We start from the raw sequence: 72,089 nt of genomic DNA on the forward strand, positions 1-72,089 counted from the left end.
GTCTTTTATATCTATTATATTGTTGGCTGATTATTTTCCCTTAATTAGTAAGAGATCATTATATATTTACGATATTATTGGTCTGCCAAATATGTTGCAAATAGCTTTCCCAGTTTATTGTTTTATTCCTTTATTTTCCCTTTTTAACCAAATAGTAATAAAATTTTAGATATTTAAAGCTATCCATAGTTAACTTTATTTTTTTCTATTCATTTTGTTTTTAGAAAATTGTGATACCTAAACAACTACCCCAGATTTCTGTAGAGCAGCTTAAGAGAGAAGAATTTATTGAATGAAATAGAAGTAAGCAAATTTGGGTCAATACACAAGATTCAACCCAAATGAGGTCCAGAAGCAGAGAATCCGTCCCAAATTATAAGTTTGGATTTAATAATGAACAGGACTCTGAGGCTGTTTAACACTCTGCTCTTTCCAATATGCCATACATAGCCTTTCAAATGAACAGGACTCAGATGTGGAAAGGCAGGAACCGTTTACAAGGACTGGAACAAATTGTGACGGCTTAATTGGAGCAAGAATATATGCCAGAAGGAATAGATTCATGGCCCTGAGCTGCCAACCTAGGACAATTTTAATATCCCTTGTCCAGAGAATGGACCAGCTTTGATTTCCTAATCCTTCTTGTGCCCATAGTAATATTACAGTAATGCAGCCAGTGAAAATCCATGTAGCCATTCCAGAATGTACCAACCATGGGAAAGAAAGTACCTCATATGTTTTGAACACCTGTTACGTGACAGGTATCGTACATGTCTTATCTTTGATTTTCACAGTAACATTTTGTGATAGGAATTGTTATTCTTGTTTCACAGATGAAGAAACTGAGGTTCAGTGAAATTAACTCTTTTACTCAATGTTAAACAGCAAACAACTTATAGGGACAGAATTGGAACCCAGGACTCTCTAATGAATATCAGCTTTTATTTATGTTAACATAAAACTTCTTGTGGCCAAGTTTCCATAAAAAGTTGAACCCTTTTTAGTCAAAACATACCTTCCTCGGTCTGGTGATGGGTATTATCTCTTTACTCTAAAATTCATGGCTTTCTTTCACTTGAAAAATCTGAGCATATTTGCAGCCAAAGCATCTATCTGTCAGATTGCTGTGGGAAGTCCCAGGGCTGGCTAAAATGAGCTACAGCCTTTTGAGCTGAGCTAAAAATAAGAGTCAAACTCCTTGAGGGACTTGATCTCCCACTCTTATTTCATTAATGGAAAACACTGTATTGCCCTTTCCCTGACCTCTTTTGCAAAAAAAGAAAATGCTTCTCTATACCAAGACTCCCAAGTGTAAAAGAGAACTAACGAAATCATATGGTCCAAACCCCTGCATCAAGGCAATATGGTACATCCTTTTCAGAAAAGATGATTCCATCATTTGCTATGGAATTCAATTCACTTTCAGACACTTGGACATAATCCAAGAGACAAGAAGGAAACATTAAGAGGTCTTAAGCAGTAGATGGCATGGTTTTGTTTTAGATAAACCAATGTGAGATAATGTCGATGATGAAATTGAGTGTCCAAGTTTGGAAAAGTAAGGAGACATTTGTAGAAGCTCAAAAGATGGTAAGAATCTAAACTGCAGCCTGCTGGTTGTAGTAGAAATAAAGAACAGGGACATACTCAGAGAATCACACATAATTTAATTGATAGGAATAAAGGTGAACAAACTGATAGTATCATAACAAAATAATGAAAGCCAACATTTATCATATGCCTACCATGTTCCAGACCAAAACTCACGACTCTGTTAGCATGGTAATATTTTATGCTCTCAACCAAACCTAGGTAGGTTATATTATCTTGTTTATACTATGTAATAAAAAAGCAAAGTGTTTAGGGGTTAATTTTATTTCCCAAGACAGCTAAGAAAGACCTAAGAAAAACTAGTATTTGACTCCACATCCATTTGGTTGAAGTGTAGGAAACTGGCTATGGATAAGGAGCATAACTGAGAACAGAAGAGGAAAAACTGGTTTTGAAGGAAAGTATCGAGTTCAGTTAACTAATTTTGGGATTGTCAGAGGAGGTGTCATCAGGTATCCAGAAATGTCTGAGAAGAATTGAGAAGCCAACATAAATGGTGATGGGGAAGCATGAGAGAGGATGATATGAATACATGAGAGATGCAGAGATGAGTGGAGGATTGAGATGGAATCCTGGAGAAAAACTGGGTTCAAAGGGTGGAATATGGAGACAATACTAAAAAAAAAAAAAAGAAGGAAGAAACATCTAGAGCATAATAACAATAGCCAATATGTATTGAGCACACACTAAATATAAGCACTACTCTAAATGCATTACATGAGTAATATAACTCTCACAATTCAAGTGATAGGTACTATTATCATCAAGCTTTTCCAAAGGAGGGAGTTAGAACATAAAGTTGTTACGTAACTTAGCCAAGGTCCCTACAGTTAGGGAGTAAGAAGCCAGGATTTGTACCCAGAGAGTTCAGGACCAGACCACATGTTTTATTTTTTTTTCCTAAAAACTTTTTAATTGAAGTATAACCTGTATACAAAAAGCTCACACAGCACAAACACACAACACAGTTTTTCACAGAATGACACGTTTATGTAACCACTATCCATTGCGTCAAGAAACAGAATGCTGCCAGCAGTCCAGAAGCTCCTTCCTAACCCACCCTGAATCGCTACTCCTTCCTCCCCTCCAGGTAGAACAATGATATGACATCTAACTCCATAGATTAGTTTTGACTATCTTTGAACTTTGTATAAATTGAATTTTGCAGATTGTATCTTCTTTATCTAGCTTTACATTCCATGTTCTTTTCTAAGTTTATCCATGTTGTTGCTTTAGCTATTATGCCTACATTCCATCACTGTGCAGTTCAATTTTGTGAACATACCAAAATGTATACATCTATCCTACTAATGATGGAAATTTGCATTTTTCCCATTTTTGGTCTAATACAAATAGTTCAGCTATTAACATACTTCTGTCTTTTGTTTCATATGTGCACACATTTCTATTGGGTATGTAACTAGGGGTAAAATGGCTAGGTCATAAGATAGGTTCAACTTTACCAGATAATATTAAATAGGTTGTTTTAATCTCATAAAGTTACACATGTATACTTATAAATAATATATCTAATAAAGTATTTATACCCATAATATATAGAAAACTCTCACAACTCAAAAATAAACAATGCAATTTTAAAAGAGTAAAATATGCAAATAGACATTTCACTAAAGATTATATACAAATGGACAATAAGCACATGAAAAGATGTTAAAGATCATTAGTCAATAGAAAATGAAAATTAAAACCACAGTAAAATAACCCTACATATCCACTAGAGTGGCTATAATCAAAAGGCTGACAATATCAAGTGCTGGCAAGAAAGTGGAGAAATTGAAGCCCTCACACATTATTAGTGGGAATGCAAAATGGTACAGTGCCTTTAGATGACAATTCCACAGTTTCTTAAAAATGCTAACTTTAAAATGCATTTAATTGTATACTTTAAAAGGATGACTTTATATTGTATGAATCATAGCTCAATAATCCTATTTAAAAATTACCAGATAACCCAGAAATTCTATTCATAGGTATTTACCCAATGGAAGTAAAAGCCTATATCCTCTCAAAGATTTGTACACAAACGTTTATAGCAGCATTATCCATAATAGCTCCAAACTAAAAACAATATAAATGTCCATCAACTGGTGACTGAATAAACAAAATGTAACATAACATACAATGAAAACTTATTCAGCAATAAAAAGGAATCACTCATGTAACATGGATGCACCTCAAAAAACACCATGCTAAGTAAACGAAACCAGGTATACAAAACTATATATATGTGATTCCATTTATATGAAATGCCCATGAAAGACAAATCCATGGAGATGGAAAGTGGACAAATATGTGGTTAGGGTCTCACTAGGGATTACCCACCTATAAAAGCACCAGGGAACTTTTTGGATAATGGAACTATTCTAAAACCTGATGTGGTCATTTTTGTATTAGTCTATAATTTTACAAAATATCATTGAATTAGACACTCACAATGGGTACATTTTATTAGTTATAAGTTATACCTCAATAAAACAAAGTAAAATAAAAAGTTATCTTCTTCACAAAGACATCTGGACCCTCAAACCCTACTGTTCCCCACAAACATGTCAAAATCAGTAGTTATCCATCAGCATTTCTATGGTTTATTAGCCCCTTCCCTCAATTAGGATATAAGTATAGTAAAGTCATGAATTTCTCTTAACTGTCTGTTTCATTTTAATGTCTTTTTAGGAACATGCATCTTCCTATAGTCTATAAGTGCTTTGAGGATAGTACAGGTATCCCAAGCATCTAACACAATGCCTGAAAACGTATACTTGCTCACTGAATGTTTATTGAAGAATGAGTGTACTTAATTCATAAATATATTAGCACATAAGAAAAGCAGAAATTTGATATTAAATATCCATATGACCTATCATAAATTAATAATGTGTTTTCATTAACTTTTATGATTTGATTTTAGAGAAGTTCCCTGAGGTATGAGACAAGATAGATAGATAGATAGATAGATAGATAGATAGATAGATAGATAGATAGATAGATAGAGATAGATAGATGATAGATGATAGATAGATAGATAGATAGATAGATAGATAGATAGATAGATAGATATGCTTTTTACAGGTCTAAGAAAAACTTTACAAAGCTATGCATAAAGTTCAGAACTGCGGCTCCCGTTACATATTCTGCCATACTGGAGTAAATTAAATCATGTCATTCAGGCGGAAAAGAAGTACATTCCTTAAAAATGAATATATTTGGAGGAGCTTTGGACAACCATTAAGTACATTTGTTGGACACTTTGTCAATGCAGCATACCAAATATCATGCCTAATGTTACTTCTTTCATTTGACAAGAGGAACATGTGACTCCTCTTGCTGGTCTCTCATGTGCCTGATAGAAATTAAGATATTTAATCTCTCCTGTCCCATATCTCCCACTCCACCATCAAAACCTATACTGAGATACGACCACACATATACCCACAAATTCACATGTGCACAATCATGAATTCACATTTTTCACATATTTATACACACTTTTATGCTACCCACAACAACACACCCATCAATATTCAGATAAGTACAAGGACACTCATTGCACAACTCACATCATATGAAATGCGAATGGTGTCTTCTATGTTACTGCAGTACACAACCTTTGGAATCTAACTTGGCAAGCTTGCTTACTCACCCATTCAGAAATTCACAGATCTAGGAGTCTTCTTTCTCTCTAATGCTGCCTTTCCCCAAGTATAACAAAACGATTTTTTTTTAAAAAAAAAAAGAGTAAAGTGAGAGGAATTTTTAAGAAGTGAGATAGTGACCTGAACACATGAAATCAGAAAGAGATATCAACAAGATAAATTGCTCACACCTTGCTGACTAAGACCATATTCAGATGGAGATAAATGGATATTGTCAACCTTACCAGGCAGGCAGCAATTATGACTATTTTTTCCTCAGAAAATATAAAAATTAGATGAAGACAAAGCTAAGAACATGGGCATGCAAATCAAAGCCATAATTTCACAGTTTTCTAGTTGCCCCTATAGTCCTGACAATGCAAATATTTTTATTTTCATTTATGATTAAATATGAAAAGCTGTAGCAAACATTTTGAGTTATAGACTATATTAGAATTCATTTATAAGTCATAAAGGTCATTAATCTTAACCTTGATCTGTAGCTTGACTTCTAAAAGTAGTTCTGTTAGGGTGAAGTTAAGGATCCCAGAATCAGAAGGTGGATTTAATAGCCGTGTGATGTTAGACAAGTTCCTTAGTGTCTTTCACCTTAGTTTTTTAAATCTATACCTGAGAATATACTACTATGTATTCATTATTTACAACACAAGAAAATATATATTACATATGAATGCATCTGTTGGTTGAGGATTATGGTGGTAATAATGAAGGTTCTAACAAGTAAATGTTTAAATGTTAGCTCCAGCCTGGGCAACATAGAGAGACCCTGTCTCTATTTAAAAAAAAAAAAAATTACCTGGATATGGTGGCACATGCCTGTAGTCCCATCTAACTTGTGGGGCTGGGCTGAGGTGGGAGGACTGCTTGAGTGTAGGGGTTGAGGCTGCAGTGAGTTGTGATCACACCACTGCACTCCAGCCTGGGTGGCAGAGTGACATCTTGTCTCCAAAAAATAAATAAATAAATGTTAGCTCTCTCCCTAGCCAGGCCATATTTAAAGCATTACTAAATCTCACTTTACAAAGATCCTCTGTACCTGTTACCCCATGCACACCTCACTTCTAGCCATAAACATTATCATTGCATCAGGACTGTATTCCATGACACCAATGTTCTGTTGGCCACCCTGCTGTGAAATTTCTGCCCCCTAAATCATTCATGCAATTCCCATTCATGCAAAACCTTAACATAATCCAACCTTTCTTTCACACAGAGATACAAAAGATTACAAGAGGGAGCATTTGTGAAAACTGTTTTACACTCCCTACCTAGTTTAAACAATTACTTTAAAAAATAATTTCAAGTTTATCTCAGTAACTCTGTTTGTGATTTACACAAGTGATTTCATGGCATATTCATAATAGCCGTGTGACACAGGTAGTGATATCCCTATTTTATGGAAAATGGAATTGAGCCTGCAAGAGATTAACCTGCCCAAGTTTGTGCACCTGGTAAGGGCTAGCACTTGACTTTGAATCATAAATGTTTTAAATCTCAAGCTTATAATCTTCTCTGCAGTCTGTTGCTGGCTGACAGGTGTCAAAAGGCAGCGACTGGCACAATACCTCCAAAATATTTCATGAAATAATGAATATGAACAAGTGAATAAGTTAAAGTGCACTGAACATCATCTCAGGAAGCAGATAATATTGTGGTGCTGTAGAGGTTTTCAAACCATACAACACACAATTTTTAGGGGAGGTCAGAAGTTAAATAATTTGTTGAGATTTATTAATCTAAGAACGGTTCTGCTCATGAAGCACATACGAAGGACTTACCATTTACCGGGTACCACATAGGTAACAGGGCTATAATAAGGCCCTTGAGGATCTCATCGTCTAGTTTTTCAAAGCATTTGCTATAATTTGCAAAGAGAAAAGTTTGCATAAAGCTTACAAAGTAAGGGCAAAACCTGATTCCCAAAAGAGGTATTACAGAATGATACATAATGCAGAATTAGACAAAGTTCCATTCTGGAGCTATTTTTGCATATATTCCTTTTGTGCAATCTTTTGGAGAGGGAAGAGGGCCATGTTTTGAAGCTCACAAGGGCATCTGCAGGCCACTGTTCATCAATGTCCTTAGCTTCCACATGACTACCAAAAGGCAACAGAGCAAGAGGAGATACCAGGAAAGGTTTTCTAGTTTCTAACTTAACATCTCCACAACAGGATTGTTCATTTTTCCCAGTGATGTCATTACTTGACACAATTTCTAAAATAGATCTAAGATTCTCTTTCCTGGTACTGACCTAGGAGAGGAATGGAGTTCCAAAAATATGTCAACCAAGAACATCTTCCTGAAGGTTTGAATTGGGAGGCGCTATGGGGATTTGGGAGTAGGGAGGCTGTAGACATTTTGGGGGTCAATTATACTTTTGGATGTCATTTGTAAAATAAACACACAGAATCAGGAAAGCCAAAGGTGAAAGGATGTGTTGTGAGGATGTGTTTGTTTTGTTTTGTTTTTGTTGTCAGAGGGCTCATGATAGAGAGTTAGAAGAGATGAAGAGGAACCCTTTCAATGATCTTCACTGATGTTTGCAAATGAGAAACTGAAACCCAGGGGGTGATGAGATTTTCCCAGCCAGCATTAGAAATCCAGAACAAGAAGCCTGGTCTCCCGTCTTCTCCTCCAGCAAGCTGTCTTGTCAATGCAGTGCTTTGGGAACTTGCTCGTCTCTCACACCATCCCTCAGACCATTCTTTCTCAAACCTTCTACAGCTGTGGGATGTGTGTGGTGGGAAGAGGGGGTCCGGGGAAGGGCTCCTTGCTAAAGCTAAGACGGTCATGGGAAAGTAAACAAACTGTAGTATTTTCCTTGATTGTGTTTGCTTGCATGTAGATATGGTATGGACTTCTTGCGAAAAAAATTATAAAATTCATGAAAATATAAAGAAAAAATGAGTCACTCCCACAATTCCACTATTCTGAGATAGTTACCACTTTAATATATTTCATTCCAGCCTTTCATTGCACCTTCTACATGGTTTATTTTATATTGAATACATAATTGTTTCCTGTGCCTCTTACTTAACATTATATCATAGACAATTCCCCTTATCATCAAAAATCTTCCTATGCATAAATTTGAGTGGCAACACGATATTTCATTACAAATATGTACCATAATTTATTTAAAAACTTCAATTATGTTGGACTTTGAGTTTTTTCTAATGACTAATTTGTGTAATAAAATGGCAAAGAAAATCTTGATGCCTACGTTTTAGCCTGCATTTTTAAATGCCTCCTCAGATTGATTACTGGAAGTGAGATTCTTAAGTCAAATAGTAGATATGAACATTCTTAAGGATCTTGGTAACTTTTTAGGGAGAGCTTGCAAATTTATACTCCTTTTAGAATTCTCTGTGAATAGGAATTCTAATTATTTTTCTTCATTCTCTTTCATCTTTTCCTAACCCCAATTTCTGCAATACAAGTCCCAAAGCAATTGGATAGCCTACACAAATCAGCTTGGTGCAATTGTGTAAAATAATAATTAAACACTTAAGTAAACATTCTCTTTTTTCCTGACTATGCAATGGGAAAGAACAGTCACATGCTCTAACTCTCAGCTGCACAATGTAACAGCCACTAGCCATTCCAAACTGAGATGTGCTGTAAGTATAAAATACACACACCAATTGCATGTTCTCAGTTATTTATGAGATCTAAAAATCAAAACAATTGAACTCATGGACATAGAGAGTAGAAGGATGCTTACCAGAGCCTAGAAGTGTTGTGGGGGGCTGGAAGTGAGATGAGGATGGTTAATGGGTTAAACAAATAGAAAGAAATGAATAAGACCTACTATTTGATAGCACAACAGGGTGACGTAATCAATAATAACTTGACTGTACATTTTAAAGTAACTTAAAGAGTATAATTGGATTGTTCGTAAATCAAAGAATAAGTGCTGGAGGGGATGGATACCCCATTCTTCATTATGTACTTAGTTCACGTTGCATGCCTGTAACAAAACATTTCATGTACTCCATAAATATATACATCCACTATGTACCCACGAAAATTAAAAATAAATTTTAAAAATTAAGTAAAATACATAGCAGAGTTTGAAGACTCAGTACCAAAAATGAGAATTAAAATACTTCATTAATATTTTTATATTGATTGGCCGGGTGCGGTGGCTCATGCCTGTAATCGCAGCACTTGGGGAGGCCAAAGCCGGTGGATCACGAGGTCAGGAGATTGAGACCATCCTGGCTAACATGGTGAAACCCCGTCTGTACAAAAATACAAAAAAAAAAAAAAAAAAAAAAAAATTAGCTGGGGATGGTGGCACATGCCTGTAATCCCAGCTACTCGGGAGGCTGAGGCAGGAGAGTCGCTTGAAGCCGGGAGGCAGAGGTTGCAGTGAGCTGAGATCGCACCACTACACTCCAGCCTGGGTGACAGAGTGAGACTCCATCTCAAAAACAAAATAAAATAACATTAAAACAAATAAAATAAAATATTTTTATATTGGTTACATGTTGAAATGACTTTTGAATATATTGGATTAAGTAAAATATATTAATTTTGTCTGTTTTTTTACTTTTAAAATGTGGTTTCTAGAAAATTCATATATATATACATGGCTCTTATATAACTATTGGATAAAGGCTGCTCTAGGAAATTCCCAGATTTATCCATGGATGTTTGTGGCTAATAACTTAATTCTGTTTTGCCTTAATGGCTTTCATGAATTCAGGAAACTGGCAATATGGAGCCAGTGTTTCCTACTTTCTTTTCTATTCCTTGTAGAGTTAAATTTTGTCTCTGTGATCTTTCTTAGTTTCCTTCTGTTCCTCATGCCAGCCTATATCCTTTAAGCTAAACTGTTACCATGAGAATTCACCCAGTAAGTCATTTTCTTTCCCTCTATTATTTCAATCAATTAAAAAACATTGATTGTTCACTTATGATATAATCACAGTACTTTCTCAGCCTGGGAATACAAAGATTACTAACACATAATCCTTGCCATTGTGAAGCAAATAGTCTCATGAGGGAGACCAACCTCAAAATAATTAGGGAGTAGTGAAATCATTTCCAAAGTAGAGGTAGATTGAAAATGCTGTGGAAGGACAAGAGAAAGGAGAGGCCAACTCTCCCTAGGACTTGGGTAGGGGTGAGAGGAGGGATGAGAGGAGGTGTCACCCAGATGACCTAGACCTTGAATGGAATCTTAGAAGCTGGAGCTTGCCCAAGGAGAAAGAATGCCTTGGGATAGCCAGCAATGTGTGAAGGAGACCAGCTGAGAATCCACTGCTAAAGAATAATGAGGTTGAGGGCAAGGAGCGAACTGTTGTTAACATTGAGACTGTGTTACAAAATACGCCATGCTCTAATATTTGGTCTGTGTTACCTGTAGAGTATATGAGAAACTGTTCATTAGAGCATTCTTATATTCAGATACGAGATTTAGAAAGATTCCTCTTGCAGCATGAACTAGAGGGTAGAAATACAGGTCATAGGGAGAGAAGTTTAAGCAGGATATTAATCTGCTTGTCTGGAAGGTTTCAAAAATGCCTTATCATTCTTCATGATTCAGTTCAAATATCACTTCTAGGAAACATTTCCTGGCGAATCTTATTAGAGTTGGTAATCCCTTCTTTGTTCTTGACCCACATTCTATTCTCTGTAACTGTTCTTAACAGGAGGCATCACACTGTACACCTATATGCACATTCCCCAGTAGTCTCTTGGTTCTTCAGGAAATTACCATCTGGAAGAATGCTTGCTTAATTGTCTCTTCTTCTGAGAGGACTTCGCTGACCACCCTTTCTTTATTTTATTTTATTTTATTTTATTTTTTGAAGACTTTATTTATTTATTTATTTATTTTATTTTTTTTGAGATGCAGTCTCACTCTGTCACCCAGGCTGGAGTGCAGTGGCGTGATCTCAGTGCACTCCGCCTCCCAGGTTCACGCTATTCTCCTGCCTCAGCTTCCCAAGTAGTTGGAACTACAGGCACCCACCACCACGCCTGGCTAATTTTTAGGCACCCGCCACCACACCCGGCTATTTTTTTTGTATTTTTAGTAGGGACAAGGTTTCACCTTGTTAGCCAGGATGGTCTCGATCTCCTGACCTTGTGATCCGCCCGCCTCGGCCTCCCAAAGTGCTGGGATTACAGGCGTGAGCCACCGTGCCCCGCCTAGACTTTATTTTTTTGAGCAGTTTTAGATTCACAGCAAAATTGAGAGGAAGGTCCCAAGATACCCCATCTGCCCCCTATCTTTTCATTTTTATTCTTTATTATTACACATTTTTGGTTTCCTCCAAAGCACTTATCACAACTCATAATTTTACATAACTTACATTTGTATGTTTACATTTGTATTGTCTGTTATCTCCACTATCCTAAAAGATTCCCATAGGAGAAACATGCCTGTTACATTCATCAATAAACACACAATGTTAACACTTAATAGCCCTTCAATAAACAATGTGTCAGATGAACAAATGAATGAGTAAATGGACAAAATGCATCCTAAACCATGAGTGCTTAATAAATGTTTATTTAATGAACAAATTAATGAACAAATTAATGAATGATCTATTCCAATAAATATATGCTCCTAGACTGCTACTGATATTTTATTCAACTTAGGGTCTGCCACACTGGCTCTCCAACAGCCGGTGCCATAATCCATGCTAAGTAATAATTACAAATTAGGAGTAATATATTGGTAGTGTTGGCAGAAATCCCCAAGTGATTCATTCTGCCAGATATGTTAAAATTAGAGTTTAGTCATTGAATACTGAAGGTGATAAGTACAGCCATTTTTACAGGTTGTTCTGGATCCATGGATGAAGATAGGCATGCACACAAACAGCATTAAACTATGAGGCAGTGAGGTAGCACAGGGTTATGGGGGACACTGTGGAGGGACTTCTAAACTCAGTGTTTGTGATCAGGGAAGGCTGATTCCTGAGCAGATTCTTAAGGGGTGAGTTATTCTGTGAGGTGACTGGTGGTGGTTGTATCGGGCAAGCAGAGGTAAAAGTGTAGACACCTGGAGGAACAGAAAAACAGAATCAACAGCTTCATGGATGAATATCCATTCAAAAGGAAACTCCAGCCTCTTGGCTTCTTCACCTTTTCTGTTTCTCCTTTCTTTAGTGTAAGAATACTTCCAAGCAAAAAGGTGAAAAGCATAAGAAATACCACTTCCAAATGAAAAGTCTTCTCAGTTTCATGTTAGGTGAGTTTTAGACAATTCAAGAAAAGATTAGGAAAATGGCATGCTGGCCTCTTTCCCATGGCTGTATTCCACAGAATGAAAGCAAGCCCAGTATTTCTGAGTAATTAGGTCAGCCTCACTCCCAGAGGATTAATTCAACTCCCAACAGATTATGGCAGCCACCTTTCATTTCCACAGACAGACTCCATCAGCACAGTGATTTCAATTAGAGAAGTGAAGCTCAATTGACTTATCCTAGACACAAGGAGACATAGCAGACAGATAACAAGCTGGATTACATAAGCATTAATCTTATGGTCATGGCATCAGAAAGATTTTTAAATGGATTACCTCTCTCCCATAGGAATAACAGAGAAGATTTTTTTCTCTCCTATTGCAATAAGTCTAATCTTCTCACAGGTGATGGGTTGATACATAAATTGAGAGTGAATTCAAGACCTACTCACTTTCTGAGAGGTATTAAGCTCCTGGCTTTGGAGCTGTACCTGCTAAAGACCACAGTGTTGGTCCTCACCAAATTGCTAGATAAAAAGAAAACCTCAGATAAATTGTCTGGATGTCCATCTAGAAAACACCAGTGAGACAGATAGGTTGAAAACTTGGTTATATAGACAAGGTGGAGACAACCTCATGCTAACAGTTAATAGCCAATGGCCTTGATGAATGAAGTGAAGACAAGAATATTCAGAAGAGACTGTCTGCTTTCAGTCTCTTCTGTGTCTCATCTTCTCATGCCACTTTTCCTTTCTTGTCTCTGTTTGGTGGTTTGATTTACCCTTCCTATCATGTTGTGCTTGGGTTGAATGACTTGCATGATCCACCTTTCCATGAATGATGCAGAAATCCATAAGATCCTTCATCAAGCACATTCCTAAGACCCCACAATCCAAATCTCAGGTACAGGTTAGATCTCAATGTCTGCCTAGGCCTATAATACCACCATTCAAGTTTCAACCTCCTAGTTCCCAGGTGAAGAAGAAATAGGGAAAGAATGTCAAAGATCCTGGAAAAGCTAAACATCCAGTGAATTTTGAAAAGCTCTAATTCCATCAACGTGATATGGGAGTAAGGGAGAGGGGAAGTGCTGATTAGAGACAGGTGGTGTCCCTAGCGAGGGCTCCACCCTCGGGCCTGTGCCAATGGACCTAGGTGAAGACAGTCACTCCTGTTTTCATACCCAAATGTTGCATGTTCCAAGACCACCCTGGCCCGCCACACCCCCCATTCTGTGCCTATAAAAACCTCAAGACCATAGCATGCACAGACACACAAGTAGATGGACGTTGAAAGGAACACACCAGCAGTCAGGCCATGGACATTGAAACGATGCGGATGCCAAGGGAAATTTGGCCTAGGGTGGTTGAGGAGAGCCCAGCCACTGAGTGGCATGACTCGAGGGGAAGACCATCTTCCCACTCCATTCCCCTTTTGGCTCCCCATCCATCTGCTGAAGGCTACTTCCACCATTCAGTAAAACCTCGCAATCATTCTCCAAGCCCATGTGTGATATGATTTTTCTGTTACACTAAGGCAAGAACCCCGGGATACAGAAAGCCCTCTGTCCTTTGAGTTGATTAACATCTAATTGAGCTGATTAACACAAGCTGCCTATGGATGGCTAAACTGAAAGAGTACACTGTAACACATGCCCACTGGGGCTTTGGGAGTTGTAAACACTCAACCCTAGACACTGCCGTGGTGTTGGAGCAACGACCTGCCCATCTGCATGCTCACTTAGGGGTATGAGCAGTGGGGCACTGAAGAAGCGAGCCATACTCTCATCACATGCCTTGCGAGGGGGATAAGGGAACTTTTCCTGTTTCAAGAGGATTCACACAACAGAGTGAAAAAGCAACCTACAGAATAGGAAAAAACATTTGCAAATTCTGTATATGATAAGAAGTTATTGTCCAGAATATATAAAGACCTTCTAAAACTCAACAACAACAAAAACAAATAACCCAATTAAAAAATGAGCAAGGGATTTAAATAAATCTTTCTCCAAAAAAGATATATAGTCAACAAGCACTTGAAAAGATGTTCAACATCACTAATTACTGGGGAAATGCAAATAAAAACAACAATAAGATACCACCTTACATGCATTAGAATGAATACTATTAAAAGAAAGAGAAAGGAAGAAAGGAGGAAGAAGGAGAAGAAAGGGAGGGAGGGAAGGAGACAGAGAAAGAAAGAAGATAACAAATGTCAGCAAGGATGGAGAGAAATTGCAACCCTTGCATACTGTTCATGGACATGTAAAATAGTGCAATCACTTCCCTATGGAGAACAGTATGGAAGTTCCTCTAAATGTTGAAAACAGAATTACCATATAGTACAGCAATTCCACTTCTGGGTATAAACCCTAAATAATTGAAAGCAGGGTCTTAAAGAGATATTTACCTATTTATGTTCACAGCAGCATTGTTTACAATATCCAAAAAAAGGAAGTAAATCAAGTGTTCATTAACATACGAATGAATAAACAAATGTGGTTCTATACATATAATGGAATATTATTTAACCCTAAAAAGGAAGGAAATCCTGACATAAGTTACAATATTATACTAAGTAAAAAAAACTAGCCACGACCGGGAGTGGTGGCTCATGCCTGTAATCCCAGCACTTTGGGAGGCCGAGGCAGGTGGATCACCTGAGGTCGGGAGTTCCAGACCAGCCTGACCAACATGTAGAAACCCCGTCTCTACTAAAAATACGAAACTAGCCAGGCGTGGCGGCAGATGCCTGTAATCCCAGCTACTCCGGAGGCTGAGGCAGGAGAATCGCTTGAACCCGGGAAGCGGAGGTTGTGATGAGCCAAGATTGTGCCGTTGCACTCCAGCCTGGGCAACAAGAGTGAAACTCTGTCTCAAAAAAAAATAAAAAATAAAATAAAATAAAAACTAGCCACAAAACATATATATAATATGATTTCACTTATTTGAGGTACCAAGAGTAGTTAAATTCACAGAGATAGAAAATAGAAGGGTGGTTGCCAGGCACTGGGGCAGGAGGGAAGGGAGAGTTGCTGAATAATGGGTATAGAGTTACGGTTTGCAAGAAGAAAAGACTTTTGGAGACTGGCTGTACAACAATGTGAATATGCTTAACAATACTGAGATGTACCCTTAAAATGTTAACATGGTAAATTCTACATTATATGTATTTTACCATAATTAATTTTTAAAAAGGTTTCAACCCATGTGCTTTTAGTGGGGATCCTATCACCACTAAGTGGACAAAAATTGATCTTGAGGGAAAGAGATAAAAAAAATTGTATCTTCTTTGGTAGGAAGCACAGATAAACATAAAGTTAGATAAATAAAAAGCATATCTGCAGTGTTCAAATTCTGCGGGGGTGCAGTGATTATGGGGTAAAAAGCGTCTAAAAAGGCTCTTTATGGGATCAGTCATGAAAAGCTATTGAGAACTCCTGCTCTAAATTATATCTGGGTTTTAGTTTTCAATTTTCAAACACCTGCAAGAGATCTTTTCTGTCCATCTCAGACACAACTTACACTTGACCAAAGTCAGAATTCTCTTCTACCACCACCATTTGTTGAGCACCAAGCCTGTTTAAAATTGCATGCCAAGGCCAGGCGCCGTGGCTCACGTCTATAAACCCAGCACTTTGGGAGGCCAAGGTGGGCAGATCATTTGAAGTCACAAGTTCAAGACCAGCCTGGCCAACATAGTGAAACCCCGTCTCTACTAAAAATTCAAAAATTAGCCTGGCATGGTGGCATGCACCTGTGGTCCTAGCTACTCAGGAGGCTGATGCAGGAGAATCGCTTGAACCCAGGAGATGGAGGTTGCAGTAAGCTGAGATCGCACCATTACACTCCAGCCTGGGTGACACAGTGAGACTTTGTCTCAAAAAAAAAAAGAAAAAAAAATGGATCCCAAACACTGGATTGTGCTGTGGGAAAACAGACCTTAAATAATAAGAAAGTGGTCGTATCAATTCCCTACTAAATCAAACCTTCAATGGCTCCCTAACACAATATAAAACTATAAAACCCAACCACCATGACCTGGCAGGCAAGTCCATAAATCATCTACCCTCATCTAATTAAATTAATTTCTCCTCAGTTGTAGTTAATCTCCCATCCACCCAGAAGCCACTGGGAACTTTGCACCCACTATTACCTGTGATTACAAATCCCTACCTTCCCATGTCTGACTCTTTAACAGGTGACTACCATCGAAAGCTCTTATAAGTCAACTCAATATTTCTAACTCCTCAGGAAAACAAAGTCATCATTCCTTCCTCTGTTGTCCCAAGCCACTGTATAAATACATTCATTCGATGTGGTGCATCTTTTTTAAATCACTCTGTTAATTATGTGCTTTCCTTTGAAGAATTATTTCATTATCTTGTAACTTCCATTGTTCAGCATAACGTTTTTGAGAGTCATCCATGTTTTTGTGTATATTAGTTGTTCTTTTTTATTTTTGAGTAATATCTCATTGTATGAATGTATCATCGTTTGTTATCCATTTATCCACTTATAAACAATGGGGTTGTTTCCAGTTTTTGGCTATTCATAATAAAGCTGCACAAATCTCGTAATGAAAAAAAATTATGTGCTTTTCTGTCCTATAAATCCAGGACTCCCTTAGGGCATAGAGTATGTGCCTATCACAGGCATAGCATATGACATATAGATTGCTAAATGGATAAATTAATACATGCGTAAAATTAATCAAGTAGGGAGTTATTTTTTAATTAAGAGGACTTTGGGAGACTTTACGGGGTAGGTAGTATTTGGATTTGGGTGTAAAACTGTCTCTACTTCCAAAATACCCTACTAAAATGACTTTAAAACCCCTTCTGGATTATCAAATACTTTAACATTTAGAGTAAGAATCAGAAATTACAGACATCTTCAGCAAAACAGGGAAGAAAATCACCTCTTCTTTATACCCAGAAGAAACTGTCATTAATATTTTAGACATGTTTTCTTTCAGACTTGTGCTAAGCATTTTTCTATACATAACGGAGATAATATAATTTTATAACCTACCTTCCTCATTTAATGTTATAAGTATTTTTATTATCATTAATAAACATTACAAATATAATTGTTAATAATTACATTCTGTTTCTTCACATGAGCATATATAATAATTTACACATTCATTTTCATAGTACTGGATTTTTAGGTGGTTTCCAGTTTCCTGCTCTCATAAATAATGCACATATTTGTTCATAAATATTTATTCTCATTTGTGATTATTTCCTTTGGATGCATTCCTAGAAATAGAAATAGTGGGTCAAATGGTATTAGAATGTGAAGGCTTTTGAGAAATAATGCGCAAGTACTTTATAGAAAGCTTGTAGCAATGTATACTGTCACCAGCAATGTGAAAGGTTAGCTTTACCATATGAGCCAGCAATCACACTCCTAGGTATTTACCCAACTGGTTCAAAAACTTATGTCCACAGAAAAATATACATATAAATGTTATGACAGTCTTATTTATAATATCCAAGAACTAAAAGCAGCAAAGAGGTCTTTCGATAGATGAATGGTTAAACAAACTGCAGTAGATTTATATAATGAAACATTATTCAGGGGTAAAACCAAATTAGTTATTTAACCACAAAAAAAGATGTGGACAAATCTTAAATACAAATTGCTAAGTTACAAACAAAAGGCAATCTAAAAAGGCTACATTCTGCATGGTTGAAATGTATGGATTTCTGGAAAAGGTAAAACTATAGAAACAATAAAAAGCGCAGTTGTTTCCAGGGGAGGCCTGAATAGGTAAAGCATGGAGGATTTTGTAGGGTAGTAAAACTATTTTTTATGATACAGTAATGGTGGATACATGATACCATGTATTTGGCAAAATCCATAGAACCTTATGGCACAAAGAGTAAACCTTTATGCATTGCAAATTTTAAAAATTATTTACAGGTTCAAGACACTCCAATGGAATGCAGCTGTGACAAAAGATTCTGTTTCATACATTACAAATGTAATCATTACAAATGTAACCATTTATCAGTAAAAGTGGATAGGTATCATAGCTGGCCAATCAACAGTGCTTACCTTAACACAGTAGGTAAGAAAAAGGGAGCAGGCCAGGGTGGGTCCTGGATTTTTGGCTTTTCATACATTTCAAATGTATGAAACAAATCAGTTTTAAGTGGTGGGTGGAGGAAAATGCTGACCCAAATAACTTTGGAAACAAGTAGATGCTGTAGAAAGGCAAAATAAATTGTACTTAAGTACCGTGCTCTAGCTGATAAAGTTGTTTCCCACAGGGATGCAGGTTAACAATTCTGTTATTATGAAACATTGTGGATGCTCCTAGACTTACAGTGGGGTTACTCCTGGATAAACCCAGTGTAAGCTGAAAACACCATAAGTTGAAGATACATTTAATACACCTACTGCTAGCCCAAGAGAAGATCAAAATTCAAAATTTGAAGTATAGTTTCTACTGAATTCATTGCTTTTTCACCATGATAAAGTTGAAAAATCATAAGTTGAAGCATTGTAAGTCAGGGACTGTCTGTATACTGAAATTGAACAATTAAGTAAATAGATCTCAAAGGTAAGAGTCAGGTTTCTTGCTATTGGACCAGGAGTTTACATATAAGCAAGGGGAGGAAGCTAGAATGAGCCATAATGATGACAAATAAAGAATTTCATTAAGATTGAAACATAAAAGAAAAAGTTGTAACGATAAGATAATGTATACAGTTTAATACCATATTGATATATTTTAATACACAGAATATCAAATGCTATTTATAAATACATGCATGTGTAATAAATATTTTTAAAAACATAAAATAGAAGAATGTACAACAACTGCATGGCTTCTTGTGTCTAATGAAGGAAGGAAGAGGGTAAAGGAAACAGATAAATACTAAATGGGATTTCAACTATGTTTGTTTTATTTTATTTTATTTTTCATTTTTATTTTTTTTGAGATGGAGCCTCCCTCTGTCACCCAGGCTGGAGTGCAGTGGCGCAATCTCTGTCTCTGATGAAGGAAGGAAGAGGGTAAAGGAAACAGATAAATACTAAATGGAATTTCAACTATGTTTATGTTGTATTTTATTTATTTGTGTATTTATTTATGTATGTACGTATTCATTTATTTATTTATTTTGAAACGGAGGGAGTCTCGCTCTGTCGCCCCGGCTGGAGTGTAGTGGCGCCATCTCAGCTCACTGCAAGCTCTGCCTCCCGAGTTCAGGCCATTCTCCCACCTCAGCCTCACAAGTAGCTGGGACTACAGGCGCCTGCCACCACACCTGGCTAATTTTTTGTATTTTTAGTAGAGACAGGGTTTCGTCGTGTTAGCCAGGATGGTTTCAATCTCCTGACCTCCTGATCCACCCGCCTCGGCCTCCCAAACTGCTGGGATTACAGTTGTGAGCCACCGCGCCCGGCCTATGTTTTATTTTTAACAAAGTTTGAAGTATGTATAAAAGATGTTAAGTTTGGTTAATAATAGGGCAGGGAGTATAGAAATGTTTTTATGTTACACTATAATTTTATGTATTTTTGAAGTTTTTATAATTAAAAAAGTAATTTTAGTAATCAAAGTGATTAAGGTACCTACACGAGGGTAATTCAGCATTTATCAGTAAAGGACAGATAGCATAGCTGTCCGATCAACAGTACTTACTTTACTGAACACAGTAGGTAAGAAAGAAGGATCAGTGCAGGGTGGATCCTGAATTTCTGTCTTAGGCAGCTGTGTAGAAACAGGTACCATTCACTGCGATAGGACTGGATGAGGTAGAATGAGTCTGGGGCGAGAGAGGATCTCCTATAATACTGGGCATAATTAAAGGCTCACTACAAACACTTAGTAAATATTCTCTTTACTGATTTAAAAAGAAATCCTTGGGGAGTAACCACAAAGACATTATGTCCCCAAAACCTCATTCTCCTTCTTTTAGGTATTTAGGGTATAATGGGTCCTTTATACTCGACACAGGCCAAATGAACTAGGCAAGTGAAAATAGGGGAAGCATTTCCACATCATCTAATTACAGATATTGTTAGACAAAAGATTCCAAGTGAATCCTGTTCTGAACTTTAACAACACTCTGGAGGAAAGAGCTCTTACATCTCACATGGCAGAATATGGCTCCCCTTTAAAAAAAAAAAATCAATAGATTCTCTGGAGAAAACAGTAAATGACTTCCTTTTTAGAATTTCATCACTAGCTTTCCCTCTATACAGACAGTCTACAAAATCATAGCCAAAATGATCTTGTTGAAAAGAAAGCAACAATAACATAAACCAACAGCCTGTCTTGTACCTGAAATGCCTAGATATTTTCTGTTTATTGTTAGAAGTCCTTTCAAATCTAGCTCAGCTCCCATAGAGTCCTGGTGACCGCTTGACCACTCTGTGGCCTGACCTTGTTTCTCCTTGACTAGATGCCAAACAGAAATAATCACATTTATCACAATAGCTTGTGGTTATTTGTTTTCACACCTGTTTTTATGAATCATTAGGCTACTTCGGAACAAGAAATATTAAGAGGTTAGTCAGGCAGCCTCTTGCGATGTGTAATCTATAAAGTATAGTAAAACCTAGAGCAAACTGGAAATATGGCACTCTTTGGATTATATGTATTCACACTAATCTTACACAGCTAGAAAATGGAAACTGGCCCTACTGCTTTGCAAGGAGATGGCATACCCGAGTGAAAGGTTAAAACATTCCTCACCAGCCTTACTCTCTGTCTGTTAGACTTTTTTGCTGCAGGCATGTATAAATTATAGCATGCAGTCTTGGCTTCACCATTAATATGGGGTGACCAACTGAGCACTATTTGGCATCAGCAAAATCAGCTACATCCCCAGACCAAATAGTGCATGACTTAGTTCTATTGACTATAATTTGTGTCTTTGTTAGCACATCTAACATTTAAACTCTTCAATATGACCACAATAAGGTAGGCTAATTTAGAAAATTATAATTTTAAAACAATTTCTAATAAGTAAAATATTTTATAGAACATGTAATGAGTCCTATATATTACATATAGAAGCTTTATCTATAGAAAGTTTCTACCACCCTGCTAAATAAACATTTTTTAAAATAAAGAATATTTTTTGAAGGAGATCCAAGTTCTCAATCTGGTCATATCAGTCATCATGTGTGTAATCCCAACCCTTTTCCCTAATGCTGAACACAGTGTCTGACACTTAGAAGGTATCCAATAGGTTTTTGAAGCATGAATTAGTTAATTAAACAATCCATATTCAATATCTGTTTACGCTTCAGTGTTAGAAAATCCACCAGCTCCTGTGCTAACCCATTTTATTGTAGCGTAACTGTAATAGGGAAAAAATTTAATTAAACATCTAATGACCTCTTGAATCTCCCAATCGTTGGATTTTCTTCAGTCATAGTGAGCTAACTTCATGAATAGATATCTCTATAGATAAAGGACAGAACTCAATAATGAGTCCTAACTCACAGAAAAAACAAAGACCCTTCCATTTGAATCGTAAGCACTGAATTGTGAAGACTTAGGTGGCCTTTCTCATTGCCTTGACTTTCACACAACCACATTTTTGGTGTCAAGAGAAAGGAAAAGCAGCAGATGTTTTCCAGACCTTCTATTTGATAGAGGTGAAGACTTTCTTAAAAAATTGTGGAAGGAGAACACTAAATCCAAACTTCTCTTACTCCAAATAGAGTGAGGAAGAGAAAGGACACTAACATTGATGGAAAACCTATTACCTGCCAACTGTTTTACCCACATCATCTCACTGGATCCTAATGCCTACTCTCTGAGCCATATGCTATTTACCGTTTTTTAAGGTGAGGCATCAAGACTCAGAGAAATTAACTAATTTGTTTAAAGCCACACAAAGAGAGAGTTGGGCACCCAGACTTTGTCTACAGGTATACCCAGTACATTGTCCACCCTATGATAATTATCTGGGTTCAATGTAATTCACATCACTGTGTATCCTTCAACCTGACAGTCAACTTGCCCACCCATCCCTACACCCTGAGAAGAAAGAAAAGAGGGACTCTTAACGTTATTTCCATAATGATATTTTAAAGTGAGAAGAATTAAAGAAAAAAAACTATCAACAGATTTCATGGAGATTATCAAACTCTAAATCTGTGCCAGGTTATAAATGGTAGTAGTGGTTTTCAATCTCGTCATGTCTTTGGGATATGCAGTTTCAACAATCTCTTATTTAAAGGGGCTTACTGTAGTGGCGATTATCAGGAAAAGGGAGCACCAAGGGCTTGGAGTGGGCTCAGTTTTTTAAAAAATCTTTGACAGTTTAGATATATCTCCCTAGAGAGCCTACCTCTTTAGAACTTTGAGAATCACTGGAAGGAAGCTAAAAAGTTGGTCTTTTATTTTGTTTGTTTTCTCTAGAAAGAAAGATCAACCAGACAAAGTCATGTCAGAGATGTCAAATGAATGATTTATTTTTAAACTTATTGTGTTTCCTATATCCACAAGGCTCATTGCAAGTCACTGGTCAGAAGCATCAACATCACCTGGTAGCTTGTTAGAAATGCCGAGTCCCAGGTTCCGTACCAGTCCTATTGGTTCAGAATTTGCATTGTAGCAAGATCCGCAGGTGATTCTCACGCATCTCAGCTTTGAGGAGCACTGATTTACACCACTTCTAAATACTCTCCCCTTTTCTCTGCATTAGTCTAAGTACCCCTCAAATGGCTTCCCTTAACAACTCACAAGTCCTTTATCATAGCAGTTATGGCATTGTCTTGAAATTGATTGTCTGAAGGTCTATCTTTTATGCCTGAATGTAAACTCTTCAAGACAAGGTCAGTGCCTTCCATGTTCCCCACTATATTGTTGGAACCTAACAGTTGCCTGAAACAGAGAGAGTTTTCAGCAAATATGTAGGAATCCCACAAGATTGTGATCTTTATAAGATCAAGAACTACAAGTTAGTAATAACTTAATTGTACATTTTAAAATAACTGAAAGAGTGCAATTGGATAAATGCTTGAGGAGATGGACATCCCATTCTCCATGATGTGCTTATTTTTTGTGTTTTTGTTTTTGTTTTTTTGAGATGGAGTCTCACTCTGTCGCCCAGGCTGGAGTGCAGTGGCCTCACTGCAAGCCCCACCTCCCGGATTCATGCCATTCTCCTGCCTCAGCTTCCTGAGTAGCTGGGACTACAGGCGCCCGCCTCCACACCCAGCTAATGTTTTGTATTTTTAGTAGAGGCAGGGTTTCACTGTGTTAGCCAGGATGGTCTTGATCTCCTGACCTCGTGATCTGCCCATCTCGGCCTCCCAAAGTGCTGGGATTACAGGCGTGAGCCACCGCGCCCAGCCCATGATGTGTTTATTTCATATTGCATGCCTGTATCAAAACATCTCATGTACCCCATAAATAAAACCTACCATGTACCCACAAAAAATAAAAATGAAAATAATTTTTTAAAAGAATCACATATGGGTATTTTTGCATCTTTAAAATGTAGAAAGGCCCTGGCATAAAATAAATGCTTAATTTATATTGAATTCCTTAATTTATGCTTGATTCATACCAGAAAATGGAAAGGACTAAAAACATAGTTATTTTGCCAAATGCCATTTTTGTCAAGACTCCTTGATATCTGCCGGTCCTAATTCTTGCATTAATTCCCTTCTGTTTTCAAATCACATTGTTTATTAATTATACAAAGTAAAAACTTGAATAGTTATTTTCAGTTTGTAAAATAACCTTATCTTCACAATATCATCAATTCTTGGATCACTGAGAAATTATCTCCTTGATAGTTAAACTATCAAGTTCAACTAAGTCTTTGAGAGCTAATGAGTCAGATTCAAAGAGGTAATGTGATTTTCCCAATGTCACAGTGCTGATAGGTGGCAAGGTCAAGAAGTGACATCAGATCTTCTGACCCCATGTTCTTTCTCTCTATACCACGCTGAGCACTGTAATCAGAGGGCATCTGAGATTTCAGGAAAGTTACTCAGACATCTACTGGCACTCAGTTTTAGAATTTCATTCAACTAACTATAGTAATTATTTTTCAGACAAATTTGTCATTCTGGTTTTGTAGTGCCTTCTCTGTTGATGCATGCATTTATTTATTCATCAATTTATTCCACAACTTTTTCTCAATTTTTTTTTAATAGTGTCAGCCCACTAGTGGTCACACACTATTTGTCTAGTTGAACTGATTAGCTTTCTTTGATAAATATTGACAATTCAGATCTCTGAGATCTACTGGTAAAATAACCACATTTCCAGATGAAAATTATAAAGTCATCGAGCATTAGAGCTGGCAGATGCCTTTAGAGATTATCTCCTCCAACCTCCATTTCTGCCAGATAAAAAGGCTGAGAGCCAATGAGGGAGAGTGACATGCCTGAGTTCACGTTACAAAATGTTTATGTAGCTCTTCCTGTGAGAACCTGAATTATCTGTTGTATATGTTTGCATTGATCACAAGGCAGGTAGTTGCCAGATCCCCATTTAGCTTGGGCATAGAACCAAATAATTTAAAAATACCCCCAAAGCCCTATATAATAGTTAGATGCCTTCTAAAGCCTGCAGCTGACAATGTACTCGTATTGCTGATCCTAAGAGAAATTTGTGGTGACTGAGAGGGATGGATTACTACCTGTAAATATTCAGAACACGTACTCATCAAGGTCTGAACAAGAACATGTGTGAATAATTAACAAGATAGTGATTTGTAGTATCTTGGTAATAGATAACCTGTTTCCTAAAGAGAGGTTAACCGAAGTTGTTTTTCCTTTTATAAGGCAACCATAAAGTAGATTCCTAAGTTTGTTATCTCTTTTGTGGTATAGTTTTGGAAGTTGAATCCTCAAGAAACAATTTTTCTTCCAAAGTAAACATTGATTTTTACTAGACACTGTATTTAACATGGTACATTCTAAGCTTTGAAAGAAAGAGACACAGGTATAATTATGTAGTTTCTTCACTAATCTCTGTTACTAATCTTGTTCCTTTCTTTCTTTTCCCACAGCAGATCTAAGAAAAAGTAACCCCAGATCTTTCTGTAGTTTGATTGAGTATTAAAACATCAGGGTTATTTAAAGTTTAGCTCTGTGATTTCACTTGACATCTCTATTTTATTCGTCCATCTGTAGGCTGTGATCTGTGTCTTTACCAAAAGGCAGCAAACAAGGAGAAGAATCAAAAGGAAGAAAGGGTCTCACTCAGTATCCTCCCTTGGGTTATTTTCCCTAAAAACAAAAATTCTCTCCACCTCTTCTACCTAACACAGAGAACATCTGAAAAACATAATCGCATTGTTTCATGTGAAACTTATAAAGATATGGTCCAATAGCATCTCTTGCTCTCTTTTTCTCCCTCCCCAAAGAAAACAAAATCACTTTTTCCCCTTAAATGAAAGCTGTCACTTTGAAAAACCTTTTGAAACTGTCTACTTCTAAAATTAAACACATGTCTATGCTACGACCCTGCAATTCCATTCCTCAGCATAGGTAAATGAGCGTATTTGCCTACCAAAATTTGTATTGTTCTAAGTTCTTTAGAGAAACAACCAATATAATATTTTATCTGTAAGTGTATAAATGTATGTACATATGTATGTAATATGCATGTATGTGTGTACATGATTTACTATAAGGCATTGGCTCATACAGTATGGAGGCTGAGAAGCCACAAAATCTGCAGTTGGCAAGTTGGAGACCCAGGAGAGTAAATGCTGTAGCTTCAGTCCAAGTCCAAAGCCCTAAGAATCAGGAAAGCCAGTGGTGTAAATTCCAGTTGCGGTCACAGACCTGGAAGTAAGATGGTGACAAGGAGGTCAGGGGAAGAGGTATGTAGATGGACCTCTCTGAATTGCAAGAAAATGAAGATGTTTATGTCCCATATGAATGCTCACCAAACAGTGACCTAGGCAGAGAAAGATGTTAATAATCAAATGAACAGGATGACTTGTTCTGTGGATACCAGTAAGCTTCTTTCCCCAGCCACTTTGTCATTGCCTAATGGGCTCATGACAAACTGGTCATGGTGGCAGAAGTGGAGGATAAGCACGGTCTCAGCAACATGGACTTCTACTCAGTAAGGTCAATCTCACTATGGCCAAGTGCTGAGCTATGCTGAGTGCTCAATCTTCCAGCAACAGAGACTAACACAGGATCCCTAATACGGCACATTTCCTTGGGGTAGGTTAATTTCATTGGAGTGCTTCCATCATAAAAGGGGCAATATTTTGTTCTTACTGGAATAGACATTTACTATGAATAGAGATTTGCTTTCCTTACACATAATGCTCTGCCAAAACTATCATCCATGGAATGCCTTACCCACCTTCATTATTACACACAGCACTACTTCTGATCAAGGAACTCACTTCATGGGCAAAGATGTTTGGCAATAGGACCACGCTAATAGGATTCACTAGTCTTACCTTGTTCCCCACCATCTTAAAGTAGGCAGTTTGATAGAAATTGAAATGTCTTTTAAAGACTGTTACAACACCAGTAGCAGGCCAAAAAACCTGTTTCTCAAAAGGAGAGTAATCATCTGTGAAGGATGGCAGGGATCTGTTCTGTAATCCCAAGGACTTGTGCTGCAATCCAACTATACGGGTATGCCAAAGACTGCAAACAGCATCCCTATATAGCACTGACATTTTAAGAATCATATCTTCTAGCTCATATGGCCCAGGTGGCAGAGGAGTTTGCACAGCAGCCTAGACCTGTTGCAGAGCCTTCTTCCATTTTGAACCCCACTCAAAGTATAAGAATTTCAAAACATTTTATTTATCATAACTAAAAACTAGAACAATCCAAATGTCTATCTATAGTAGAATGGATAAATGAGTTGCAGCAAATGCATAAAATGGAATACTATGCAACAAGAAAACAGAACATTTACTACAAACAATATTACCATTGGGTTTCACAGGCAAAGCAATGAATGAGTGAAAGAAGATACCTACAAGAGAGGACATACTATTTTTGTATAATTAAATTACATAAAAGTCAAGAACTAAATTGTGGTGATAGTAGTCAGAATATTGCTTACCTGATTTTAGGGAAGTTGGAACAGGTATAGACATAGGAAGTGAAATGAAGGCCCCCTCTTGGGTATTGAAAATATTACAAAATCCCTTCATGATAAAAACCCTCAATGAACTAGGCATTGAGGGAACATACCTCAAAATAATAAGAGCTATTTATGACAAACCCACAGCCAACATCATACTGAATGGGGAAAAGTTGACAGCATTCCCCCTAATAGCTGGAACAAGGCAAGGATGCCCACTCTCACCACTCCTATTCAACATAGTACTGGAAGTTCTAGCCAGAGCAATCAGTCAAGCGAAAGAAACAGAAATCATCCAAATTGGTAAAGAAGTAAAATTGTCTTACTCACTGATGACATGACTATATATCTAGAAAACTCTAGAGATTCCTCCAAAGGATTCCTAGACCTGATAAATGACTTCGGTAGTTTCAGGATACAAAATGAATGCACAAAAATCAGTAACACTTCTATACACCCACAATGCTCAAGCTGAGAACCAAATCAGGAACTCAATCTCATTTACAATAGCCACAAAAAAAGCCATCAAATATCTAGGAATACATTTAATCAAGGAGGTTAAAGACCTCTGCAAGGAGAATTACAAAACACTGATGAAAGAAATCATAGATGAACCAAATGAAAAAACATCCGACTCTCATGGATAGAAAGAATAAATATCATTAAAATAATTCTTTTCCCAAAGTAATCAATAGATTCAATGCAATTCCTATCTAATTACCAATGTCATTTTTCACAGAATTAGGGAAAAAAACCCTAAAATTTATATAGGACTCAACCAAAAAAAAAAGCCTAAATAGCCAAAGCAATCCTGAGAATAAAGAACAAAGTCAGAGGCATTACATTACCTGACTTCAAACTATGCTACAAGGTTTTAGTAACCAAAACAGCATGGAACTAGTATAAAAACAGACAGAAAGAGATCAATGGTACAGAAAAGAGAATCCAGAAATAAAGCCACAAATCTGCAATTATTTGATCTTTAACAAAGTCAACAAAAATAAACAATAGGGAAAAAGATATTTTAATCAATAAATGGTGCTGGAAAAACTGGCAAACTATATGCGGAAGAATAAAACTGGACCCCTATCTCTCACATTATTAAAAAAAGTCCTCAAGATTGATTAATGACATAAATGTAAGTGTAAACTGATAAAATTCCAAGAAGAAAACCTAGGAAAAACATTTATGGACATTTGCCTAGGGAAAGAATTTATGTCCAGGTCCTCAAAAGCAATCACAACAAAAACAAAAATAGATAAATGGGACTTAATTGAACTAAAAACCTTCCACACAGCAAAAGGAATAATCAACAGGTTAAACAGACAGCCTACAGAATGGGAGGAAATACTTGCAAACTATGCATCTGACAGAGGACTAATATCCAGAATCTATTAGAAATAAATAAATCAACAAGCAAATAACCCCATTAAATAAACCAAATAACCCCATTAAAAAGTGAGCAAAGGACATGAACAAACACTTCTAAAAAGAAAACATTCAAGTGGCCAACAAACATATGAAAAAATGTACAACATCACCAATCATCAGAGAAATCTAAATTAAAACCACAATGTGATACCATCTCACACAAGTCAGAATGGGTATTCCTAAAAAGTCAAAAAATAACAGATGTTGGCAAGGATATGGAGAAAATGGAATTCTTATAGACTGTTTGTGGGAATGTAAATTAGTTCAGCCACTGTAGAAAATGGTATGGAGATTTCTCAAAGAACTAAAACTACAACTACAATTTGACCCAGCAATCCCGGTACTGGGTATATACTCAAAGGAAAATAAATTATTTTATCAGACAGATACCTGCACTGTGAGTTTACTGCAGCACTATTCACAATAGCAAAATCATGGAATCAACCTAAGTGTCCATCAATGGTTGATTGGATTTTAAAAACTGTGGTATATATACACCATGGAATACTATGCGGCCATAAAATGAGTGAAATCATGTCCTTCATAGCAATGCAGATGGAGCTGGATGCCATTAACCTAAGTGAAACAGCTCAGAAACAGAAAATCAAATACCTCATGTTTTCACTAAGTAGAAGCCAAACAATAAGTACACATGGACATAATAATGGAAATAAGAGACCCTGAGGACTCCAAAAGGGGAGAGAGTGGGAAGGAGATGAGGGTTGAAAAACTACGTATTGGGTACTATGTTTAGTATTTGGTTACAAGTTAACTAGAAACCCAATCCTCAACATATATATATACCTATACAACAACATGCACGTATAACCCCTGAATCTAAAGTTCAAAAAGAAAGAGAATATTCCATACATAAAATCTATTAATTTGTATGTTTAAGACTTGTGTATGTATCTACACCTCAATAAACATTTTGTTTAAATGATAATTGACTCCTTCCTCCCCACAGCTGGGAATTGCTGGAATTATGAACATTTCTAGTCTTGTGTTCTTTCTCTGAGCAGCCATACCCTATGGGTTATCCACATTTTTTTTTTTTCATAATGGAATTCCTCTTAGGAAAGCATGTATTTCAGCCACAACAAAATATTTCAAAATAAAAATTTAAACACACACACAAAACAAAACATTTTAACAAACAATCATTTTCATTATATATGCAAATTCAGGGCAGATGTGTTCAGATAAATAACTTAAATCCACCCACCACTAGACAAAAAGTAAAACTGAATAAGCATTTCCAAAATATTGTAATGATTTCCCCCTGCCTCCTAGTCAAGACTGGCAACAGAATTGCAGAAACACCATGAGAAAGGTCTCTCTGAATGTGTGTGACTAGAATTCTCAGATGGTGCTAGGTGATGGGAAATTTGATTCAACTTCAAATCCTCAGCTTTGAAGTCGAGCAGCGACCTTTAAGGGAAAAAGTGAAGTCCACTTTCGAATGACCCATTATATTCTTACTTATTTACATGCATTATCTAATTGAACACCTTTAAGATCAGTAACATTGTAAAATTTTACTTAGAGACCTTAAGCAACTTCTCCCCCAACATTATAGAACTGTTTGGTTGGGAACCCTGATTGGAGTCCTCATTGTCTAACCTCCAGCTTCTGTGAAATGGCACTTCCAGTCTGACTGTTGGCTTTCTTAGTGTTGCTTCTAGACTGAAATATCTAGGAATGGACTTATAGATTGCTTAGATTAGTCATGGTAGGTTTTCCTCCGTAAAGGACACGGTATCTTCCTGTTTTATTCTCTCGATGAAAAATTTACTATCTACTCTGTAACAAATCAAATAGAACTAAAACTAATGCTTTATATAATTCACATGACTGTCATATTATTTATCACACAGTTCCAATTTGTTCCTCTTTTACAGAACTTTGGTGATGACAGAATGGGCATGATGCCCAACTTCAATGCCATGTAGTGCTCTTAGGTACCTATTCAAGGTTCACGGTGGTAACTACTATGGTAATTCCCCTCTAATTTCAACCAACAGCTTATTCCTAATTCCTAACTGGCTCTGCTCCTGACCTTGAAACCTAGTAGAACTAGATTCTGGAAATCAGTAATACCCCTTTTCCCTCTCAAGACTCCACTCATCAGCAATCATGGCCATGTTTTTTTTATGCAGAGCCTCCCAAGGTGACCTACAGGTATTAGAATTTGGGGAAAATATGTTGTATCGAAAGCCTATGACAGCAATGTCTGAATGAATTAAAAAATTGCTAAGCTCGCCAGGCTTTTCTTGGTTCTCCATCAGTCTTTCTCAAGTAATTTGTGGAACACTAGTTACCCGAACATACCTGAGGTTGTCTAATCAGGTTCTGTTGTTTCATAAGCTGTTTGCAATTTGGGATGCTTCTTCAGAAAAACAGTCAGAGCAGGGCATCACAGTTCCCAAGGTTACAAAAGGCTAACCATGATGGGCACTCAAGAGGTGTTTGTTTCCTTTATCTCTCCAGATAAAGAATCATGAAACTCTTTAGAAATCTAATTACATTAACTACAGCACTAGTTTATATAGTAGAATAGCTATAGATAACTTGGACACATTTTATAGCAATAAAACTTATTTTCTAATAAATAATGTAAGTAGTAATTGAGGGCTCAGGCTATTAAAGAGGAAAGGGAAGGGATTGGGCTCATAATAGAAACTTCTGCTTTCTCAGAAATAATGAAGACAAGCTTTGACCATTCCTCCACCTCAGATATGGTTTGGCTGTGTCCCCACCCAAATTCCATCTTGAATTGTAGTTCCCATAATCCCCACTTGTCATGGGAGGGACTTGGTGGGAGGTAATCGAATCATGGGGGTGGTTTCCTCCTTGCTGTTATTGTAATAGTGAGTGAGTTCTCACAAGATCTGATGGTTTTAGAAGGGGCGTTCCCCCTCTGCTCGGCATTCTCTCTCCTGCCACCCTATGAAGAAGGGCATGTTTGTTTCCCCTTCTGCCACGATTGTAAGTTTCCTGAGGCTTCTAGCCCTGCAGACCTGCAAGTCAATTAAATTTCTTTCCTTTATAAATTACCCAGCCTTGGGTATTTCTTCATAGCAGCATGGGAACAGACTAATAGAACCTCTCACTCATGCGTCTGCTGAGGAAAGATTTGTCTGATTAATGGATGAGGGGAACAAGTTAGTCAACCTCTGTGACTCATTACCTGGACCATGGATCATGCTTTCTTCTCTGTTCCTGCTGCACTGTGACAAGGTCAGTAGTGTAGAGATTTTCTGCTCTGTGATGGGGGGCAAAGTTTGTTTAGAAGGAAGCACTGAGAGCCCATTTGGTCTTGAGCCTAAGTCATATGTCCCAATGTACATTTGTCAGCAATAAGGCTTATTTTTTAAAAAGACTTTTTGTGTACATGTATATGGCACATATATTTCAGGCATCCAACATGTTCAGATAATTCTAAAGAATACCGCAAAGAAAAATACCCCTGTCACTAGGCTTAAGAGCTAACACTAGCAATACAATTGATATTATTTATATATACATTTTTGTTCCCATTCTTCTCTCACACATTTCCTATCCCAGAGAGAACCACCACTAAACTTTGTGTTTATCATTTTACTGAACGTTTTCATACTAACATGAAAGTATTGTTTAACAACATCTAGGTTTTTTGCATATTTATAAACTTTAAACGTGAAGAGTATCGTATTAACATTCTTATAAAAAGTTTCTTTATTGTACTCAACATTATGTTGTGAGGATTTATTCATATTGATAGATGTATTGCTAGTTCATTTACCTTATTGTAGTACTCCCACAGACTTATATGCTGCATATATATGATGATAAATATTTAAATGGTTTCTCATTTTTCACTATTACAGATAATACTGCAATGAATATTTTGTGACGTATTTCCATGTCCACATATATGACAGCTTCTCTAGGTTGTGTGTCTCAGAAGAGAAATAATGTATCATAGGTAAGTGTATTTTTATTGTTAGTATATATTGCTAAAGCTGATATTTGGATCCCTAATTCTTCATAGTTTTCTCAGTTATTGCCAATCCCATAGAAAGGAAGAGATAATCAATGCTTCCTCTTTCCTCTACCTAAGGTCAGCTTTCTTTCTTCCTTTTCTATCTCATAAATGCTTAATCATTCTCTAAGACTCATCCAACTTCCTCTCTTCTGTGAAAACTCCTAACCCCACAGAGGTAAAGCGACCACTCCCTCCTTTGAGCTTTCACAGATGGCTCTTCTGCATAGGACTTGTAGATTACTGAATCCTACAGAAATTACTTTGCCTATATATCTATGTACAAAATTCACAAATTTCATAATGTTCAGAAGAGAAACCAAGGAGGAGACTCCAAAAGACAACACTATAGTGACATTATATCCTTTAATCAGTTCTTAATCATCCACCAATTAGAAAGGTTACCCAATAGTAGCATCCTTGGCATTGCCTTTGATCCGTATTAGCCTCTCTCATCTAGGACAGTTGGGCTCTTTATAGAAGATGAGGTGAAAAACTTTATTGACTATGTCTACACCTACAAACACACAGGTGATTCATAGTCCCTACCCACATTCCCCTTGCTGTCTACTTGACCATATGAGGCACACGTGTGAAACTATTATAATGAGAAAAATCCATGTGTAGAATGACAAAATTCTGAGGCTTTTATAGCTATTAATAACAGGGGCTCATGGGTGATAGCAACAAAATTTCAATTTGATAAATAAGAAACTATCTTTTGAAGTATTGCTTCACCTCATGTTACAAAGCCAAATGGCAAAATCAGAGTTCATGATAACTCATTTTCTTTAATTCAGCATATATTTATAGAACACTCAACTATACCACAGTTCTATGTATGTGTTAATTAAGACAAACCTGAGGAGTTCAATTTAATTAAAACTATTTTCTTATACATCTCTGTGAGTATTGCCATATTAGGTACATCACAGAGTGTGCCAAAGGCATTATAATTGCTACAGTTTTCAAAAAACTTATGTTTCATTTGGTAACATTAAAATGGAAAAATTGTGACATTTGAGTGTATAACAGGATGTAAACTTGGAAGGTTTTATTAAAGCAGCAAGATGAAGTAGATAAAAAGTTCCAAGGCGGGGTGCTATGTCACCTGCAGAAGTTTCAAAGTAAGTCTGAGAGTCATATGGATCTAAAACCCACAGAGATGTTAAAAGGGTGATGAAAGAATAGAGATTAGAAAGAATGTTTTTCTGGAGAATGTTTGTTTTTAAAAAGCTGTGCTCTGATGCCATCTCTCTCTCCCCTACTCCCCCCTTATTTTACCGTAAGATTAAAGAGAGTTTCTCCGGCTGAAGAGAATGTTTTGTGCATTCTGGAGAGAATTTGGGGAAATGCTGTGGTCTGATGAATAACATATGCCTGGAGAATATTCAGGTATGGCACAAGGTGAAATGGCCTGCCATCACAGGATGGGAATAGGGGTCTGGAAAATCACTGCACCTCCCTCAGTGTGCATTGCAGTCTTCTCATATTGAATTTCACTGGAAAGATCAGTCATTTAAATACAGATCTGCCAAATGGGGCTTCTGTCATAGGGCAAAGACATCCATTGAGCATATATTGAGTAGTCTGCCAGAAATATGAGTTTACTGTGGATCAGGATTACACTGACCAAAAGTCAAGACACTTCCCATATCCATGACATCCTGCTAAAAGAAATTCAGTTGAGGAGGCTCTAAAGATGCCACAGAAATATTCATTAGAGAAAGAGTTAGCTGAACTCATTGGCCAGGCTCAAATAAGAAGCATTTCACAACTGGCCAAATCAGAATTCTCACATCTATCCAAATTCTCTTCCTGCATTCAGCCCAGGACAGGCTGTCAATTCAAGCTTAAGAAGATAGGTGAACATGCAGTAAAGAAGGGAAGGAAGGTGAGTGGAAAGAGGGGACTAATCATACCCCATCCTCCCAAACATAGACTGGCCTACTTAGGTTGCCCAACTTAATAAATGCATTAGGGGAAGATGTTTAATCTTTGAACGAAAACTAAAATATTAATTTCTAGATTACCATGTTGAATTTGACATTTACTGTACATTTCTGACTCATCTGATTTTGATATACAGAGTGATTGGATAATTTTCTATCATCTATTATCTATTATCTAAGAAGGATGTCCAAAAATTGATGCAATCTGCTGACATTTTCAACCAGTGGCCTCAATAACTGAGTAACTAAATAACAAAGTTAAAGTTGAAGATCAAAATGAAGCTGTGTTTTGATGCCATTTTATGATTCATGATTGTTCAACACACCAGTTACAAATTTTACCAGTGACAGGTACTTTAAATGAGCTCATTTAATGTTTAAGATGGTCCTGAAAGTTGGATATTAATATAATCACCTTTAAGAAATGATTCAGAAAAGTTGAGTAATTAACCTAATTAAATGCAATAGTCCATGAGTAACTAGAACTCTTTTTCTCACGAAAAAACTAGAGCATCTGTATAGCTCTAAAAGCCATTTGCCTTCTGCTGGGTCCTGGTGTCAGATAATGATACAGCAGAATGAAATAAATTAAGTATTGCAACATTTTATAGGTGCAACCTGAACGATATGTCTCATATGAATATCAAATCCCAAAGACAAAACATGTCCTCTCCAAAAAAATTCTTGGAAAGACATGTACATCTTAACTAAAATCACCTGAAAAGGCACCAGAAAGAAATTGCATTTGTAATGGCAAAATGTCTTAAAATTTTCTTCTCCATTTTTTTTCTAACTTATTATACAATCAGCTACCTTCAATCTCTCATCTTTGCTCTCAATATATCCAAAACTCTCTTCCCAAATTGAGGGAGTCTACTGAGTTTTCTCTCTAAATTCCTTCACTAGCCTATCAGGTCTGTGATTTCCACCAACGACAAGTTCTTCACCCTGCATAATGACAATAAAGCAAACACTTTGCCCTTACCCACATCATCACAATCAAAATGCTGAGAAGGGTAAAAGGTGACAGTAAAGAGAGAAAGGCCATTAATATTATATGTTAGTACATTCTATCGCTGCCACATATGAGTTCATAGAATGGGAACTTCTATTTGCACTTCAGTAATTGAACGACTTCAAGCAAGAACAGCAATTATATATCAAGACTTAAAGTAGAGGATGAGCTTGGACGTGCATTATATTAGCATATCAATGTTTTGCCTACTCTCCTATTCCAAATGCTAAAAAGTTGAAAGGGTGGTGAAGCCAAATCTAAGATCCTCAGTTGGAAGACATTTTCTCCTACCTTTCAAAGGTACTTCCTGAGGAGAGCAGCCATCCCCAAGTATAAGCTCTATGAGACCTATAATCAGTTTCTCTCTAATTGAGCATTTTCTTTCCTTAGATTTTGGAAGAAGCATGAAAATGATTTACTGATTTAGGAACTGGGTGGAGTAGACCACAAAAAGACAAATCAAAAACATCTGGAATGAACTAGTTGAGAGAGAAAAAGAGAGAGCAAGAAAAAAAGTAAGGCTTTCAAATGAAACAAAGTACAGATGATTTGGCCAAATTTAAGCCAAGCCAAACACTCACATTGAACATTGCACTTGGGTCTGTTTCAAGAGCGGGAGCCGGCAAGAGAGAGCCTCAGCCAACACTACATCAGAGGCACATTGTGGATGGAGGAAATGAGTTTAGTCAAGCCAGCTGTGACTTCAAAGGGGCTGCTCTCCCAGAAAACAGTGAGAAAGGGTTCCCCCTTCAGTGAAGACTGCAAAGTTCAGCCAGCGCCAACCCAAAGGGAATGGACTCCAGGAAGGGCAAATTACATTCAATGTACAAGAAAGAATATTTCCCTTCATGAAGTGGCTGTGACAGCCTGTGAAGAGGAAAGAAAATGACAAAAAAGAAAGGTGAGAAGAAAATATTCTGATGCCCCTTTGGGGACTGTAGTACTGTGTGCATAATTATAAAACGGGGTATTTGTATACACATTTGTACTTGCATAAGGTTGCTTTTAACCTAAGACACCTCCTTGCATGAATCATGTTTCCAAACATGTGAGAGGAGAGAACATAGGATTCTTCCCTGCTGACTGCCATAGTTTCTTTCCCTCTTTGTGCTTCTAGAAAACTACACATTTCTTTCAAATTATTTACTTCACACAAATTTACTGAGGAACAATAGGGTAGACCCTGCATATTCGAAGACAAACAAGATCGTCTGTGTTCCAGTTCAAAAGAAGAAGCCAGACACATAAACAGAAGATTATGGTATTGAGTGATAAGCCTTGGAGCAGGAATCCTAAAGTGTGATCAGATGACCAGCAGCAGCAACATCACCTGGCAACTTGTTAGAAATGCAAATTTGCAGGCCCTAATCCAAATCTACTGAATAAGAAAGTTGAGGTTGATTTAACAAGCCATCCAAGTGATTCAATGCTTGCTAAAACTGGAGAACCACCTTGATAGTGGAGGGAAAAAAGGACTTTGGTGCAGAGAGCTAACACATCTGAACTAACCTTCAGATCCTCTGCCATCTATAAATCACTTCTCAATCTCTTCCCGATTAGATTCTAAATAGGTGGCTCTCTGGCAATTCAAGGGATGATACACGCGTGTGTGTCTTCTCTCTTTAAGTAAGTTATAAGATCTGAATGACAGAGGCACATTCTTGTTTTATGTTTTCTTTCCTTTCTCCTATTTTTAGGGCCAGTACATGGAAAATACAGAAATTGGAACTTACTATAAGTAACTAATTCAGAAATCAGGCTGGCAGAAGTGTTATACATTCACTGGAAGAAATTGGTGAATATATGGAGAACATAAATGTTATGTATCCTGGAACTTAAAATAAAAATTAATAATAAAAAATGTTATCTCTCCCAAGCACTCATTTGATGCTTGAATCCTCTCTATGACATCCTTACCAAGGATTTGTTCTTCTTATGCTTGGGTACTTCAACTGATGAGAATCTCACTAGCTCAGGATGCAGTTTGCTTCCTTTTAGATAGCTCTGTTAGAGCTGCTTTCTTCCAGGGCTGAACACTTCCATAATTTAAATTCCATTTATTAGTTTTAGTCCTGCCCCTTGGGAACTCGTAGCAAAGATACTTACATATTAATGTGACATTTTCCAGGTACTTGAGGTTAGTAATTATGTAGCATATGACATAGATTAAACTCATAGACTCTGGAAACAAACTACTTGCCTTCAAATTCTTATTCTGCCACTTACTTACTATGTGACCTCCAGAGAGTTATTTACTATCTCTGTAACTTTATTTCTTTATCTATATAAAAAGATATAATAATAGCAGTACATCAAAGGGCTTTTATAAGGAGTCCATGAATTAATATATGTAAATGTGCCTGGAACATGGTAAGTGCTCTAAAAGTTTTCACTATTACTAATCATCATCATTATTATACAGATCTTGTCAGATACCGGACCTAGGCCATCTTTCTAAGTCTTTACTCATTCATTAAGTGAGCTCATTCATTCCCATGGCTTCAATCACCATCTATATGGTTATGAAAAATCTATTTTCCTCCTGAGCCAAGAGCTAAATGTAAGTGACCAGTTATGGCTACATGAATTGCTCTGGCCACTATAATTTGGGTGGAAACTATAATTTGGGTGGTGCATACCACTTCTAGTTCTCGCTCCTTAAAATACCATGAGAAATCTTGCACTCCTTTCTCATAGTTCATCAGTTAACTGAATGCAGAGAAACCAATGGAAGACTCCAAGGAAATTCCAAAGAGTGGTTGAGCCACGGGTTGGAAGAAGTCTAGATCCCTGAGTCAACGTTTGGAGAGGAGCTGCCGAGGAGAGCCACCAGAGAGGGACATGTGAGCAAGAAATAAACATTTCTTCTGTTAAAACATTGAGATTTTATAGCCCATCATGACTAATCCAGGGAGACCCTAGTGTAGATCTTTTGCTTAGTCTTCGCTTCTGAGATCTAGAACTATATACTTCATTTGCTAATCACCATTTCTACATGAACCCTCAAATAGGGTAATAAGTAAACTCAGAGCTTCTAAGATTAGGCTGTGTTAAAATCTTAGTCCTTCCAGGCACAGCTATATGACTCTATGTGTGTGGGGGCGGTGGGGGGGTTAAATAAACTATTCATAACCGTATCTACTTAAAAGTAATAAGAAAATGAAATGAGCATATACATATATATAAAACAGTTATTGGCACATAGTAAATGCTCAGTAATTGTCAGGTAATACAGTTATTACGACCATCCCACTCCAAATTTGCTCTTTCCCCAGGTTTTTTGTGTTGATAAATGGTACCACCATCCAATAGTTGTTAAAATTAGAAATTTGCAACTTTATCTTGGATCACTTTTTTTATCCTCCCACATGGATAAAATCAATCAATAACTGATTGATTACACTCCCTCAGTATTTTTCAAATCCATTTGCTTAACTCTCTCCTCTTCTATTCTACACTTTTCATCCTAGTTAAAGCCACCAGCCTATGTAACTTTATTATATTTGCATCCTTACTAGTCTTTTCAAATCCATCCTTGCACCCTCCCAATTCATGCTTTATGTGGAAATGTAGGCATTTTTAAAAAAATTCAAATCAAATCTTGCTGCTCAAAATTTTAAATGCATCAACACCGATTGCTCTTTGGTGCCACCACATTCCTGACTCATTACTTCAGCATCCCCTCAAACCCACCACAGGACTTTATTTCTACAGTTCACCCACACTGGACTTTTGTTGGTGTCTGAAAAGTGCCATAGATTGTCCCATCTTTGATGTTATCATGTGTTGGTTACTTTTGCTTAGAATAAACTTTCTCCCCATCCCAGTTTACCTAATCAATTCCTGACCACTCTTTACATTTCTGCTTAAATGCTATACTCTCCAGAAAGCCCTCTTAGCAATCTCTGCCCACACTTCTTAAAGCTATGCCTACATAGCCCCCACCTTATTTCTTCATTAAACTCTTTGCACTTGCAATTATTTGTATAATTATGTTTTCCCAGCTAACCAGGAGGCTTTGTGAGGGCAGAGACCTCATATGTATGGCTTGCTGCCTGGTATATTGACAGTATATTGGCTTATACGAAGGAGGAGTTTATTAAATACAGTAAATTTTTTTAAGTGTGAATATGAGTCTGTTAAATGACTGTGTGTGTATGTACCCAATGTAAATTTTTATTTGGTTGGGTCTAGAAAAATGTCCTACAGCCAATTCAGGTACCTAATTAAATTCACTTACAAATGTAGGAAACTCAGCACCTGCCCTATTTGAGTTTAAAACTAGTTGATTTGATAGACATATAAAATAAAAACTATACTATAGTATCATCCATGCTGTCATAATAGAATTATCTCAAAACCTCCATTGATGTACTATTTGGGGTGGTCCAGAAAGTAGTATGTTTCTGGAAACAGAATTATGAATGCTCTGATATCCCACACATCAAAAATCCCCCCTTTCCATAATTTATAGCATATTTTGATGCCAGTTTAGATCAAGAAATGAAGGAGAGGTGATTAAAAGCAAATTGGAGGTCAGGCATGGTGGCTCGCACCTGTAATCCCAGCACTTTGGGAGGCCAAGGCGGGCAGATCACGAGGTCAGGAGATCAAGACCATCCTGGCTAACACGGCGAAACCCCATCTCTACTAAAAATACAAAGAAAATTAGCCAGGCATGGTAGCAGGCGCCTATAGTCCCAGCTACTTGGGAGGCTGAGGCAGGAGAAAGGTGTGAACCCGGGAGCCAAGATCACGCCACTGCACTCCAGCCTGGGTGACAGAGCAAGACTCCATCTCAAAAAAAAAAAGCAAATTGGAGTTCAGAATTAAACTAAGGTTTATGTTTATATGTTGGTCCAAAATTTGGCAAAGCGCATAACTGGGGAAGGAAGCGTAGGTGAATGTCCTATGGAAAGTGCAATCTAGAGAATGTATTTTCTACAGAAGGAAACACTGCAGAGCCAACTGAGTGCATGGTAAATGAGCCTCGGTGAGCGTCTAGCTCCACACCTGCTCACTCTGCTCTTTGTGCAAAGTATAGAATTTCTCTCAGTAACATTTATTTTCTCATCTGTGAAATTAAAATGATGAGCCCTAAGTAATTAGACTGCTCTTGATATAATTGCTGTCTCAAAACCCACTGGGAAGTTGAGAACTGTTCCTGGGGTAGCATCCTGATAACTGATAAAAGCTAGGTTTGTGACTCAGTCTGAATTGTATTCCATTAATTCTTAAAGGATTGTCTTCTCCCCTAAAAAAGACAATAAAAATCGGTGGATATTGCCAAGCAAACAAGTTAAGCTAAGGCTAAGTTCTACTTAGTTCCCATAAGCACCTTGAGTTAGAGATGATGTGTGTCAAATTTAAACTAACAGAAGAGGTTCTCTGCTTACAGAAGTTTGTGATCACATTTTCCCAAAAAGCTGAAAAAATAAAGCCAAAATAGTGGCCCAAATTTGACAACACTGGTACTTTCTTCCACCTTCAGTCAAAGAGAAAGAAATTTAAAAAGAAAAAAAACCAAAAAAACAAAAAACCCTGATGCAAGCCTCTGGCTAAAGCAATAGCTTTGCATCAGTACCTGAAGTGTGTGGGTTTTCTCTAACTTCTTTGGAGTCATGACCAATAGTTCTGTCGCCTTTGCTGGTTCTAATAAAACTCTGTGATGGGTTTTGGATTACGCTCATTCCAAAAGAACTCCTCGTCAGTCGTCGAGGGGCCTTTGTTGTCCACAGCCGCTTGCAATGCATTTGGGGGCAAAGGTCTCTGGTTACACCCACCAGTGAAATCAGATTCAGCTACACGAGGAAAACATTATAGGGTGGAATCCAGCATTTGTCCCCATAGGAGGCAGGCAATCGCCTTGCAGTTATTCCCTGTGTCTCCTTTTGATGATTCTATAACCCACTGCCTCTTACATTGGAGAGAGCAAGGATTTCTTAGCAACTCTTACCTGAATAGAAAATAAAATAGCATGCAGCAAAGGAGTCTTGGGAATGTTTTCTCCAAGAGAAGAGGTCGAACGAGTTTAAATGTAAAGGCTTATAAAACCCTCCAAGTATTTTTTTCACTTTAATAGTCCCAGCCAGCGCCTTATTATTATTCACCCCATGTTTGAATAATGGAGGGCTTAGATCACTGTATTCATTAAGGGAAGGAAATGCTGTATATTCTAAAAAGCACTTTGAATAGAGCTCTCTCCCTTTTCGAGACCATACTTCACTGAGTTTTCTTAATTGCTAAATGCTTAGCTCTGGCTTGAAATTCAAGAATTTGAAGAATTGAACACACACCGCCCCAGTGAAATCAGACCATATAACATTCCAGGGTCTCCATTACCCAAGCAAACCATTCCAGTCCTAGACTATTGCCAATAGTGTCAAAATTTTATATCTATATACATGCATTCCAGATTATTGCAAGTAGTGTCAATTATATACATACATACAGAGATGCATGCATACATACATATGAATCAGGAGAGAGAAGGTTCTGGTCCTCAGGCTCTGCCACCCACCAATAGAGTGAATTTGGAAAAGCCCTGAGCCTCAGTTTTCTCATCTGCTAAATGGGGAGAATGAATTTCTCCTACTCACTGGTCAGGCTTATTTTAAAGCCCTGATGAAATACTGTGGGTCCTGGGGATTAATAATACTAGATAGGATAGGTTCAGTAACTTTGGGGAAAGGGAATTTCCTAGGTTGTGTGTACTATCTATCCTGAAATCAAAATCATTCAGGGTACTGGTTCACTGTTAAATCTGTGGCATCTCTGATACCCTCTGTGGAAGCTTGTCAGATTGCCCAATGGAGGGCTGAGAGCCCACTCCTCCCACTTCCTGTGTAGAATCATTCTGAATTTAGTCAAGTGGGACAATTGGCCTGTTGTTTTAAAGAAGCCCACATTTCTTGAAAATCTAATGTTTTAGGTTGATTCCCCACAGTGAGCGGTAACATTCATTCACTCCAATGCTTTATGAAAAACAAATTAGAGTTCAACATTACTTGTTCCACTTGGCTTATATAGTTGTAGATGCAATAATTCTGATCATACAATGTAAATTATTTGAAACAATCCAAATATCTAATCACTGGAGAAGCACATTCATTGAGTGGATCATCATACAGCCATGAAAGAGTTATGAAACTTCTTCTTGCATATGAGGAAGTACTCATGTTATAATCTTAAATAATAAGGCAAAATTCAAAATTGTATAACCTCTATTATATCAACTCGATGTGAGCATGTATTGTTGGTCAAAATGAACTCCAGAGTGTATAAGCAGAAGGCAACTTTCTTTTTTCAGCTGTTCCTTTAAATTTGTGCAACGGAACTCTTGAAGCAGGCCTTTAACTTTTCCAGGTCATCTCAGATTTTATATATGTATACGTATTTTATATACATATACACACAAATTTTATTTTATGTTGTCTTTAGTCGCCTTCAGGCACGAAAAGCCTTATTTTAATAATTAAAATACACCATTCAATAATTTAATAATGATTTAATCCAATAATTAAAGTAGTATATACACCATCCACTAATGCAATTTAAAATTTTACATCTGTACCAACTCAGGGTCCTGCTTCAAGCTTAGTGTATTATTCAGGGTTTTCTAGAGGGACAGAACTAATAGGATAGACGTATATATAAAGGGGAGTTTTTAAAGTAGATTGACTCACAGGATCACAATTTGAGGACCCACAATAGGCTGTCTGCAAGCTGAGGAGCAAGAAGGCCAGTCCAAGTCCCAAAGCAGAAGAACTTGGAGTTCGATGTTTGAGAGCAGGAAGCATCCAGCATGGCAGAAAGATGTAGGTTGGGAGGCTAAGCCAGTCTAGTGTTTTCATGTTCTTCTGCCTGCTTTTATTCGGCTGAGCTGGCAGCTGATTAGATTGTCCCCACCCAGATTGAGGGTGGGCCTATCTTTTCCAGTCCACTGACTCAAATGTTAATCTCCTTTGGCAACACCCTCACAGACACACCCAGGAACAATACTTTGCATCCTTCAATCCAATTAAGTTGACACTCAATATCAACCATCACACTTAGGAGGCTGCAATGAGGGAGAGATACATAGTCAGCTGCTTCTTTCTCCTCTGGCCTTTCTCTTCTACTCTTTCGCTCCATGAAGCTGCCTTTGGGCTCCCCCAGAGTTGAGGCAAATGAAGGGAGAGAGATAAGAGGGACACTGGCAAGCTCAGACATAATCTGGTCTTTGTGGCCTCCGGGAAAGCAGATTCCCAATAAGGATGATCTCTCCTTGAGGAGCTTCCTATGAGTCCACAAGAAGTTTCACATGAGCCTCCATCCACAGCTCTAATTACCCAGCCCTGTCTCTCACCCTCCCTTTCCGCTTCAAGCCTCAGCCCCTGAGCTTCCAATGGCCACCTCTCCACTGAGTCACTTAGCTCCTTCAAGCAGTCCTTGTGGGTGATTGATATAATTTGGATGAGTGTCCCCTCCAAGTCTCATGTTGAAATGTGATCCCCAATAGTACAGGTGGGGCCTGGTGGGAGGTGTTCAGGTCAGGGGAGCAGATCCCTCCTGAATGGCTTGGCACCATCTCCTTCATGATGAGTGAGTTCTCACTCTACCAGTTCACACGGGAGCTTGTTTTTTAAAGAGCCTGGCACCTCCTCCCTTCTCTCTCTTGTTCGCTCTGTCACCATGTGACACCCCTGCTCTCCTTCCCCCATGAATAAAAGCTTCCTGATGTCCTGACAAGAAGCCGATGCTCATGCCATGCTTCTTTTGCAGCCTGTGGGACCATGAGCCAAATAAACCTCTTTTCTTTATAAATTACGCAGCCTCACATACTTCTTTATGGCAATGCAAAGTGGACTAACACAGGTGAAGACACTTCCAAAACAGCCAGACTTACTCTTCATACCTGCAACTCCCCTGCACTTCCAAGAACAGCTCCACTCTGTGCCTCTGAGATGCTGAAAGCTTCAGCCCCATTAGGGTCCTCAGGTGGGCATGTACCAGACCCCTATTCCCTGTGTCTGCATTCTTAGTGCTTCTCTGGAAGCTTCTCTCATGCAACTTGGAATGAAGGACAAACACATGCCTCCCTATCCCAGCATGGGGATGAAGGGTGATAGCACACCACCCCTACCACTCTGTACAATTGAACTCTCATTCTGCCTTCTTTAACTCAATACTTTTGTATCCTCAAGTAAGATGCCTTCCCTCGACTCTCTTTTTTGGTCTTCTTGCGCATTTATCTGGATTCAGATATACCAACAAGAACATTGTGGAAAAATACACAGTTAGTGTTAAAAATAACCTACGAGGTTAGGGTTGCGAGTCATTATTATTTAATTTTCTATAGCTTTTCCTTTCTTCCCCAAATGTTATACAATGAGCACTTGTTAGTTTCATAAAATTTTTTTACTTGTTTAAATAGTAGAGTTTCAATTATTCTTTTCAAATGTGTCCTAAAATTCAGCTTCATGATTCAACTAAATGCCTGAATTGTAATTCAACTTTTTGTTGTTGTTGTTTAGAAAAATAAGTGATCAGTCTTCCCCATCATTTCTTAGTTTTCTTGACAGTGTCTCAGGAGTGAAATGCTATGGCTTCTATATAACACTGCATTCAAATCAGATCTGAAGTCTTTTAAAGAGCTACTAAATGAATCACCAAATGTATCACTTTGAGCATCCTTACGAAAAATAGAACGTGTCTATCTCAAGTGATGTTACCAAACAATGCCCACGTGTTTCTGCCTCTCTTCCTATCCCCCAGGTGAGACAATGTACCATGGGAGATTCACCAAAGACTGCTAGCCAGGTGAATCAAGCGGGAATTGTTAAAAAGGAGAACTTCCCGAACACTGTTCTTTCCCTTTGCAGCCTAAGCAGGAAAGAAAACACATTGCAAAGGAACAATAGGCGCTTGTGTGCTCACACACTCTGTGAAGGTGTTGTCTAAACTGAGGAGAGCAGCCTTGGCTCCCACATCCAGTGAGCCCAAGGCCCTTGAAGTCCAAGTCCAAAAAAATAGGTTTATTCCCATGCAAACTCATTAGGGCTCATGCCATCACTGCTGCATTAGAAGGGAAAACCTTATGTTCACCTCAGGGCTGCCAACTTTCCAGCTGCCATCCTATCAGCAATGGCAAGGAGTGCTCTGAATTTGGACTAGAGAAAACACAGTGAGAGCCAGGCTAGTCAATGAGCCTGATCATGATAATGCTAATAATAGCAAACCTTCACTGAGCACTTATCATGAGCCAGTGCTGCTGAGAGCAGTCTGTGTGTGTTACCCCATTTAATCCTCACTACTATAATGAAGCTGGAGCTGTTGCGATGACCATTTTGCATGTAAGAATTGAGGCTCAGAGAGGTTAATTTGCCTACAATCACTCAGCTTGAAAGTGGTAGGTAACTAACTACTAGCCCACAGAATAAAAACACAGGGGAGCAATGCAGCTGTCAGAGGTGCCAGGGACATCTCTGTCTGAATGGCTGAAGCGCCTTCAAAGGCTGATCTGGAATTCAAGGGAAGAGGAGGTTGCCTCTGAGCTCCATCTCTCTATGCTGCTAAATATGGTGGACATTTGAGCAGCTTGACCTGTGGGCAGGGGTTCTCTTCAGAAGAGTTTTTGGGTTTACTCAAAATGACGTTATTCTCAGATGCTTGATGCATTGTTGGAAATGTGATTATTAATCATGCAAATAAACTATTTGAATATCAAAAAAAAAAAGAGAAAAGATGCTAGAGCTGGGATTGCATTCAAGTCTGCCTAATGCTTCAGCCCAAGACCCCACCTCCCACCTTCTCTACCTCCAAAGCCCAATTTCTCAGCAGGGATTCTGGTCCTCCAGGATGTAGCTCAGAAGCCCCTGCCAAGGTGACTTCTCCCCATTACCCCCACGCCCTTTTTCTCTGGCCTTACCAGTTCCGGCCCCAACCCTGATAATATCTTGTACTTCTATGTTCTTTGCTTTTGCTCATCACCTGTGCCTTACAGACACTTTCCCTTCTTCTCCACCAAACAAACTCCATAATCCATCAATGCTCCATGCAAATGTCACCTCTTCTATGATTTCTCTCTCAGCTTCCTCCTCTCAACTGTTGGCCTCCTTAACTCTGCTTTCTTAGCGCTAAATTCATATTTTAGTGCAGGGGTTGGCAAACTATACCTTGTGGGCCAAATCTAGCCTGCTGCCTGGTTTTGCATGGTCCAAAAACTAAACATTATTTTCAGATTTTTTAATGTTTGGAGAAAAAAATCAAAAGAGGAAGAATGTTTTGTACTATGTGAAAATTATATAAAGTTCAAATTTCAGTGGCCATGAATAAAGTTTCATTCATACATAGTCTTACTCATTTGTCGATGTACTGCCTAAGGTCACTTTTGCACAATGGCAGAGTTGAGTAGTTGCAACAAAGACATACGGCTCAAAGCCTAAAATATTTACCATTTAGCTCTTTATAAAAAAACAATGCTAACCCCTGCATTGGAGTACCATCACATGGTGTTTCAGAGGAGTGGGCACTCATGTTTTGGTGATTTTTATATCTCCTGCACCCAGCAAAGGACCTTATTCTTCATAAATAATTTAATGAGCATATGAATGAAATAAAGTGATATGAGGGAAAGATGGTGCACCAAGAACAAAGAGTCTTGGAGACCAGTGCTGTCTCACATATTGCATCTATCAGAAATACTCAAAGTAGGATAATTTGATACACACTTTTCAAAAAAGAATGGTTCAGTAGCTCAGAGCTGTTAACTGCGAACTTGCTACCATCTGTAGACTGAAAGGAATCATTCAGGATCCCTAAAAAAGAAAATCGTGTATTGTCAGCTACTTTGAGGGTACCTGTGGGCTTCTGCAGAGATACACAGCCAACTGATAGGAACCCTCAGGGAAGGAGCCAAGAAAATAAATACCCCGACCTCATCTTCTTCCTTCTTTCTTATCTTCTGTTGAGTCACCCTATTGGCAAAACCTAATAAGCACTTGAGCCCTGTCAATGGAATGCATAGAAGTTGGCTCCTGGAAAAGAGGGCCAATGGAGCAAATAGGCAATCTGGAGGGGAACAGGAAGATTCCTACACACAAACTTAGTGACTAGTCACATGTATTCTTCAGCCTTCAATTTCTTCACCTATAAAGCAGGCAAGTTAGGTTAGAAGATCTGTATAATAACAATAACTAAAAGAATAATAACAATAATAGAAGTTATTTGTTGAGACCTTGTTATATCCCATCCACTCATTTTGTCAAACAGCCTTCAGCATAAATATCATCCCCATTATTCACATGAGAAAACTGAGGCACAGAGAGATATTGCAGTATACTAATTCACATAGCCAATAAATTGTCCAGTTTGAAACCATACTTTCCTCCCACGTTTTTGCTTACCATTCCTCAAATCTGGTTGCAATGGCTGGGATAATACCTGCTCGATGTTGCTGCTGTCTTGCAAACTAAACTCAGTCCCAACTACTCATGTGTAGCTTACCTGGTCAGCCCTCTTAGATTTACTAAATGTGCACAGCCCTCCCTAATCTCACACCTAGTTTCCTACGGTCATCAATTTCAGTCAGTGTCTACCCGGTAGATGAATTAAGACATCCTGGAAGATCAGAATGCCAAGGAAATATGGTCCTTCACACCAAACCTCTTTCTTGTTACTATCGTGATATAAGACACGGGTAGGAGTCCCTGTAACGGAGACCTCTGATGACAGATGTACCCGTGTTTTCCAGGAAACATGTTGGAGGCTGGGCCCTGAAACATGTTATAGGTCTGAACCCTGACATGTTTATTTATTTATTCTGAGCAATTTGCCCAACCCTAGAAGCCTTGTACATCATAACATGGATGTGCTTTCTTAATTATTCATGCCATTAATAATTGACACCATTAATAACACTGCAATACCATTAATAATTGAGCACATAAAATGGAATTCTCTGGAATTAATTTATTATCATTAATTTTCTCTGCCAGCTTGCTCATTAGAATTGTAGTCAGGGTCTGTGCATCAAATTATTTAACTTCTTCAGGCTTAAAAGGCCAAGGAATCATGGAACTCACTTCAACCACTTCCTTTTCTTGCTATTAACAGATCCCCTTTCACCTTTTCGCTCTCTAGGAAAGAGGGGAAAGCTTTTCATGAACAACTCAACAGCATTCAGCATATGCTCACTGCTGGCTTATCAAATGTGGGTTCAAGAATACAAGCAAGGAGGAAAGCTGCCTATGGAGATACACAGCCTTGCAACAAACGTGCTCTCAGGGCTAACAGTGCTCCCAAGCCACGTCCAGAATTCAGCTCCTTTCTTGCCATAGACCCAATGAGTTGTGATGCTCACCATCCCTATTTAAAGCTTTGCCACCTATCTGCTCTTCCAGGATCCCTTTTCCTTAAGCTGGACAAGGCAGAATATTCCTTCCCCCCTCAATCTCTCCTTGATGCTATCTTTGAAGACAGGCCCATTGACCCTTTTAAGAATTTCAGAGCCAATTACAATGAAGAAACTGAAAGGAGTGAACAAGAATTACCTATGTAGATAATACACACAGGCTCAATATTGTGATGTTAGAGAACCCTAATCCTCATGCAAGGCACTGAAATTTATTGAGACTAATCTCTTTTTCTAGAAATGGGTATAATAACTACGGCAAAAGTAAAAGTGGTAGTCCTGGAGATGCACTGCCCCAGGACCACATTCTAGGGAGGGACCTGATTCCCAGGTAAAGGAAAGTGTTAGCAGACAGCTCCCAGCTGTCAGCTTCTTCAAGATCTGAGCAGGTACACAGAATAATTTATGTTAGGTCACACACTTCCCAGGTAGGAAGTGTGTGACCCAACTCATCTGGTTTACCTGGGACTTCCCTGACACCAAGTCCTGCATCCCAGGATGGGTCTCTGTGCTGGAGCTTGACCCTATAGGTACATCTGGAAAAGCAAAGACATTTGCCCGCAACATCTGACAAGGACAATCTTTGTGAAGTTCTGGGTTTATTGTCTGGAACAACAGACAGCAGTAAGTCTGTTCTTCTCCCCACCCCCACCCCCTGCCCACACCAGCTGAGCTGAGTACAGCTGCCCACAAAACCCACTGGGATACTCTGACAAGAAAATTAATGTGTTATATTCCTCCTATGAACTCCCAAAACACACCATAACTTCCTAATGGTGCTCTCTACATTTTGTCTTTTATTATAGCTATTGCTGAACTTGTCTTCCTCTCTCTCGGGGACTGTGAGCCTCAGACCTCATGCCAGTTACTGACACATTTGTGTTTGAAGAAATGAGCAAATGATTGGCACACTGCAACCTATACTTCTCTCTCATATGCCCATTAAAGTTTAAGAGAATTCCCAACATCGAGACATTAAACGTATGTGAAAACCTGTGACATTCAAACCTAGTTTCTCTGACCTCCACCTGAAATCCTAAAACCTGTTTTGCTTAACTCTTAGGTTTGTTTGTGCATAAATGAATCTGTTAAATAATAGATGCAAAATCACTTTAGAAATTATTTATATAAAAGGTTAAACCTAGAAATACTTCTATATCTGGGTTTAAACATAGTCTAATCCTGTCTTTAAAATAAGCCAACCTTTGTCAATTTGGAATTGCTATTCCAAATTGTAATGAAGCTTTCCGATAAAAAGAAATAAAGAAATTGATATTATCTAGTACCAGATACTTATTGCTAATCTTCTCTTAATGTATTGTATGATTTTAGGAGCTTTGAAAATCTTATCTCTGCATATTGTATTTTCCCTTATGCTTCTGCAGGTATCTATAAATAGATATGATCATGTTCTCTAGAATGCAAATTGTGGCTATCTTTCCATCTGTGTGACCTCATTTAACCTTCCTCCTGGATTTAGTCCTCCTGACTAACCTGAGGGACAAAATTCACAGAATCACCTGGATGCTTTGATGAAGGATACTTAACCCCAGTGACAGAAATAATCTTATCTCCGTTGAAACTTATCAACTATTAATTAGTTCACTCGCTGACCAGGGCTCCATCTGCACCCAATGATATTAAATGCTGTAAGAAAAGTAAACCTCTGGGATACAGAGGCCCTAGAATTTGAAACTGTCTACTTTCCTGCTATTAGAGTTTGAAATTGTTTACTATCCCAAATTAAGTAAAAAACACAGCTTCAACAAAAAATGTTACAGTAAATATCATCATCTGACATACTATATATTGATTCATTTATGTGTTTATTGTATATATGCCTCCAATATAAATAATTTCAATAAGGTTAAGGATTTATGTAAAGAGTACTTATCACGGTAATTTTTTTACCTGCTAAATGAGTAAATGATGAATTTTGAATTTTCAAACTTGAAACATCTCAAATGGAAAAAACCTCCAAAGCCATCTAGTTCAACTGGCACTCTGCATCTCTGTGAGCAGTCATCATCCTGAATGTGAAACTTTCCAGGAAAAGGGCTCATTATCTCCCAGGAAAGCAGTTCAGTCATTTTGCTTCAATTGTGCCATCAAATAAGTTTACTCACAAGGCACTGTTTTCATAACATCATACTGACTTTCGCATTCGTTACAAAGCTATGAGCCTTAGAGCTACCTTTGAGGTTCAAGTCAAATAAAGTTTTTCACAGACAACATTTATTGAATTTCTATTGTGTTCTAGGTGCTTTGCTCACACTAAGGAAGTAATGTTTTGTGTACCCATTTTCTAGATGAGCCAAATGAGCTTTAGAGAGGTTCTTACTAAGGCACCCAGCTAAAAAGTGGCAGAGAATTTAGTTCTGAGTTCAGGACTTCCTAACATTATTATATTCATTGTTCAAAATAATAATAATTGCAGAACATGTAGATAGCTTACAAAAGGCTCACAGATCTCTCTCACTCAAAATTTATCGGCACTTAATGAGTAAGGAAGGCATAATTCATACTGAAGCTAGAGATTGAGAGACAAGTTTAAGACAATAAATAGTAGAGTTGAGTTAAAACAAGTTAACTGGAAATAAATTTCATGTTGTTTACACTAATACCACATCACTACAACAAAAAGTTTCACATTCTGTAAGTTAACTCCTTCCAAAAAAATGGACATTTATTATAATCACTTAATTAATTAATTAATTAAGACATCCTTATTGTATTTCTATCAATCATAAGCCATGATTGGAACTGAAAGGGTAAGGATGAAGAAGGTATCAGCTCTACATGCTATGAGTCCACAATCTTGTTGGAGACAAAAAGACATTCACAAAAAGGTTCAGGAATATTACAGGAGAGGGTAAGAGTTAGGAGTCATGCTAGCTCTGAGACATAGTACAAGAAAGATATTTCAACCAGCTAGTCTCTGTAGTTACTTGTGAACACACTTTCCTTCTCTATTAGATTGTAAATATCTTAAGGGCAAGAATGATGTCTCGGACATTTTGATATCCTCTTAGCATGTGACAGGGAACTTTGCACAAAGTAGGTGACAATGATGGTGATGTTGTATAACACAAACTATGATTTTACACAATGGCATAGCTATTCATCTGTTCAAATAAATCAATATCCTACATGGGTTTATTTTTTTGTTGAGGAAGGTGATCTACACCTGGCAATGAGAGTAAGTATGGTTGTCGAAGGAAAGAGAAGATTTTAACAGTATAGAAATACCAACACCTCATTTGTATCAAAACAAGAACTGGTAGAACCAGGATTCAGTGTTGCTAAAATTGAATGAAAAGGTTTCATGTCCTAGGGATAATTTTTTTTACAATAAGTAAAGCTTTTTAGTGGAAGTGGCTTTTGATATGGGCCTTGCATGATAAATAGGTGATCAGCAGCCACATAGTAGAACACAAGAATAGGACTTGATATTATTTTGTATGGCTTTTCTAGTTTCTGACGCAAGACACTTGAAGGCAGAATCAACAGCTCAATTATGTAAACAGAGAATTCATTCACTCTTGTGCAAGAAAATCTAGTGTGATCGCTTAATAACATATATTTACTCTGCATGAGTCTCTGGCCCACATTAAAAGAAAATTGCACTTAAAGCTACCCCTGCTATAGCTGTCTCCTTGGCTATAGAAATGTATGCAGAAAAAATGACTATAACTGCATATATAACGTTAAAAGTGTCAGAATTTGAAGCAGATAATCTAGTAGTACTTACTAAGGCTTAGTATTTTAAATTTAAAGAATAGAATCATATTCTTACCATCCATGTGTAATTCAGCTGTCTTTGCATTCTTGTTTGTAAAGAGAATATATCTTACACCCACCAATACCAAAAAGTTCTATATGCTTGCTTTGAGGCAAACTGTACTACTAGAACTATACCTGATTAGATCAATTTCAGAACCTGAAATTTTCATTTACTAAAGCCTATGAAACAACAATTCTAAAACAGTCTTTCACCTAAAATCAAATCATCCACTTAGGTGCATACACCAGCTGTAATACAATCTGCTACAAAATACCAAGAGAGCTGAACTCTTCGAACTTTGTGGGTATTCAATGCCAATCTTTATGTATGTTCCTTAGGGTTTTCCTGGTTCATGTACCTTGTGTTGGCTGTTTAGGGGTGATAAGTAGTCACAGCTCTTTTTCCTCTGAGTTCAGTTCAAATTGAGACAAGAATATTAGACTGAACCCGGGAGGCAGAGGTTCAATCTCAACAACTCAACAAGCAAGAAACAACCCCATTAAAAAGTAGGCAAAGGACATAAATAGACATTTCTCAAAAGAAGATATACAAGCAGCCAACAAACATAGGAAAAAAATGATCAACATCACTAATCATTAGTGAAATGAAATTAAAACCAGAATGAGGTATTACTTGCACCAACCAGAATGACTATTATTAAAAAGTCAAACAACAACAACAACAACAGATGTTAGCATGGATGAAGAGAAAAGGAAATGCTTATATACTGTTGGTGGGAATATAAATTAGTACAACCTCTATGTAAAACAGTATGAACATTTTTCAAAGAACTAAAAATAGAACTACCATCTGACCCAGCAATTCCACTACTGGTTATATACCCAAAGGAAAAGAAATTACTTTATCAAAAGACACCTGCATTTGTGTGTTTATTGTAGTACTATTCACAATATCAAAGTCATGGAATCAACCTAAATGCCCATCAAGGGACTACTGGTAACAGATTCCTTCAGTGTTTGTTTGTATGAGAAAGTCTTTGTTTCTCTTTCATTTTTAAAAAATAATTTCACAGGCTACAAAATACCAGGTTGGTGAGGTTTTTTTCTCTGAACACTTTAAATATTTTCTTTCACTCTTTTCTTACTTGCAGGATTTCTGAGGACAAGTCAAATATAATTCTTATCTTTTTTTCCTCTATAGGTAAAGTATTTTCTCCACTGGATTCCTTCAGAATTTTTTCTTTATCTTTAATTTTATGTAGTTTGAGTGTGATATGGCTCGGTATAGTTTTCTGCATTTATCCTGCTTGGTATTCCCTAAAATTCATGAATCTGTGGTTTGGTGTCTCTTGTGCCAGGTTCTAATTAGCCTAGTTGTGCTAACTCATGACTCAGTGGCCAATAAAATGCTTATGAATTCACAGTTTTATTTCAAGCCTTTCACACATTATGCAAATTATGCAAATATATTCAATATACACAATGGAAGGAGGGCACTAGGGAAGGAACCACAGAGAGTAGCTCAGCTAGGGAGACCAACATGCTGACAGGACAGCCCCAATACACTGGGGGTTGGGAGCAATCCATGGGGACATGGGGGTGTTGCTGCTTTTTTCTCAGAGGAGAGCTCTAGCAACACAGCAGAAGGAAAGGAGGCCTCAGTGTTCTCATGTAAGCATCTTGCCATGGTCAGTCTCTTTGCAGTTTTTATGCCCCTCCACAGGAGTGTCCATGGCCATTATCTTTAGCTGTATTTTGGCTTCACTTTCTTGTCAGGTCTCAAAAGGGTCTGGCCACAGCAGGTGACTTCTGATTACCTCAATCCACCATACGTACATTCATCATTCTGAGGGTTCAGCAATGTCACTATAAGCTGAATCACCTGTCATAAGTACTCCATTTTGAGATATTTAGTATCGCAATGCATTATCATATATCAATGTCTGACATTAATTAAGAAATTCTCAGTCATGTTTGTTTCAAATATTTATTCTCTTCCTTTCTCTCTTTGTTTTCCTTCTGGTACTGCCATTTCATGTATTTACACTTCTTGTAGTTATCCCACAGTTCTTGAATATTCTGTTCCCTTTTTTAGTTTAGTTTTATTTTCTTTGTTTTCCAGTTTGGGAGGTTTCTGTTGATATACCCTCAAGCACAGTGATTATTTCTTCAGCCATGTCTAGTCTACTAGTGAGAGCATCAAAGGCATTCTTTATTTCTGTTACACTGTTTTTTATCTCTAGCATTTCTTTCTTAGTTCTTTCTTAGGATTTTCATCTCTCTGCTTACATTGTGCATCTGTTCTTGCAATGCTGTCTACTTCATCCATTAAAGGCCTTATCATATTAAGCATAGTTGTTTTAAATCCCTGGTCTGATAATTCCAACATCCCTACCAGGCCTGGTTCTGATATTTCTTCTGTCCTTTCAAATTGTGTTTTTTGCTTTTTAGTGTATCTTGTAATTTTTTTATTGATAGACATGAGATACTGGTAAAAGGAACTGTTACAATAAGGCCTTTAGTGGTGGTAAAATGTAGAGGGATGGGCAGTGTTTATAGTCTTAGAACCAAGTCTCAGTCTTTTAGTGAACCCACACCTCTGGCTCATCAACTTCATAAATGCCTCTCAGGTTTTTTTTTTCTTTATTTTCTTTCTTTTTTTTACTTCAGGTGTTTCTATGTGGAAAGCTGGAGCTGGCTGAAGTTGGATATTTCCCTTCCTGCTGGTCAGTGTGGCTGAGATAAAACTGTGGCAGGCTCTAGTTAGCTAATTTCTCTGAGGACAGACTTTGTTGAGAACAGAGTGTGCTGATATATTTCAAAATAGTTCCTTTTCCCCTCCCCGTGCCTGAATAAGAGGGGACTTTTCTCTCATATTTACTGTGAGAGCCTGGTTGAGTTCCTGAGATAAAACTCACAAAGGTGTGGGGCCCCCCTATGACTAGGTCCCTCTGGAGTTTTTAAGTCTCACACTTGTCTACTTTGAACCACCAGCAATTTGTCAATTACGGTTCTGGATTCCCAGCTCCAGCACTGGTTCCCATGGGGATTTCTGCTCCTGAGTTTCTGCTCCAGTGAGTTGTGATTCTCTGTATTCATCTGCCTGTCTCTCCAGCTTTAGAGGCAGCAGTTTGCCCTCTGACCTACTTCTCTTATAGATCTAAGAAGAATTGATCCATGTTGATTTTTCAGTTGCTCAGCTTTTCCCTTATTAGGATGGAGTGGTGACTTTCAAGCTCTTTACATGCAGAACCAGAAACCAAAGTTCCATGGTAATTTTTAAAGCAAAAAAAATTACTAAATATTAAAAGGTATGGTTTTTGATTATAAAAGCATCAACCTTTAAGGAAAATGTACCATTGCAAAATTTGTATCCACCTAATAACATAGCTTCAAAATACTTTATAAAGCAAGTACTAACAGAACTAAGAGAAATAGACAAATTCAGTCACTTGGCAGAAGTTAATGCATATGTCTGTAAAGTTCTGATTAAAGTAAGTAGACATAAATTCAGTAAGGATTTGTGATATTTAAATAGTATGAATAATAAACATGAATTACTCCACACAGAAAACTGTTGATATGGTTTGACTCTGTGTCCCCACCCAAATCTCATCTTGTAGCTCCCATAATTCCCACATGTTATTCCTACAGGGACCTGGTGGGAGATGTTTGAATCATGGAGGCAGGTCTTCCCCATGCTGTTCTCATGATAGTGAATAAATATCACAAGATCTGATGGTTTTAAAAATAGGAGTTTCCTTGCACAAGCTCTATCTCTTTGCTTGCCACTATCCATGTAAGATGTGACTTGCTCTTCCTTGCCTTTCACCTCCCACCATGATTATGAGGCCTCTCCAGCCATGTGGAACTGTAAGTCCATTAAACTGTAAGTCCAATAAACCTCTTTCTTTCATAAACTGCCCAGTCTCAGGCATGAAAACGGACTAATACAACTATGAATCTAATAACTGCAGAAAAAAATAATCCACAAGGGAATTTGAGGAATGTATAGAAAACATACTTTTATTATTGTTGATGGTGAATTAGAGGAAGTGCTTTACGCTTTGTCAAGGTAAGCCTTTCCACTGCTTCTTCTACCACCACCACCTCCATCACATTAAACTTATCTTCCTGTATTAAGTAGCTGGACAATTGTAGACCTGCCAATGAGGAGGAAGAAGAGAAAAGAAAACCAAAGCTGTGTACTTGTAGATCTGATTTTCCAAATTCCACATTCAGATCAGGTGCTTCTTTTGTGAGGAGGGTGGCACAAAAAGTCAGAACTGTTTCTGTCCTAATTAATTTCTCTCCTGATAGTGGAAGTTTCCTCCTGGAGACATGTTAATTAGAAATTGTTTCCTTCAGATTTATCCACGTTATCATAAATGACAGGATTCCCCACATTTTAAAGGCTGAAGAGTATTTCATTGTTTGTATCCACTCATCCGTTGATGGACACCTAGGTGGTTTTCATAGTTGGCTATTGTGAATAACGCTGCAACGAACATGGAGGTACAAATATGCCTTCGACATACTAATTTCAGTTCCTTTGGCTATATACCCAGAAGTGAGATTACTGGTCCTATGGTAGTTCCATTTTCGCTTTCTTGAGGAACCTCCATGTTGCTTTCCATAATGGTTATACTAATTTACATTTCCACCAACAATGTATGAGTTATGAGTTTTGTTTTCCCCAAATTCTCTCCAACACTTGTTATCTTTTATCTTTTTGAAAAAAGGCATTCTTAAAGGTGTGAGGTAACGTCTCATTGTTTTAATTTGCATTTTTCTCATGATTTGTGATGCTAAGCATTTTTTCACGTACCTATTGCCCATTTTTATGTTTTCTTTTGAGAAATCTCATTATGCTGAGTGAGGTAAGTCCAGCACAGAAAGAAAGACAAATACCACATGAACTCACTTAACATGTGAATTCTAGTACAGTTGAACTTACAGAAGAAGAAAGATTGTTATCAGAGGGTATGCAGGGGTGGCACCAATAGGGAGTTGTTGATCAAAGGATACAAAGTTTCAGATAGACAGAAGGAATAGGTCTTGAGATTTATGGCACACCAGGGTAACAGTCAATAATAATGTATTATATATTTCAAAATAACTATGAGAGTATATTTCTAATGTTTCATACTAATAAATGATAGGCAAGCGAGGTGATAGGTATGTTAGTTAGCTCAATTTAATCATGCCGCATTATATAGATATATCAAAACATCACACTGTACCCCATAAATGTATACAATGGGATTAAAAAAAGGAAATTGGGTTTCCCCCTAACAGTATCTGAAGGAGATACTGTGATTCAGAGAATGACACAAAAATGTTATTTATAACACTATTTTAGCACTGACTATATTTTTATTTGCACAAAATGTTTGTATGCCTGACACCTCATCTCCAGAAACCAGATCTTATTAACATGTGTATTCCCAACAGTTCACATAGTTCTTGGCACATCAGAGATGTTCTATAAGAATTTGTTGAATAAATTATGAGTCCCTCAAAATTTGGGACAAGATGAGGAAAGGCACTTGGCAGAGACTAAAATCGATCTATGAATAATAAACAGACTTTTACAGAAGTAGTCCTTCCTAAATCATGACACGTAAATGTCTTCCTAAGGAAACTTGGAAATCATCCAAACTCAATCAGGGTAGCTGGGTACATCCTCACATCTAAAATGTAACACAGAACAGTCATGGTTTCATCTGTTGAATTTAAACTGGACAGTCTGAGGGAAGATATGTTAATAGATCCATGTGGTATATATGGAAATAGGGATTGGGTCAGGGTCATTAATGTAGCACAGGACACACAGCAGCTTTCACTGGCCAATCTGAGGCTTTTGATAAACTGAAGACGGGAGACTCAGCATTTAGAGTGCCAGGAAATCCTATTCAACCCCACATTTCAACCCTTAAAGCAGGAATCATTAGCCCTTTGTAACGGAATGAAACACTAAGGTCCAAAGAGAATGAATATTTACTCTAATTATTGCTGTTTGAGAATCAAATCTTAATCTTTCTAATCCCCAAACCCTGGACTCTTTCAACTTTCCTATACAAGTTCCCCAAAATTGCCTTTAAAGGATGTTTTGTATCTACTCCCTTTGCTTGTTAAGCAAGGTACTGATATGGACTTTACTGTCTTTGGAAATTTCCTTCACAGGGGGAAAATGTGATGACACACAAGAAGAGTTTCATTCCTATTATATTTATATTCTCTTTCATTTATAAAATGGACCCTGGCTTAATAATCAATATCTAATGATATTGCTTAGTCATTGACTGTATTCACTTCTTTTTTTAGTAATTCCAATTTTTATTTTAGATTCAGGGGGAACATGCTCTTTTAGTTCCTCCTTTCTTACTCTCATCTATTTGTTGCCCCTCCTTCGTCGTTGACCCTTATCTTTTTACCACTGCAGAGTTTTTAATTTTAGTCAGCCTTACATATCTTTCCACTCATTCTTTAACCCACATTATTATGGCTTCTATTTCTGCTTCTTTCAAAGTTCACGAGTTGACTCCTGCTTTATCTGACACTGTAGTTTAAACTCTGTCCTTTCTGTTTCTCTGGCTGTAATCTCTTCTTATCCTTCTAACTATGCATTCTCAGCCTTCTTTATAGCTTCTCTTTCTGTTTCCTCTGTTTGAACAAGTATTCTCCAGTGATCAGTCCTCTGCATTCTTGCTACTTTTATCTTTGTTCCATTTCCAAGTAGTTTCTAGGAGTCCAAGGATTCACCAAGGAGATGTGATGGTATGAAGGAAAATAATGAGGACAAAGGGGGAATATGGCACATCTTCTTTGAACATTTATTTTTATTAAGATTTGGAGATAAATAGATTGTTTTATAACAAGACTTAAATGGATATATTATAAAATAAGAAGACAAAATTTACATAAAATTTTAAAATGAGACATGAGGCATGAAGAAAAGTCAAAGTCGTTGCATATAATTTTAAGCCATGTCTCCAGAATCCCTGGGCATATTTTTTCATTATTGTCTATTATCACAAGTACATTTATGGAAAAACAAGTGTGCACAGAACTCATGTAAGATCTTGTTTTATGACTGATAAATTATATCAATAAACCTAATGAATTTTGAGTCCTAACTTCAAATCCCCAAATGTTTCCTAAATTTTAATGATTACTATTATTATTCTAATCATTCCTAAGCTGTTAATGCTAATTTGATAAGCACTATTGCACAGAATAGTACAGAATTGTCCTCTGGCAGGAGCAGGGCATTAAAGTAGGGGTGACTATCTATCTCTTTGTCCAAAAACCTGCTCTAGAGAGCTGGGAAAACAAGACACTTGGATCAGGAATGCCTAGTATGTATTTATGAACCAACAGTCGTAAAATAGTACCACAAATTGTGCCATGGGACTGAGAGGTATCACCTAGGAGAGTGCACTGTTGCTCAACACAAGAAGACTTCCAGCCCTCCCTTGCTATAAAGTGGGTCTTCTGAGTTCATACAATGTTAGGAATCCCGCACTAGTATGTCATGCTGTAAGCATTCAAGTCGTGGTAGTTGCTTAAATTCCAAAGGCAATAAAGGCAAATACTAACCCAAAATATTGTGTCTGTTCCTGTGAGAACGAACCACTGGTTTATCTAGAATAGAATAGGCCTGATGTGGCCAACTCATCTTCTCAAGGACTGGTGCTATGTCAAGAGTTCATTGTTTTATTTCTTTTGCTGGAACATCCAACATCCATTGCCATGCCATTTCAGCAGCTCGTCAGCCTTGGTCAGTGGGAGTCCATGCTGTAGGACTTGTGTGTAATCTCCATCTCTGCCACCTTGGCCACATCGCTCATGTGCCTATCACACCAACGCTGGGGTGGCTGATGAAAGAAGCTGGTTGATATCAACTAACTAATCATTTTGTCTCCTTGGCTGCTTAGTGCCTTTCTGATGGTAGGTACTCTCAGGTGGCTGTTCATCTGTTATACAATGATACATTGTGCCTACTTCCAAATGCACATTCATATGCCTGTAGCCCAAACTCCTGCCTCTGGTCTTCCAATGCCTTTCTTTCCACATCACTGACCAGCCTGCCAGGCCATTTACACCTGTCCATGTGTCCATATATATTCTAACCTTGGCCAATTACCTTTTCTCACAAAATGGATAACCAGGGGCAATGCTCAAAGCTCTGGGCAGGAGCTTTCTTCCTTGCTATTGCCTTTCAAGATCACTGATGCAATGCCCACTAAACCAAGAGTCAGCTTGGTGGGGAGTTCTCGAGTTAGTATTAACTGTCAGAGTATCCCTCAGTGACCCCACCTGACTGGTTTTTATGCCCTTACCTCACTTTGTTATAAGATGTAGTCTGCCCAAGGAAGAATGAGACCTTAGGTCAGGTGGTTCCTTGATGCTGAGGCAGATCCTGAAGAAGCTGATGGCTGGAGGATGTCTGCTAATTCCTGTCCCCTGTGGTCGGTAGCAAGTCCTTCCTGAAGGGTAATATCAACAGTGCATCTCTCTGTCTACCACTCCTTTTCTTAACACAATGCCTGGAATATAGTATATTTTGAATGTGTATTTCTTTTCTAAGAAACACAAAAACATGGCCACAGTGACTTCTTCTATTTTCTTAGTATGAAAAGATCTCTAAAGTTAAGTGGTTACTTGTGTTGGTTCAATACATCAATAATATCTACAACTTTCTTGACATTATCCTCATGGTTGCAAAGTGGCAACTATCACATTCCAGGCAGGAATGAGAAAGTGATTACTTATGTTGGTTCAATACATCAATAGTGTCTTTAACTTTCTTGCCATTATCCTCATTGTCACAAGCTGGCAACTATCACATTCCAGACAAGAATGAGAAAGGACATTGCAGTATGTTGCCCTTCTTTATCAGGAAATCCAAACCTTTTTAAGAATTCTGCAGGAAAACTTCCTTTTCTTAGGCCTCTTTGGGCAGAACTAAGATACACTAGAGCTTCCAAGAATGCTGAGAATAGGATTGTCAAGATTAATTTACACCAATAAAAATTTACTGCTTGGATGTAGACATAATGCTCCCTCTCAAAATGAAAAAAAAAATCACATGAGAGGGCTGCTAGCCCGAAAAAAGGAAAGGAAGTTGAACATCAGGTAAAACACTAACAATATCTGCCCACTTAATATATATTTATTGAATAGGGAATGATTTTTTGTTGTTGTCATGCAAATAATTCCTCCAACAGGAACAAGTTTGACTAAATCATTTCTGAGGTCATTTCAAGCTCAGTCTTGAACTAAAGGAAACATTAAAGGCCATCCATAATTAACAAAAAGAAATATCTTAATTATGGCAAACCATCAAGACAGCCAGGAAAAAATAGAGAAAAATTCTTTAGCATCATAGCCAGACTCATTTGGTATCCCCAAAGTAATCTTCAGGCAGCCATTGACTTTCAGAGCAGAGCTGCTGAGGCAAGGGTAAGCCAAAGAGGAATAATAACCACTCTGTCTTTCCAGTGGATCAGGGAAATAATGATCAGCTGTAGGGTCTATGAAAAGCCTCAATCTTACCACCTTTAACGACCCACCCCCGCCTTCCTCCCCACCCCTGACGGATTCCCCTGCTCAAAATCTGACGTAAGTTGGTTCCTTACCATGGCAAGCTGCCCAAGATTTCTGGGAAGTATGTTTAAACAGGAGTCCTGCCAGGGCTGAAATCAGCAGTGCTTCTGTGTAGCCTGCAATGTAAGCTGTAATTAGGGATATTGAGATCCCTGAACTTTTAGGCCAAGTAAGTGTGTATGTATAGGGTGGGTGTATACACACACACACATTATTATGTGTGTGTGTGTATATACTTGTGTATATAAAATTGTATATATACAACAAAATTACATAATTATATAAATATATAACTACATATATAATTTCCTATTCATTTATTAACTTAAAATATGAAAAAAAAACAAAGAAAACAAAAGAATTTGTTAGTTTGATGGAGTGTGGCAATCTTCCCAAGTCTGTTTTCTTTCTCCTCTATTTTCAATCATTTATTAACTCATTTATGCATTCTTTCCATTAAAGAACTATTCTTGGGTCAAGAGAGGCTAGCAAGATAAATACAGACTGCATCCTCACAGAGCTTATGGTGAAAGGCTGACTTTAACCCAATGTTTAACATCATTTTTCGATGACATCTACTCTTTTTCCTCCTTCTGCTTTTCCTATTCTTCACTATTTCAGGGTTGAAGTAAAATATTGCCTGCTGGGATGATATAGTTGAAGAAGTAGGAGCTAGGGAATAAAAAGATTTTGATTGGAATTCCAGCTGAACCACTTGCAAACTATTGGACTTTCAGCAATTTACTAAACCCACATCAGTTCCTTTTTATTTTTCATCTGAGCAGGTGCCCAGTGATTTATTCACATACTGATATACCCCTTTTTCATTCTTCATTTCCTCAGCTGTACTTTCTTAAGCCACCCCAAAACTTGTTGGTAATTTCTCATGAAGTCATCTCTCTTCTTGGCATACAGAGATATTCATTGTATCCTAATGACTCCGTTCTTTATTTGTTAAACTTAGTAAAATTGTATTGCGGAATAACACACATACAGAAAAGTATACAAATCGCATATGTGCAGTTTTATGGATTTTCATAAACTTGAACAAATCTGTATAACCAGCATCCATATCATAAAATTGAACATTATCGGCTTCCCAGAACCCCTTGTACCCTCATCTGATCTCTGCACCTGAAAAGTAACTATTATTCTAATTTCTAACACCAAGATTACTTTTAACTCTTGCTAAAATCTGTATTAACAGGATTATACTGTAGACACTTTTTTGCTTAGGGCTTCTTTCACTAACTTAATGTTTATAAGATAAATTAATGTTGCTGACTACAGTTGCATCTTTCATTCTCATTGCTATATAATGTTTTATCATATAAACATATCACAGTTTGTCTATCTGTCCTTCTGTGGATAAATATTTATATTATTCTACTTCAAGACCATTATAGTGTTGCTGTAAATATTCTCAAAGATGATTTTCTTTTGTTGATATATGTCGACAAGTTTTCATTTAGGTACCCAGGACTGAATAACTGGGTCATAGGATATGAAAATGTCCAACTTTATTCGACACTGCCAAACAGTTTCCCAAAGTGTTTGCAACAACATATGCTCCTGCAGGCAGTGTGTAAGAGTTTCTGTTGCTCAACATGGTCACTAACTTTAGATATGTTCGCCTTTTTCATTTGAACCATTCTGGTTAATGCATAGTGACATTGCATTTTGATTTTAACTTTCACTTCCCTGATGACTAACGGAGCTGAACAACTTTTCTTAAGTTTATCGGTGATTTAAATATACTCTTATGAAGTTTCTATTCAGGCTTTGTGCCCAAGTTTTGCTATTGAGTTGTCTGTCTTGTACTTATTGACTAGTAGCAATTCTTTATATATTTTGGATATAAATCATTTGTTAGCATGTGTATTGCAATTATCTACCCTTACCCTGTGGCTTACCTTTGGTTTTGACTCATTTTGTTCATTATTGAATATTTCGCAATATCCTGATGTTGTGAAAACATCAGTAAAATCATGCCTCTGCATCTTCTTTTCTGTGAAAATTCAAATGTGTTCATTATCTTCTCTAAACCTCAGCTTCCTATATACAAAATGAAAATAAAGACCTCTGCATAACCTACATGATATTGTTTTTGGGAGAAACAAGTAGATACTACATGTGCAATAGTTTGAGAATTTATACAGTATTTAGGTTACAAATTATAACTATGGTTTAATCATCTTTATGGATTACTTTCATTACTATTAGTAGTCATTAAGTTGTCTCCAGAGAAAGAAATAATCGAGTTTTGTGCTGCGTAGAAAAATAGAATAGGTAGAAATCCTGTGAGAGTGATATCCTTGTTCGTAGCTGTGGGATAAAGAACTTTTGGTTATGGCACCTATACAGGAATAGAATCTCGTAAGACTGATGTAATTCTCCTAGATATGAGCCTCAGCACTTACATAATAAATATTTTTAGAACCTAATATTCTTTATTTCTCATTTCTTCTAAGTTCTGTTACTTTCAAATGAATATATCCAATTAGGCAAAAATATCTTCCCCAAGAAAGTAGTGCCATTCTCCAGGAACCTGGAATGGACCTATATCAGAATAAGGTTTTTAATCTATTTTATTCCCACAAGGCAAGTAGCAGTTGACTTTTCTTTAGAACTTAGTGATTTAGGACTGTGGGAGATAAAAGAAATATTTAATTAATAAGAGGTCAGATGCTGACACTTTGGGATAATCTCATCCTGCCTCCTACTTTCATACCTGGGAAAACTGAGGCTATGAGAGAGAATTACATACCTAAAGAGGTACCTGAAGTAAGAGAAGGACAAAAGACTAGAATTATGCTTTAGCTATTCTGGAGGGAGCCTCTGCATCTGGAGGCAGGGTCTGTATCTGTTTTATTCATAGCTATAGTATGTGGTGCATCAACACAATACCTGTCCATCAGCCTGCCTGCTACTTTTTAAACACAAAACTCATTCCCATCTTCAAGGAGAACTAACTTAATAAACACTTAGCTCTTAAAAATACATAACATAACAAAAACAACTAATTGTACAGGAAATGTACACAGCTGGGAAAATTTGTACGAATAATCATTTGTACTTATGAGATCCTACTCATGTTCCTCGGAGAATCCTTCCAAAACCACCCACACCTTAAAATAAGAGTTAACTTGTATTCTCATAGCAATGTTCTTAATTCTATCACAGTAGTGTGTATTGTACTACCTCATGTTATACATAGCTATTCATGTTTTTAAATCCACTAGACTGTGACTAATACAGACCTTGGTAAAATAATGTACATTTTAGTAAATAGTATTTCCACTTCTTATTCTGAGCCTTTAGGAAAAAAAAGTCAGACTTTGGTGTGGCCTGGCTGTGGTCAAGTGAACTAGGTACCTGGTAGGTGATCCATAAAGAGCTGTTACAGGAGTGATTTAATCAACCAACAAATATTTAATGGTTGATTTGTATACTACTCTAGTATCTCAATCTATATTCCCAGTGCTACTCAACCAAGGAAAAATGTGTCCCCTTCCCCCAGGAGAGATTTAGATATTTTTGGTTTCCACAATTGTGGGGGAGCGGATGGGAGTACTGAGTTTATATAGGCATCTAGTGGGCAGAGATCAGGGATGCACAGGATAGCCCATACAGCAAGGACTTATCGGGCCCAAAATGTCAATAGTGCCGAAGCTGAAAAACCCTGCTATGTATCCATTGTGACTAAAGTGTTATCTAATGGCTTGCATAGTCCAGAAGAAAGACTATAATTGGTTTAATCAGGAGATACATCTCCTTTATGGGGAAGAAGTATGCAATTACGCAGCTCTCTTTCTTTAAACCTTGAAGTAAATGAGCCAATCAGCCTTGTTCATCTGTGGAGATTCAACAATGAGTGTTCTGATCCAATCAAGAGGTTACCTTCGAATCATTTAGGTCATTGAACAATTGCTTACTGTATGCCTAACAGTTGCCTATCACTGTACTAAACTAAAAGACAAGGCAAAATAGAAACAATTTCCATGGAATTACTGCTTTCCCCTTTTCAAAACACTTTTACTTTGTGATCTCACAGCTCCACTTTAAGATAAGAACATGTATTATTGGCCCAATCTGACAAGTGAAGAAACTAAGACACAGAGCTATAAATAAATAGAGCCCCTATCTGCCAAAGATTAGAATTCTCTCACTAATATAAATGTGAAACCATTGCTTGTATAAAATTGGCAACAAGCAACACAATGAAACCTATTAAAATGGCATGACCACTTTGTCGTTGCCTATTTGGAGTCAAAAAAGTGGTAAAGGAAAGCAACACTAACTCTTCCTCGGGCACCTCTTTGGTAAAACCACCCATTGCAATCAGGATTAAGAAGCTCAGCTGAACTAACTAGTCCTAGAAGGTTCTCCCTATCTGGGTGGATCTGATGGTCCCATTAAGATCAGCACACCTCAGCATAATTGAACTAGTTTCTGTGAGCTATAAGACTTTATCATTTAAAATAAGTACAAGCAGACATAAAAATAATAAATGCACATTTTAGTAAATAACAGGCCTTATTTTTCTGAATTTATTGATGAAGAAACTAAGGCTCTTAGCAGTTAGATGACTTGCCCAAGGCCACAGGTTTGCATGGTGGTGATTACATGACATGGCCTTTTGAAACTGACGCTTTTGTTCCTGAACTCCCTCCTCTTTTTAAATCATCATTACCACTTCTCTACCCACCACCTTAATTTTCTTTAGCCCAAAAAAAAAAAAAAAAAAAAAAAAAAAAAAAGCTGGTAGAGGGAAGCACAAACTCAGAAAACAGAAAAGTATGATACCTCCAGGGATTTTTTATGACTCACTAAAATAACTAAATGCATCCTCTGGGAAACAGAGTCAGAGTAAAGAATGTGGGAAGATATTCTCCTTCCTCTGAACCGACTGGATGTGACATTCTCTGATTGACATTCTTCGATTCCCACGGGGAGAGCAGAACTCTGTGTTCCCTAAGTATGGAGCCCTGAGATGAGAGGCATCTTTATCTTTTCCGAGAAAAAATGGGATCACTATGACCAAAAAAATAGCCTTTCCTCTACCAAGTGGCACAGTTGAGACAAGGAAATGTTCCCTGCAAAGCAAGCCAACACCCACAGATTCCAAGCCTGGCTGCAGTCAAGAGGACCAGGCACACTGAATTCTGGTCATTGCATCTGCTAGGGTAGATGGTCCTTGATTCAATTTCAGACCATGTTTATCAGCCTCAACAATAATTTGATATATGAGACACATATAATTACACAGTAAATTTTATGTTTTTAATTGAGTTACTCATAATATGTATTCCCTAATGGGGTTTTGAGAATACAGAGTACTAACAAGTTGAATCATGGCTATTCTTCTCAGGATCATCTCTGATACAGGAGCATTATTACACTCCTATAGCTTGGGGGATAGTGTGTGATCAGTAACGGTGTTATGTTTACGGAGCAAGGGAATTTTTCATTTTCTATAATAATATCAACAACAATTGAGAGCCTCTCATGAAACTATACTAGTACTAGAGAGAGGAGAAGAATCAGACACAATTTCACTCCCATAAGATAACTGACTATTTGATTCTATTAAAGTAATCATTGTAATTACTTATCATGTATGGGGTTCTGTGCTACACACAAAAGGTATAAAGAGGAATTTGAGAAGCAATTTCTATGCTGAAAGAGAGACAAATCTGCTCCTAAATAACTTCATACCATGGTGATAACACCATAGTAATTGCTTGCACAAAGTGCTATGTTAGCACAAATGTAGGAGTGACCGATTCTACAAAAGTTATTAAACAAAGGTTGTGAAACAAATGTAACAAATGTTTGAGGCTGTTGGGATTGCCAGTAAGACCAATAAGTCTTAGTCCTATAAGATGGTCTTCCAAACCCTAACTCAATGACCAGTGGTTGATTCAGTGACCACACAGACACACAGACTTATTTAACTACCACCCCATCAAGGCACAAGATTTGTTTCATTGGGAAAGTTTTTTTTTAGGGCTATTGTATTCAGTTCTCTGCTTTCATTTCATAAACTGAGGTCAGGAAGCCAGTCCAGAATATGAGTAACTCTTAAGTCTTATAAAATTTCACAAGAAGGAAAGATAATTGCATGTGTGTGCAGGACCAGATTTAAGGGAGGCGACAGTCTTACTAGTCTCAATGGAGACAATGACTGAAACTGTTACTACTCAGTCTCTGCTTCTTCCGGAACAGCTGAGCAAAAGCGTTCTGACATTTAGTCTTTTAAGCCTAGATCGGCATTATTTCATCTAACTGATCAAGAAGTGTATAAAATGATGTGGCCTTATGTAGTAAACCTTTAGTCTCTGGCCTCTTGAGACCAGTTAAACCTTCCCAATATCCCATGATCCATCAATAAATATCACTGCCAGGCCTTAACTTATATTAAGCACTGGGGAATCAATAACAAATGAGCCATAATCCCTGTCTTCCAGCATTGCACACTTCAGGGAAGAGAAAAGTACCTAAACTGGCAATTAAAATTTTGATTCCAGGGTGCTTCATGAACTGAGGAAGGGTTCAGATTGCAGGCCCTGGAGAGCTGAGAGGTAGAAGGAAGACTTCCTAGATGAAGTAGTATCTAAGCTAAGTCCTGAAATACACGAAGGAGAATCTAAGTGAAAAAGGCTTAGAGAAGGGTGCATTTCAGGCAAAGGAAGCAATAAAATCAAAGGCCCAAGAAGGAGAAAAAGGCAGGGTGCTGTCAGGACCCTAAAAAAGTTCTGAATAGGTGGAACACAGCAGGGAAGACATGAATGATTGGGAGTGGAAAGAGATACTGCTAGAATTGTATGCTAGTCAGTTTATGTAAGTTCAGATTTATTTCAAAGGCAGCAAAACTTTGAAGGTTTTTAATACGGTAGTATATGAGTGTGGTGTGTGTGTGTGTGTGTGTGTGTGTGTGTGTGTAAAGAGTACCCCAAAGGCTGGGGAAAAGTGGATTAGTGGGGATCAAGACTAAAGTTAGTAGACAAACTGAGAGGCTGTTTTGTGTCCCAGAAAGGAAATGATGGAACATTGAAATAAGAATGGCAGTGTATTAGAGACACATTAGTGTAATAAAGAATCGTCAAGGACTTGAAAAGGAGAATTGGCAGTTGATTGGATGTTGAAACCAAAGGAAAGGGAAGACTCGAGGATATTTAAGTTTGGATTTAGAAATTGGATAGATAATGGTCCTATTTACTGAAAGCAGTAATACTTCATTTTTAAATGGTTTTTTTTTTTTTGCTTTTTTCCACTCAGAAGCAGGTTGTTACTTGAGTAATTTAGCAAATAACTAATCATCTAAATTAAATGATTGTTCTACAAAAGTGATTAAATACTGGTTTTCTCTCTATTACTAATTGTATTTATTATATATGAGGCTGCTCAGGAGATTGTAGTTTGATCTAAATTGTAAATTGTACACTTATGCTGTTTGGCAAAGATAAAAACATGCAGGAGAATCTATGAGTACTGAATAAACAACTGTTAATTGACATATGCAAGACTATTGGCAAGTCCTTCCACACACACATACTTAACCCAGAGTATTGCAAGGTGCTGTGAAAAAATGAATTAAGTAGAAGAGCTTTGGCTACCTGTGCTTTTTGGGCCCTAAGAAATTATTGCCGAGACCAATGTCATAGAGATTTTCCCCCTTTCTAGTAGTTTTACAATTTTAGGTCTTACATTTAAGTCTTTAGTTCATTTGAGTTGATTTCTGTATATGGTGTTGAGATAAAGATAAAAATCTCTTTCTTCTTCAGCTATCCAATTTTCCCATAGCAATTTATGGAGGATACTTTCCTTTCCCCATTGTGTGTTTTTGGTGCCTTTGTTAACAATCAGTTGATCATAAATATGTGAATTTACTTCTGGGCTTTCTATTGGTCTATGTGTCTGTTTTTAATGCCAATATCATGCAGTTTTGATTACTATAGCTTTGTAGTATATTTATAATGTTTGTTTCCATATTTTCAGTACCCATCTCAAACAAGTGTCCATCTGGGGTTCCTAGAACAACAGTTCTGGAACCAAGTTATCTTTTCGCCTGATGTTATGTTACCTAATTCTGGTTTCTTTGTTATATATATACAGGAAAGAAGCTGGACACAGTCACACAATATATGATTTCATTTATATGAAATATCTAGAATAGGTAAATCCACACAAACAGAAAGCAGATTAGTGATTGCCAGGGGCTATGGGAAAGGGGGAAAGGGAGTAACTGCTTAACCGTTTTGAAGTTTTCTTTTGGAGTAACAAAAATATTTTCAAGCTAGAGAGACATGGTGTTTGTACAACATTATGAATGTAGTAAAGTCACATGATTGTTCACTTTAAAATGGTTAATTTTATGTTAAGTGAATGCCACCTCAATATACCTTTTTAAAAATATGCACAGGGGAGAAATAATCATGCCAAAGACAAAAGCTCCCACTTCCCAGTTCTCATCTAAACCTGAGGTATATTTGATTTCTGGTCTTCCTCCACACTTTCAGGAGATCATCATTTCCTTACACAAACATAATGTTAAGCCTGACAAATCAATGTGACAATTAGAGAAATAGTTGAAAGTTTCAACTATGTATAAAGTTATGTAAATAACTTTAAAATTATAAAGTAAATAGCAGGTTCCTTTTTAACCTTTAGTCTTCATGCTATAAAATCTCTTTGACAAGTTAGTGATTTCATGTGGGGAGGGGCATCTATGAATATGTCGATGTTCCTGTCTGGAAGTTTTGTTTTCTTTCTCTTAAAGTCATGTTTTCCATTGTCTTGCAGATCTTTTAGCCAAAGCTAGGGCATTTGTTGTGGGGATCACCTTATGACCTCTCCTCCCATAGTAAGCTGTCCCAGTGGCTCTCCAAGGACATGCTGCATTTACAGCGTATCCATTTCAAAGATTGACTAATTGCTCCACAGGCTGCAAAAAGTGCACTCTCAAATCATAAAAGGGAAACATTCTGGCTTTTCCCAGGCCACAAAGCATGACCAAGTTGATTAGGACTCATAATTCACACTGCCGATACCTGAGCTTGATCCTTCGAGAAACAGCTGCCTTATAAAAGCAGAGATAGAGAACATATATCACACTGTTCAGGCAGCCATAGTCACAGCTTTGCATCCACAATAAACGGCTTCTGTCCTGTCTGGCCAGGGCTGCACTGGAAATGAAACAATAAGAGTGGGAAATAGCCTTTATTTATTGAGTTCACTACCCTACACATCAAATCAAAGCCCAGCCTACACAGTTCACAGAATCCAAAGAACGAACAATGAAAAACACTTCGGTGGACAAGTGATCTGTTCCCAGGAGCTGGCACTGAACATTCTCCCCACAAG

General features: G+C 37.5%; 1 long non-coding RNA gene across 1 annotated transcript; it reads right to left on the reverse strand.

Annotated features, from left to right (window-relative positions):
• Positions 1-11,795: 11,795 nt before the first annotated feature.
• Positions 11,796-36,619, reverse strand: LOC100939709 (uncharacterized). Its single transcript, XR_152388.5, has 3 exons — positions 36,556-36,619; positions 18,558-18,706; positions 11,796-12,732 (listed from the first exon to the last, which is right to left on the reverse strand). It is a non-coding gene; the product is annotated as an uncharacterized LOC100939709 (long non-coding RNA).
• Between the last annotated feature and the right edge of the window lie 35,470 nt (positions 36,620-72,089).

The sequence above is a fragment of the Pongo abelii genome, chromosome 7 (assembly GCF_028885655.2).
Source record: "Pongo abelii isolate AG06213 chromosome 7, NHGRI_mPonAbe1-v2.0_pri, whole genome shotgun sequence".
In the NCBI taxonomy this organism is placed as follows: Eukaryota; Metazoa; Chordata; class Mammalia; order Primates; family Hominidae; genus Pongo; species Pongo abelii.